Here is a 72,089-nt window from a genome sequence, read left to right as displayed (position 1 = left end):
GTGAGAAAAAATTGTTAAATTAGTGGGATCCTATTTTTCAAACTGCTGCTTTCACTGTTTCAGGTGAGAGTTTGCCCTGTAATGTGAGGTCTCTGAGTAAGCCTGTGCACTTCAGCCTAATGATGCTTTTTTTCCAGGACAAAAATTATTTCAGATGCCCCGGGGACCAGAGAAGATTGCCTTTGCTTGTCCTTACATGTCATAACCTACAAAAAACTTCCCTATAAATTAAAGATGTGAGAGCAAACATCAAAAGCCATGACTACCACATGTGCCTCAGGAAGAGAACATTAGACATCAGGGAACATCTCTTTGATTATTTTTTCCCAACAGTTTTAAATCACTCCACAGTTTACAATTGCAGGGGTATTCCTGCAATGACTAAAAACCCATTAAGATACTTCTTCTATGAAAATAGTGATATTTTCTCCTCACCTTTCAAAGTAGACTCAGATCTTCTCCCCTCCAGTTCCATGAGCATTGTAGCTGGCTTAGATTCCACAGGGAGCTTTTCTTCCTCCGAATGTCTTGAGATAGTTCTCTTTTTGAGCTTCATAGATGTGAGCTTCATAGCTTCACCATCCAGAAAGTGTGTGTAGCAAGTGCTCACCACACCAGGCAGTGATTAGAAATTAGATAGCTTAAACCTCAGCCACAAACCAAATGGTATGTATGAAAAGGAGAGGTATTACATGCTCCACCAAGATGCCAGTCACTCAGGAAGTACACCACCTTACTTTATGCACCATTTTTTCTACCTCAGGCTTTGATGTTATCACTCAGTACATCCTTTTTAAAGCTTACAGGTCATTGCATGAGTCATGCCTTAGTTGAGGCCTCCCTTCTTGAAGAAGGATGCTGTTTCATCAGGGCTGAAGCCAATCCAAATCCAGCTGGTTGTCAGTCGACACTTGTTCTCACCACAGCTGGTTCTGCTCTCAGGCAGTGGAGTGGTTCAAGGAATTGATCTGGCTAAAAATAAGTTTGGAAAAAAGTAAAAAATTGATTGATCTGGCCAAAAAATGAGTTTGGCAAAGAGTAAAAAATTAAAAATAAGCCTTGAAGTGGCTTATTTTCTAGCTGCTATACTACTTATTGCTGGCACAAATTAAAGGTGGGGAAACAGTCTATGAAGACAGAAAATCTGGGTGATTCAGCAACCTGCAATATTCTTAAGGTCACTTAGACACAGTCAGATTGATTCCACACTGGCTATTGGATAGGGATTTTTCAAGAGTTGTGGACAGAGAGTTTCTTTCTGAATTATGGTAAAGAAGCAATATTCTGTGGGGAAGCAGAATTAAAGATCTTTATCATTGTCTCCAACAGTGAGAACTGTAGGAATGTCATGGAGATCTTCTGAAGACTGAAAGCATATAAAACCATAGAATTGTTTGGGTTGGAAGAGACCTTAAAGATCATCTGGAGGGGGAGGGCCACCTTCCACTAGGCCAGGTTGCTTAAAGCCCCATCCAGCCTGGCTTTGAACACTTTCAGGGATGGTGGCATCCACAATTTCTCTGGACAGCCTGTTCCAGTGTATCAACCACCCTTACAGTAAAGATTTTTTTCATAATATCTAGTCTAAATCCACCCTTTGTCTATGTAAAGCCATCATCCCTTGTCCTATCATGCCACGCCCTGGCAAAAAGTCCTTCTTCAGCTCTCTTACAGGCCCCCTTTGGTACTGGAAAGCTGCTCTGTTGTTTCCCCAGAGCCTTTTCTTCTCCAGGCTGAAAAACCCCAACACTCTCAGCCGCCTCCACTGTTCTGTCTTTAACATGAGCGATGCTCGGTTTGCAAAGTTCAGAGCAGAAATATCCAGCCTAGAGATTTAAGTTCTGATATTTTGTTCTACTCTGGGAGAGCTGAGACCATTCTGCTCACTTTTCTGACTTCCTGAGCAAGCATGGGGAGCTCGCAGCACAGACAACAGCTTGCTGTAAGACAAACAGGCAGGAGAGCAACTGGGACCTGCTGACTCAGCTGTAGCAGCTCCAGTGCTTCCTCACATCCTGCTGCTTTGCATCCTCAGCGCTGGTGTCACAGCTTTCAGTCATGGGCATGTCACCTTCTGCAGTCATGAAAGGCAGAAAGAGAGGTGAACACACAGGCACACAGACCCTGAGACACACACACAGACACAGGGAGACACACATGCACCCCGTGCTGTGCACACGTAAGGCCACAGCGGCCACAGCAGCAAGTGAATCCTGGCACCTGCACAGCAGCAGTGCCCTCATGGCTCACACAGCTGCTATGCATCCAAGGAAGGATGTCCCCTGTGCTGCCACAGCAGATGTCAGACACGGCAATTTAGGGGTCAGGGTGCCAGCGCAGCCCCAGCCAGGAGGTCGTGAAAGAAAAGGCACAAAGCAAGGCTGCATCTGTTCTAAAACAAAGGACATCTGTCCCCAGCCCGAGCAGCTTTCTGGCATGATTTCACAAGGACAAAGGCTCAGGTTGACTGATAGAAGGCTGGTAGTCAATAAAACAAGCCATAAGGTCTTAGGCTGTCCAAATGTGTGCTGACAGTGAAACGGCATTCTGGCAGGAGTGAGGTTTTATTCTTCCATCTAAGGAAGTGGGTAGCACAAGATGGGAATCATCCTGTGCACTGCCTTTAACCACACATCTGCCCACGTGTTAGAATATTTTTGTGCTGTTTAAAACCTACACTGCTATCAGATTATAGACAACAGATGTTCTATTCAAGTAGTCTTGTGTGTGACATACTCATAGTAGAAGTTCTTTTGCTTCTTTAGAATTTGGGTTCATCCATTCCTTTCTCCAGGTTGTTAAATTTTACTTATAATAACAACTTATTTATTGAAAGGCTGCAAACCACAGATGTGCATCTGCCTTCTGCATGAATGTGAGTCTTACAAGAGAAAATATTTTAGAAAGGACAAGCTTCACTAAATTGTTTGGGAAAGAGACTGATCATAGCAAATCCTAATTATTAACTTGCTTAGCATCATTGTTAAACAATATGCTGTACCTCCTTCCCTTCTCTGTTGGTGCCAGTAGTGGCTGTAATGCTTTTTAGCTGGGGAGAAGCCCAGCACAAAATTTTGTAGCAGAGTGTGAGTATACATGTGCACACCAGTACAATGCAGTGAAGATTTAGTGGAACAATATCACAAAATCAGAAAAAACTCAGACTGCATTAACAAGATGAGTGTATTTAGTTGTTATATACTGAAAAAACAGAAGCAAATGACCATTAACATTTTATGAGCTTGAAACTTTTCCCTATGCATTCCTTTTTATGTTCAGCCCATGTCTACATGCCTGTCTGTGAGGGTGTGGGGAAAAGCCAGCAAAATCCTCACAGCCAGGCTGCTGCACATTATACAAACACATGAGAACTCTGTAATACTTTAAGACATTTAAGAAAACCCCAAATATATGGAAAAATTTTATATGATACTTCTTAATTACATGCTGGCTCCACTGTGCTTGTGCATGCTTGATAGTGTTAAGGCAGAATAACATCAAAAAATTTTAGCCTGGTTTATAAAGCTCTTGGGATGGTGTACTCACTGTTCTGCAGGTAAAAGCTTCTGACTTTGCATCTCATAGTGGTGATTGTTGAAACTGTTGGCTTTGCCTGGCTGTTAAGGAGCTGATTTTCTTACTGCATCTTTGAAGAATAAAGAAAATAGAGTGTATTCCAGGGAATGAAGTCCAGATGTTTGTATCCTTACTCTGCTCATTGAGTGGGAAATATGACTGAGAAAAAAAGGAAAAATTTCAGAACTGTAACATTCTGCTAGATGGTTTGAAACTTTACACCTGCTGCTGCATCTGCTATGTCTGTAGTTTGAACAGGGCAGTGTGAGGCCTAAAATTCACACTGGCATTGAGATGAAATATGTATATCACAAAATACAGAGGTAAAATAAAGAAGATAGAAATTATTCTTGTGTGTGCAGGGGCATCCAGATAGAATTTCAAATGTCCAGTAATGGTATGAGAAACTGCAATGAGAGAACAGTTACAAAAATATCTAATTTTCAACTGGTTATTGAAGATTTTCCTCTACAGAACAATTTGTTACATACTGCCATTTGATGGCTTTTGAAAAGACAGTTTGCCCAGTTCCTGGCCATCTCTGGCTAGAGTCATGGCCCCCAGCCAGCACACGCTGAGTATAGGAGAAGGCAGAGCCCTCCTCCAGATCAAGTTTTCATCTGAACCCACTATCACTGGCAAAGGATGAACTCCCTGATTGCTTTTACTGGCTCCTGCTTGGGAAGCTGCTCTCGAATTTAAATCAAGGCCTCCACAGATGTCAATATGCTTCACCAGCAGATGAGATAAAGACATCAATTTGGGCATAAAGCCATCAATTTTGTCCTGAAGCAGCTTTTAAAGTTTGGGGACCTGGGAAGAAAATTTAAAACTATGGATGCTCTTGAAGCTAGTGCCACCTTCATCACCATCAGTCTCAATTTTGTTTTCTTCTTCAGTAGTTATAATGATGAATCAGATCTGGGAACTTACTTGTGTCAAAAATATCCTGATTTAAAACCTGGAGCAGAGTTATACTCCCTGAGGTTAGTTCAAACACAAGTTTTTAATCAGTAAGTGTCCTGGCACCATTAAAGGAGTGGTGAAGTAGTGGAATTGAATAGCTGTGAAGGGTACAGGAGCTGCTGGAGGTTCATGTGAGCACTGCCACTAAAGGAGATGTGCAGGAGCCATGGTCTGGGTGAATTGCAGATGTAATGTACAATGCAGAGGCAAGTAAAAAAATATATTCTTGGATTACCATTAATTAAGAAATACAGTGATATGGCTCAAGCTTCTGCTACAGACCTGAGCAAATTATTCTGCTGGAGATTTTTCATTCCCCAAATTCCTCAAACACTCCAGTAGTTATATATAGCCAAAGGTTTTGGAAGGCTGCCATTTATGAGGAAAAGGACAGTATTTAGCACACACTGCTACTATGACTGGTACTCTGAGAAACTAATAATACACAAAGTTGAAGGGATGTTGTACTTATAGGTAACAAATTCTTTAAGAAATCATCATTAGTAAGTGTTCATTCAAAAGGATGACTGTATGTTTATTTTGTCAGCAAAATAAGAAAAGCTGGACTTGATTTTTTCTGGTTTTGTACTGTGACTTGGCTACCCTCTCCAGCTATCTGAAACAAAATGAGAGGCATTGTTTATTTACTGGTTTAAAGCTAGCTTCTTGCACTGAACTTTCCTAAATCTTGTATTGTAAGGATCAGTACTTTGCAATGTGTATTTTAGCCTATTGACGTGTATTTTGGATTGTTTCAAAAATAAGTGTTTTAAGTAATCACAGTAATGACTGAGAAAGATTAAGAAGGTTCATCTCTTGCAAAATGTCATTCCCACTCTTTTTAGTTAGCCTTAGCCCTCAGCCAAGATTTGTATCCAAGTTATATACCACACCCCAGATAAATACGAAAGTTTTCATAAGAGGAAAAGAATGCTTTGGGATTGCCAGAATAAAAGCTTCCAGAAATATCTTGCCATTGAGTCATAAACAAAGACATTCTGTAATGGAGGGATAAAAGTCATTGGGATTAGTACCAGATCTTGCATGTTTGTAACTGTTAGGACTTCTCCAGTCCTGCAGCGGAGGTGAACAAATGCTCCTGATGTGAACCATGGGCATGCTGAGTCCAGAGATGTCCAGGCTTAGCCTTGGCCCTGCTCCTTGTTGCTTTCTCCTGCCTGTCCAGTCTCTATAGCCAAATATGTCAGCTCCCTGAATTGACACTGAGACCCAAAAGGCCCCGCTGGCTCCTGTAAAATCCTATGCCCTAAAATAGTGCCAGGATGAAGCTGTATGGAAAAGGGATTGTTTATTAATGCTACAAGTAGCAAACAGAACCCACTGTTTCTCCACAAGATTTAGCATCTGAGTTATTTAAACAGCCTCTGGGTTGTCTACTGTGACCAGAGAGTTCTCCTTTGCATTGGATGAAGAAATTTGCAGCTCTCTTGCCGATTTCTTGACAGTTTCTTGATAATATATTGAGCCATTTTTCTTCTGGTGGAAAGTCTGAAAATGAACACTGGAAATTCTTAAACAAAACCTAGCTATTTTAAAAATTTGAGTGCACTGTTCCCCTGCCCTAAATCCTTCATCACTTACAGTTGCAGATGGATGGTAGTCAAAACCACGCTATTGTTCTTTCCATGTTTTGTCTTTACTAGATCTTTCTCTCTGCATTTTATTCTTTGGAAACTTTCCTGATTGATATGACAGAAATTTGAAAGCTGTAGGTTTTTATTTATTTATTTACCTACTTACTTTGCCATTAAGCTCCAGGAATGATCATTTGCTTTCCCCTGAGAAGTTGTTCATTGTGTAACATTAATTATCCATGGTTGTAGAGACTGCAAACCCTCTAGTGGCACAGTGGCCCCTGTGGTAAATGGTGGAGAAGCCTCATCATAGTACACATTAGCAATATTTAAGTTAAGAACTTGTCAGCCTCCATTAAATCCCCCCATTATTCAGGATTTCTGAGCAATCTATAAATATTTGCTCTGGTACAAAAGAGCTCAGCTGAAGAGCTCCTATTTTTAGCTGGAGGTTAGGTTTGGTTTTTTGTTGTTTCAGATTTCATCTCCTTTTAAATAGATGCTGTCAAGGTTAATGGAACCATAATTTGACCTCGCTTTTTAATACTGTGCATGTTTGCCCTGTGTGTGTATTTCTGTTTATGTGACCATTCCCCTGACAAATGTGTCACAACGTGTCACTGCAAAAGGTGGAGACAGGACAATAAAATTAATTGGCAGCTTGTACAAGACTGAATTCAGTCGTAGTCAGGCACAGCCTATCTTGTGTGACAAGGTTTTGAACCTTTGTTAAAAAAAAAAAGGTCCTGTAATTAATCCTCAGTGCCTCTCTTAGGGCTTAATCATGCGATGGGATGTGCCTACACTGCCCTAAATGCTCAGTGAATGGTGTCATCATCTCCTGCCCTGACCCAGCAAGGCACTTCAGCATGGTGGATAGCTCTTGTGGCACATAGCTCTGATGGGTTTGTCTTATTAAACAGCATAGAAGTTCTCCTAATGAACACAGTGGTGGGGTTTTCTTCCTGACTGTTCATAGTGCAGCAAGCCTCCTAATGGAAGCAGTCAGAATTATCATCAATCATGGTGAACCTAACAGAGCTCTGCTGGCCTTATGAGGGGATTGGAGCAATTTCTTTGGAGACCAAACCATGTCTCATAAAACTCCTCTGGTGAAAAACACTGCACCTTTTGATTGGTTTATTGGTATTCATCTGCATAGCTGGCATTGTGTAGATACATAAAAGCACAAGGAGGGGAATGCCTGTTTGGGCCTTGCTCATCTGTCTCTAAATTGGGAAACAGAGTAAGGGGCAGGCTTTTAGCTATCAAGCTTTGCATTGTCCATGTTGCATTCTAGAGTATTTTACAAATACCTGCTAAATCTTATATTGAAAAAGAAATATTGCTTAAATTTTGCCTTTGGGATATGAGAATACTGTGAATTAAGGTCACTGTTCATTTTAAATCTAGCTCATTTGGGCATATAAAATCTTTGTTGACTCTTACGATTTCAGTGTACATGACACACCAGGGACATGTCTGGGGTTGTGGGTTGCCCTCAGGGAGTTCCAGTTATCCCTGGCTGCCTCCACACAGTTCTGGGTTGTCCTCAGGGGTTGAGTTGCTTCCAGTTGCCCCTAAATGCTCCTAGAGGTGTTCCAAGAGTTCCCATGTTACCCACAGTTTTCACCCTGAAAGGGTTCTTGGTTGCCATTAGGGGTTTTCAGTTGCCCCCAGCAGAGTTCTGGGTTGTTACCTTGCTGCAACGTGGAAAATTCTGACTTTGTATAAGGAAATTTTTCTACTGTGAAGGTGGAAAAGCACTGGAATGTGTTCTTAGAGAAGATGTACACTCTCTACCCTTGGGGATCTTCAAACCACAGCTGCACAAACCCCTAAGCAACTTGCTTTAACTACATCTGCTTTGAGCAGGAGGTTGGACTGGGGGACTCTAGAAGTCCTTTTCCAACTGGAATCACTACACGCTCATTTTAAAGGAAAGAAGTTATTATGTTTATATCAGTAATTTAACGGGACACCCTAGATCTTGTGATTGGAGTTAAAAATAGAGTTTGGAGTTTTCCCAACCTCCAATTGATCACATCTGTGTTTCCAACTTTGCTTGCACAATAGGAGAGCAGTTGCTTTCTTGGTATTATTTTAGATGGTACCTGACTGTGAGAGGTAATTGCAGTGACATGTAGAAAGCATTCAGTGACTGCAACTTAGGTCATGGCCAAACTTGACCTTAGAAAATCTTCTTTAAGTTCTTCCACCCTTGTTATTCCAAAGGAGCCAGTTCATCACAGCCTTGCTGGAGTTCTGCAACTCCACTGTTAACAATGAAATTGTATCAGTGTATTTAACTGGAGCCCAGGATAAGTGTAGTGAGCCCAGAAAATGCCAAACGCTTGTAAAATAGCATGCTATTAAAACCATATGTATAGCAGCTTTTCAGTGACAATTTGATTTGACTTCGTAATTTGTTAAAAGGACGTAGGCTGGGTTTGTATCACTTTATTAAATGTGCCTGGGAATGGTCCCAGCCAGTGAGGCCAGCTGGCATGGAACAGCCTGCATCTACACTGTTGGACTGGCTTGGCCTGCGCTAGGTGGCTGCAAGCAAATTGCTGCTTGGGTGTGGTTCCTGGACCAAAACAGGTCCAGAAGCTGCTTGGGAAAGTTGGAGCAGGCTATATGCATGCCAAGGAACTCTCTCACAGTTTATTAGCATAGGTAACAGTGCTGGAGCACATAGGCCCATTGTGGGCATGCTTGGATTTACTTTATACTCAAAGGTAGATAAGCTTTTGTGCTACAAACTATTTGTATATTTCAAATAGCTCCAAAGGAAAAGACCTGGAAACGAACATTTCTTGTTGCCATTGTCATATGAACTGAACTAAGTATGACCCAGAGGCCTAAGAAAGGCTGAAAAGTACAAAAGTAAAACCCATGGATGTTGCTCATCTTTGCAGTGTGTGAGTAGGAAAGCACCATATGTGTGCATAAATCTAACCTACAAGCTATGTACAATGGGAATTAACCAGGTCCAGTGAGGACAAGAACTATTCTTAAGGACTGCAGAACAGTCAGAAATACTGAAGTGAAGCAATTGCTTGAGGTAGCCATGAGGCATTTTTCTGTTCTGAACTTTATTTCTGTTACAAATAGAGAAGAATTCAATCTGTTTCTGATGGCTTCAAAAAACAGAAAAGATCTGGCCAATAGTCAGAGGATGTTGCTGACACTGTGTGTAAAGGACAAAAATCAGATGACAGTGGAAATCTCTTGCCTTTCCCCTCCTCTAGCTTGGAGAATACATCTGTGCAAAACAGAATGTCATCAGGAGATGATAAGCTTTTTTCCTGGAAGGACTCCTAATATGGCAAATTGATAGTGTCTGCTGTGGTTGCATTTCCCTACCTTCAGAATGGAAGGAATCCTTCCTGGGGCTGTGGAAACAAAGTCACTGAAATGATTGCCAAGTAGAGCCATTTTGCTTTTTGTTATGAGGTTATTTCTGGACTGAGAAAATATGTCCGTGGTCTTTCATGAACTGTCTTTGAGAGCTTCTGCGCATATCCAAGGATGCTCAAAGGAAGGACTGCACAAACTTTGCTCCAGAAAAACACTATGTGGCCAGAAGGCTACAGAAAATAATTCTGGCTGCTTGCAGGGTTTGCATCAGGGCTAATGTAGGATGCATCCTGGTCAGTGGCAAACACCGGGACTGCAAGCATGTACAGCCTGATGTTTGGCAGGCCACACACCATTCTCTGCTTCTGCTTAAAGAAGGGAAATTCTGTGGACTTGCAAAGGTTCATTGGTTCTGAAATATGAAAATAACTCCTCTGGAGCTGTATTTCTGCCTGCTGAAATCAGTGTGTGGGCTTTCACTTGAGATCTTCATCTTTGCCTCAAGCCCTAAATCCCAGGTTCAGGGACGGAAGCAATATTACCATGACACAATGGAAATCCCATGAACCTTACAATTTATTTTCTATCAACCTCTTTTTGAGACTGGTATCAGATTATGACAGAGTTATACAAGATATGACTTGGACAGAAGAGCCACATAGTGCTGTTCTGAAAGTCTTTTTCCATAGACATAAAGAGTGAGTTTAGTTACAATGTATGCTATAAATCTTGTGGTTTTCTTTACAAATTATAAGCTGCTCCTCAGAAGTGATTATTTTTCTCTCTGTTTCACAGCAGTTAGTTTTAATTACAACACCACATATATTTGTGACCACAGTCTCTGCAGAAAGGTGAATTGAAGCTGGCAGATGCAGAAAAGGGCAGTGAGAAAGATCAGCAGAACAGGGATCCTGCTTTACAGTAGGAACTTGAAAGGAATGGTTTGTTTAACCTTGCAAAACAAAAGCAGAAATGGGATATGTTTGCTGTCTGGAAATGTATCAGGTAGGTAAATACCAGAGAAGAGAAAAGGAGCCATGGATGCCTTAGAATACAAATGACCAGGAATAAATTTAAGCTAGAAATTACCAAATGGCTTTTAATTATTTGAACAGTAGCTCCACAAGTGGGATTCATGGCTGCTTTTAAGATGAATCTTGTTGAGGTGATGAATGGAAAAGGGTGGTGTGGGCATGTGTATTACCAGTGGCTTGGACTGAATGTGCTGGTAGCTGCCTGCTTGTTCTGTCTTCCTGCCATTACTGTGCTGAAAAGTTGTCTTGGAGTGGCAGTGAGATAGACATCCAGCAGATCTCTTCCTTCTTCTTTTGGAGTTTCTCTTCCTAATTTTAAATTCTCTTTTGATATGGGTTGCAACACTTCCTGGTTTTAATGTTTGCCTTAGGGAAAATATCCTAATATTTCTAGAGATGGGCCTGATATGTTTTGAGCAGGTTCCACATAGCTGCTCCAGGGCAAGAAAAGCAGCAAGAACAAGCTGGGAAGGATTTATTTTTTTGGCTCTGGCCCAACTCAGTCATTCCAATGAAGTCAGATCCAGGACTTGCATCTCATAAAGATTTTTGGGGGAGAGAAACCCACGAAACTTTTTAGTTCATATTGATTGTTAGATTTGCAGTAGCAGAGAATCTGCTCTTCCAAGGTGGTGGGTCCAATTGTAAAGGAGAACAGATTTCTTCAGAATGTGAATAATTCATTCAAATACCATGGATATTTGAACAGATACTCCTACCTGCTCTAATGGTGGTATTTCCCTGCCAGGTTTTCAGCAAGCAGAATTGCTAGAGGCAGTGGCATCTTAATGAGAGCAGCTCTTCTATACACCTGAAGGCTTCTACCCAAGGAAAGTCTGGGATGGCTTTTCCCCCTCATATTAAGCCATACCGGTGAATTTTCAACCTCATATGAGGCCAAGGCAGATTATTTTGTGTTGTGGAAGTAAAACAGAGCTGAAAGAGTAGGCTGACACAGGCTGAAGATATATAGTACACTGGAAACTTAGGCTGCCCTAAAAGCCAGAAGAATGGGATCCAGTAAATGACAGTCCAATCTCACTTGATGTTCCCAGAAGCTGTGGGAAGAATTTATCCTCCTAGAGCAGAGTCAAGGCTCATTGAAGTGGATGAGAAAATTGGCTCAATCACACCCAGAGGGTGTCAGTGCCACAGTTTCGTAGAAAAATTAACTTAGAAGAAGGAAAGGATAGTACCTTTCTGTAGAGAATGGAGCTGGCCTAACTCATTAGCCATGAGCAAGCCATGAGCAGCTGAGGCACTAGAGACCTGTAGGACAGATCCCCTGAGCTGGGAGGCTGGAAGGGAAAGAAATGCCTTAGAACACTCAGGGGCAAAATTAATGAAAAAAGAGCCCTCAGTGGTAAATAAATCCAAATTGTAGAGAATTTTTACTTTTTTTTTCTTTCTTCTTTTTTATTTTGATATAAATTTCTTTTTTTCTTTTAACTACTTCAAGGAGAGCTCTTTGCTAGCAGGCATGTATTAGAGACACTCTGACATCGATCCCATTTTGTTCCAGAACCTGCAGCAATGGGCAACAGAGCTGCAGTCATGGATGAGTTAACAATCTCTAGGGTGACTTAAAGGTATTCAAAAGGAAATTTGCACCTCAGGCACAGCCCTCCACATGCAGAGCTGCTTTGCACATGCTCCCACTGTGACAATTCTGCTGTACAAATACAGGCCTGCCAGTCTGGGAACTGTTTTCTTGGTTGCACATATCATAAATGTGCAATGGGTCAGCTAACCTAATTTGGCACCACAGACACTGGTAAAAGAACAGAGATTCAGAAGAGGTTGTGTTGAGACATCCAGAGGTGAATTCTCCAGAAGATACAGTGATCAGATGAATCTGCAGTGCCCCAAGGAACCAGTACTGGCTCTGCATGTAACATCATCAGTAAAACCTTCATGTTGTAAATGAATTGGAGGTTGTTTGTGGCATGGGACAGCTCAGAGCTCCCAGCTTGCCCCAAATATGTAGTAACTTCACATCTGTGCTCATATCTAGTCTGTCAATAGAATCAGTCAAGTAGAGTGGTAAGTAGGCAGACTAAATCTCTCTCACAGGGCTAAATGATTCTTGGTTTGGAGTGCAGCTTCCTATGTGGTTGATAAGAAACTTGGCCCTGAATTCCTCTTCTTTCCTTGCTTGTTTGCTTCCTTGCAATATTATTCCCACACTTTTTTATAGTGTGTCAAAACTCCATGATGCCTCTTCCTGCCCCCGGTGCTTAGATAACACAGTTTTGTGTGTAGTTCATCCAATCCAACTTACCTTTTCAGTTGAATATACATCATATGACAGATAAGAAAAAGCAGCCCTTTCATTCTACTCATGTTTTTAGGGCAGACTTCTTGGCCATGTTGCATTAATATCTATTCTTGTCCTTGTCTTTTTGTCTTCTTTTAAAAATAAAGTAGACAAAGTTTCTACTTCACAGGATTTGGGATTGTTTGAAGGTTAATTAATTAATATTTGTTAATTATTAATGGGAAGATGCATGGGGATTATTCTGTTCCAAGTGAGGTATTTGAATTAATACCTACAACAGCCCAACATGAAGCAATCAGAGGGACTTTATTCCTCTGGCTTGCATTCAGTCAAACCAGCTTAGAATCCTCTCATCCCAGCTTCAGTATAAGGCTTTGAAGAATATATGAAACCGGCATAAGCTTGGCCCACTGCAGGAAACAAAGTATGCATTGCTAACTCCTGCTAAATAAAGCAGATGACTTTTCTTTTTTCCTTTGTAAAGAGCAGATTCCCTTACAGAAAATTTAAAAAGGGTCCAACAAAACACCAAGGTAACCGATCTCATTCCAGCACTTTCAGGTTCTGTTTTTATTGCTCTTGGGTCCTTCCTGCTTCCAATTATTTATGGAAGCTGTGAGTCGCATGGTGGAGCTGGAATGATTCAGGAGTTTGTTAAGTGAGGAGAAACAGGAAAAGAAGGGCCTGGCGGTTCAGGCAAATTACATCAGTGCTTCGGCATCTCGTCCCAGGCCCTGGAAAATGCCGTGTCTCCATGAGAAGGACTGCAGAATGATGCTCAGAGGCAGGAGTTGGTTTCTTGGCCAGCATGCAAAATAACACTAGACATAGTCTCTTAAGATTTATGGGTAATAATAAGTCAAGAGGGAGATATGGGGGTGTCAATTACAGCAAGGAAAACACTTTATAGTAGTGAAGAAAAATTTCATCCAAAAGGGTGGTTGTATATCTGCAGAAAGTACAGAAACTGTAAAGAGTGTCTAATTTTCTTTACATTTCTTATTTGACTACCAGTACAGATTTGCTTGTCTGGATTTTCTTTTTTTTCCTTCTTAAGAATAGGAATTACACCTGTGTGATAATTCCTGTGAACTCTGCAAGCACAAAGCTGGCAAAGAATTTATCTATTTCCTGGGATAATGAAAAGGAAGCTGCCAGGCACTCATCACAACCTGATATGCATGGGTTCTTGAGACTGTGGTTCTGGTACCTCGTGAGAGATTAGCTGGAAAATCTTGAGATGCTAAGGCAGCATGTTTGCATTGATATATTTCCTTTTCAAAGTGGGGCTTTGGCTTAAGGACCACTCAACGCAGAGCTGATAAGAGTCTCTCAAATCCAGCACATTGCTATAGCTCAGGAGATAGTGGCAAGGACAATAGTTGTCCCTTCAGCTACTAAAATATAAGAATAAAATAAGAACCAGTGGCAGTGCCTGGCAAAAAGCAAATCCCAATGTAAAAATTATGGAAGTACACCAGTGAGGAAAAAAAATCAAGTATGTGCTGCTTTCAAAATTGTTTTTTAAACTTGATTTGTACTGTTTCCCCTGCCCATTGTGTCCTCTTTTAAGTAATAAGTACATACTTAATGTTAGTAATGACATTTTACTGATGTAATATAGTGATCTGAAAAGTCACATCTTATGGCAAGCTGGTAAAAAAAAAAATCTACATCAGTAGTCTTGAAATGCAGAAAATCATTGACAGAATCACATTGATGCTGTTTGCTGCATTATGGCCTGCTTGCTGAAAGTACTGAAAAAGCCCAGCTGTAGCCTCTGCAGTGGGACCCAGGTGTTCAGCTCCAGTCTAGAGACAGGAAAGCCAAAGCACAGACATTGTGCCAGTGCTGGGCAGAGGGGTTGTGTGCTCCCAGGGCTGCTGCCACCATGTCTGCTGTAATGCCTGTCCCTCTTCCAGCCTCTCTATAACATGCTGGAGGAATGTGCTGTAGGAAAAGCTACAGAAGATGGAGGTGTAGGCAGTTAGACTGCTCCTCTGGTGTGTGATTTCTCCCTAACTGTGCTCATTTGCAATAGGCACAAGCTGTGCTGGAAGTGAAGTAGCAGCAGGGCCAGGCAGGTCAGTGTGCAGTGTCACCGGCAGAGCCCTGGGACTGAGCCAGGAGGAAGGCGAGGGGGTGGAAGCAGGCAGTGACATTCATAGCACAGGTGAAAAAAGCTCAGCAGCAGGAAGGTGCCAGCATCCCAGCCTGGTGGCAGATGCATGGTTTGGGGTGAGGCTGTGACAGCTGGTTGATGGCACGGAGCAGCCATGGTTTGCTAAAATGAGCATCTCTGGCAGCCATGGTGGGCAGCAGGGCTCTGGTCACTGTCTGCTAAAGCAGCTTTAAGAAACTGGTTGGTGCTGAGCACCTTCTGCAGGTGATCTCACAGAAGGAAACCCCAGTGAGGAAGTCACTGTTTTCCCCTTTTGCTTCCCACACTTCCCTCACAGACCAACACTGGTTTACAGAGGAGCTTTTTGCCAGATAGCAGCCCCTGTGATGTATTCAAAGCCACAGCCAAGGGACCCTCTCTGCTCAGTGCCAGCCAGCAGCTCCAGGCACTGCATTTCCTTTTTTCACCTTCAAGATGTGGTTCAGCAAGAGAAAAAGCATGGCACAAAGAGGATTATGAATGCCATCTCTTTTGGAGCAGAGATGACAATCCCCATGAATCCCTTTCCTCCTAGCAGCTCCAGTGCCACTGCAGCAGGCATGGCTGGCAAGGGAATGAAAGTAAACTCATGAAGCACTGGGAGGAATTCTCAGGAATGAGAGTTTAAAACCAGCTTCATTAAAGCCTTATCTTCTGGCACTACAGACACATGTTAAGATTACAACAGTACTGTTAGTGCAAGTCTAAGGCTGAGGAGGGAAATGCTGCAACAGCAGAGGGCTTTATGCATGGGTGGGAAGTTTTATTTTCCCTTGGGAGTCCAGGGAGTTAACGGTGGGAACTAGTGAGCACTGTCATTGCAGCAGCAGCCAGTCAGAAACCACCAGACCTTATGTGGGTTAGTCATGTCAAGTCACAAGATGTGACATTGACTGGTGACTCCGGAACACACTGCAAATTGCTTATTTTCATATGCTGAAAGCACAAATAGAAGCAATTATTTTCCCTTTTCCTTGGTAAAATAAACTGAGAAAAAAAACTGTTTTGACTGAATAAAATATTTTGGCAGCAAACAAGTTTTGTTAAGGCATTTACATTTCTTCAAAACTCATTTCATTACTTATTTAAATTATATTCAGAGAATTTGAAAAATGCTAAAGAAACCTGGACATTTGAGGATGTAAACATAATTGTTTTGGCTATCCTAGTTTCCCCCCCCCATTGGTTTTAACTTAAATAGTCCTATTATCTTGTTCCAAATTTGTAGGTCACTTTCCCCTTCCACAAAAGTTCATTGTGCAGTGAAGTTTTATAGTATATTACATTTATTAACTTAATATACTTTGGCTATTTTACCCCTGAAACATGCCCAGATCCAGTGTGACCAAGCAGCATTGTTATTCCCCTACTTTAGTCACTCTTTCCCAAATAGGAATTCAGATTTCTGTACATGCCTTTCTGCATAATTTATCTTTACCAAAATCATCCACTCTGAAATTCTCAGGAACCTGTCTTGCTTATTAATTTTAAAAGTTTTACACTTTGCCTACAAGTGTCCACAGTCCCGGGCCTTTTTTCTTCTCCATGAAGCATAGTAAATAAGGCTATTTCTAATGAAGTCTGTGAGCTGGCACTGATGCCAAATTTGGATCTGTCTGCAAAATCTTTTTCAAAGGAAGGCCCTCAAAAGCAAAGTGATGGTAATTATTGTTACTATGAAATTCATGTGAATGCTTTATTCTTACATGAATTGAAGGTCCAACCTGTATTTAAGACCATGGGATGATGTCAATTCTGGACATTTTGAGTGGTGTTACATGTTACAGCTTTCAGGGTTTTGTCTAACAGCACTTTGTAGGGAGAGCCATAACTACAGGGGGGGAAAAAAAGAGAAGCAAATAGTTATTTTGCATTTGAATCCTGCCACCCAAAAGGAACTGGATTTTGCCTTGAATTGGATACATTATTGGAGGATGTCTGCTCTGAGTTAAAAGAATAAAATGTGTTATGAAAACTGAAGAATATGTGGAAGTCTCTTGTATACAGCAGTGTGAAAGGGAAGGATGGAAAATTAATAGTTCTTGTGTTTTCATCCAGGGTCCTAATAGGTCAGAAGATAAATGGCTGATCTAGTGAAGGTGAAGTTGGTTACAATGGGAGGATAATTGCAATTACCAGTAGAATACAGAGTTTTCACACAAGGCCAATTAGAGATGTCTGATAGCACCACATCTATTTTTAATTAGCCATGTATGTGGGAGAGATAAAAAAATCTTCTATTTAGGTACATTGTCTGGCAGGAAAAATTCAAGAAGCATTAGCTACATGGCCTTTAAGCCAGATGAGTTTTGATCCTTTCCCTCAGACAGCAGTAGGCTGTAATGAATTTCCTCTGGTCTGGGTTTTCACTTTGTAACGGCATTATTTGATTTTTTTCTTGGTGTCAGCTATTGGTAGCTTCATTTTCATCCCAACACATCCACATCCTTTAGACATCCTCTGTGTTCCTAAAAAGCCCATATTTGCTTCTGATGGATGATGTGCAGAATCTGGTTGAACCTGGAGGGTGGACAACCTGCTCAGAAGACCCCAGACACAAGATTCTTCTCTCTAACGAAAATGCCCACACAAAAACCTGGGGAAATTTTGTATGGGCAATCACTCAGAGGTATTTTGCTTTCTCATTTCACTGGTTTCTGCTGCTTCTGCAATCTGTTCCCAGGAATATTCAGAGGGCAATTTTACTGCCTTACATGACTATGCTGTAATGCTGTCAAAAGACAAATCAGGGCCATGAATTAAAATCAGAGTAATATGGGTGCCTAAATAACTTTGTCTGAAACAGTGGCCATTTAATAGTCTAGATGAAGATCTGTCCACAACCTTTCATCTTTCTTGACCAGCTTGAATTTATGTATGCATTCATTTTGAACAGCTCCATGAATATAGAGAAACAGTTGTTAAGACTGTTTGAAGTCTTGTTATAGGATGATTCCCAAGAAGTGAAAAGATGAATGCAATAAAATAATAATCCAACCATTCTACTCTCAAAGTATTTAATAAATACTAGCTTCTTCTCCAAACACTTTGTTCAATTAGAAAAACTTCATCCACAGTTTACAAAAGAGGTATTTGAAAAGCAATGAGCTGGAAATTTCAATGAAGCTCCCACACACTTTCCTTGGCTCAGTGTAACTCAATGTAATTTCCAGACACCAAAATGTTTGGTGCTTCCCATAAGAACTACATTGTAGGCCTTTTGAGCCTGTAAAACTGGTGTGTCCAATGCAACCTTGACTATTGTAACAATACTGTCCTTGTCTCAGGTGCTTGGCAGCTGCTTAAGAAATTATTCTTCACCACGTGGTGGTGCTTGATAGGCTCTCTGCAAAGAAGAGGTCTGTCATCTTTGCCATTGAAGATTCCCCCAGAATCTTTTTGCCAGATGCAGAAATAACCTCCACATGGGCAGAGGGTTCCTAGGTTGACTATCTTCATCCCTTCTTGCCCAGCAGTGTGTTGCTCACAATTCCCACCACACATCTTACTTGCATGCACTGGTATCAATTAGCCTGTAACCATAAGCCTCTTGTTAAGTGAAAATGCATTTGATTCAAGTTACTGACATGGTTGGAATTGGATGAATGTTGTGAGTCAGCCTTATCGGACCCCTAGAAATGTGTGGGGTTTGCAAATGAACCCAGGTGCAAGTGGTAGGCCTATATGGGAAAGTAGACACTCAGATTAATTTTGCCAGATCTGTTCAGGACCAGAGCAAAGTTATGTGACTGCTTATTTTGGTCTGGCCCGTGCACCATATGGAAAACAGCTGTTGTGGGTTGGGGAAAATACCTGAAACTTTCTAAGCACTCATTAAAAGTTCATTTCCCAGGGAAATAAAATATATTCTGGCAGCTTCCGATTTTAAGGATATTGTTTGTTTTTTGTTATCAATTTCCTGATAAAATTACTCCTTTCCAAGGCATACAGTACGTTTCTCATGTCACTGCCATTACCAGGGTCTGCATCATTGCCCCAGGTGGTCTTCATTCAGGGCTTCAGGCACGTGCTTAAAGCATCAGGGTGCTTTGAAAAGGACTTGAGCCTTTATACCTGAAACCAAATCCAAATCATATTGCCTGGCTCTAGTATTTCACTGCAGTCCTGCACTGTGTGTGTCCTCACCTACGGCTCCATCCCATTACCTGTCTCATGCCCTTGGTTGGGGCGTTCCTCTTCAGCAACAGCCTACAAATCTCAGGGACTGACATTTTGCAAAGGATCTCTGTTCTAGCAGGGGTTTCATACAAAAGGCTTTCAGGGAGTCTGGCCTTCCTTCCACTGGAAAACTGTGTGCAGTTCTCCAACATTTCATAGCATTGTTGGGAAGCTTGAGGAATGTTGGGGAATCACTTAATCTTACTTCCACTGCTCCTTATACATGGTCCAGAGTAGAAAACTTGTGAAACTGAAACTCTTTTGAAAGCAGTGCCTCTGAAAATCAGGACCAAATACTTCTACAAAAGTAGCAAATTTTCTGTAGTCTGAGGTTTTCAATGAGATTCTTTCTCAAGACTGTTTTAAGATTCTTTTACTACAAATCTCATGTTATGGTCATATTTTGATGTTCCTGTGACTATTTTTAAATCTATAATCACTTTGTTAAAAGAGTCATGATTTATGCTGCACAGCTCTCCTAACATTACTGAGGAGTCCATGTTCTATTGAATAACCTTATTGCATAAGTGACTGTGTTATTTCTCATGCACCCCATTTTTCTTTTGATCCAGACACATACAGGCATGCTCTCCAAGGGGCCTTAGGAGATCACAGGGATATTTGAAGATACTTAAAGGATATACAAAAATAAATTGCGTTTCCTTCCCAAGTAGTTTCAGCTCCAAGGTAAATACTTGTATCATTACCAGTTGGCTCACTATTTGAAAAGACCACTCTGCCTTTGTGGTTTGAAAACAACTGGATTTGGTGGATCATTGGGCAATTAGCAACTGAATTAGTTTATCTGAAATAATGTCTGTACCCTCCTGCACTTAATCAGCTCTTTGCTCCCTCAGCTCTGGAAGAGTAAAGGGGTGAATCCCTTGGAAAAAATAATGAAATGCAGATTGCTAAGTTTAGTAGTGCTGACACTGAACTGGGGTTCATGATCAGATTTTACAGGTTATTGTGTGTCCTTTCACTTTTTGCATATCCTGTGTGTTATGGAGGTCTGAAAGTCACTTCAGGCTGTGATGTAACTGAAGTCCCCTTACACATAATTGACACTGCTTCACAGACCTAAGATACTTATGGAAATTACTTTTACTGCTCTCAGTGCCATTGAAATAACATGTAACTACCTTTAAAAATTTTAACTGTGATGCTTTTCTCTGCTTTGTGCTCAGCCCTACCTCCTGTGACCAGATCCACTAGAATGTAATTAAGTTCTCTGTGTAAGTTATGAAGCTAGCTCAAACTTTGTATTAGGCTCACTAATAGCAGCTGGAGTAGGTAATATTTACTGATGACTCCTTTCTGCCAGAGGGAAAGATGTGTTTACTACACTCTGGGAAGGCAGCTGAAGCCTCTCCAGGAGGTAATGTCACTCAGCACTGCTCACCAAACTTGGCTCTCCTGCCTCTCCCAAGCAATTCCTGTGGTTACCTGTGCAGGCTCTCTCACTGTGTGCCTGCTTTGATGCTAAGAGACAGTGATAATTGCAGCATTATGAAATACTCAAAAGATTGGCTTGGCTGAAGGATATAAATCTGGGAGAGGAAATGCTGGGATGATGAATGAATTCACAGACCAAAGGATTCTCATGTTGACGTGGTAGCAATAAAACTTCTTAACTCCGAGCACAGCAATCTCAAGTGAAAGGAAACCCTGGCAGTCTTCCATGAATGATGTGTTCAGACCTTGTTGTTTTCCCTTTGCTCTGTGATCAGTGTGGAAGATGGAGACTGGGACTAACCCTCTTCCACGAGTCAAAACAAGAGCTTGCGTGGTGGCCAAAACAGTGAGATCACAGAAGGCCACACGAGAAGCTCGTGGTTATTTTTTCACCCAGCTGGCAGAAGCCATAAAGATCACACAATACAATTATCTCAGCCTCCAGGAAAGAAGCAGACACTTTGACTCCCTGCTCTTGACTGTGTAGAAGTAACACTGGAGACAGTCTCCTCTAATTTATTTTTTTTCATTCCTAAAAATTATGGTGTGAGTTCCGCATCCTGATGAAACTTCTGGACTAATTATTTCACACTGAATTACTAAATCAATTTAAAACAGTGGGCAGAGAAAAATACTTAGAGAACAGAAGATGTTCTTCTTGCGAGCTGCTTCCCAAAGTAGAGCAGCATGGTCATGAGGTTTTCTGTTCACCTGCAAGCCTCAAGTGAGGCTTGGGGTTCTTTGAAACTTGCATGAACTTCTGATGAGAGACAAAGGAAGCACCAAAATAAATCACTGAGAACATTTTAAGTGATTAGTTTAAAAAAATTGACTGTGCCTCACGTAGGTTTTGCAGCAGCTGTTAACAGTGTAATTGGCTTCATAGAATCATAGAATGGTTTGGAAGGGACCTCAAGGATCATCCAGTTCCATCCCCTCTGCCATGGGCAGAGATCACTTCCACTAGACCAGGTTGTTTAGGGCCCCACCCAACCTGGCCTTGAACACTTCCAGGGACGGGGCGTCCACATCTTCTCTTTGCAACATGCTCCAGTGCCTCACCACCCTCAGAGTAAAGAATTTCTTACCAATATCTGATCTAAACTCACCCTCTTTCAGGGTAAAAAGCCATCACCTCTTGTCCTGTCACTAGATGTCCTTGTAAAAAGTCCATCTCCTTCTCTCTTGTAGGCTCCCTTTAGGTATTTCTGGGTAACGTGTAGAGAAGTTAAATCCAAATACACCCCACAATTCTTCCTGGAGTGTATTCTGAAATCCTTATAAGGTGAAAAAGTTCAGTTTAGGTAATCCAGGAGTCTGTGCTGCCAGTTTTTATTATTGTTGTCCCTGGTGACTCTTTCAATTACAGGATCGCTGTTGTTACTCTAGCATTGTATTTATCACCATCATAGGATGCCCTGTAGACATTGCACTAAATAGTATAATGGTAGCCAACAAATGCCTTTCCCCAGAGGGTTAGTGGTTTTGGACAAACAAACAAATTAACTAAAGTGGGAAAAAAATCAGCATATATAAGGATTTAGCCAAGGTTACAGTCCCAAACATAGACCTTTCTCTCCCTTTCTATACTGCAAACAAGCTATTCACATGTCTTCTGAGAAGATGCAGGGTACGGTTAATCATATCTTTTATGTATGAGATAACAATCCCTATTAATGAACCATTCAAAGGATGTGGCTGTGAGAACTTTTTCTATGCTGATGTCCCTGATTTAGGAAGCTGTGGGTGGCAGAATGAGAGGCTTCTTTTAGATTTCATTTAATTTGAGAAAAATTTTGGACGCTTTTTGTTCCTGGTACCCTAAGTAGTATGAATATAGACCATTGTTTTCCTCCCCTGTGGAAATACTGACTGATCTATGTTGGAAAAGCAATGTTCAGGCTCTTGCAAACTATTCAAAGGCAAGGAATGGTTGTTAGTTTTCCTATGAAGAAAGCATGGGATTTTTTTGCTTGAACCTGGAGCTGCACAGGAAGGGTCCTCAGAAGTTAAAAATGTTAGAAATAGGGAAACAATAAAAACTGGGGGCTGCCACACCTCACTTTTCCCTTGTGCAGATCACTCACTATAGAGAGCACAGTTCAGTGTGGCTGTTTGGAGCTGTGACTATGTAAGACGTCATTGCCAGCCCTACCCTGTGGGGCTCACTTTGGGCTGAGTCACTACTGAAATTACAGTGGCCTCTGGACTCCTGGGGGAAGCACCTGCCTCCCACAGCCCAGACTGGCTCTGCAAAACAGAAAAAAAACATGAGGCTGGAGGGCAGGAGTCAAAGGTGAGACTATTTCCATGAAATAAGAAAGAGTTTTGAAACCACACAGATCAGGAGAGAAAGCAGAGAATAATGCAAGGGAAGAAAAAATGAAATCAAGGTTTCCCCAGAGTTTAGTTCTCAATATCTGTTTCTTGAAATTTTTTTTTTAATGTCATGTGAACTTCTTTACACAACTTTGTGTTACCTGAACATTAACTGTATTGATTTGAATGTGCTTATATAAATCATGAAGATACCAGCAGGCCGGTGTCTGGCTCTCATGGAGGAGTCCACAAGAGAAGAACCACCTCAGCAGGCCCGGAGCAAACAATCAAAGAGTGTAATCCTGACTGGCTGATCAGAGGTTCATGACAGAGGGTGTCTGCCAAAGGCTGTTGGTTGCAAGACTGTGTGATTAATGTTTCTCTTGGCTTTCTCTGTGGAACTTGATGAAGAGTTCTTGATCCAAGAGTTGATAATAGTGAAATTATCCAAGTCAACTGGCTGCAAACCAGAGGAAGAGGGGAAAGGAAAAGAAGCTGGGATGGTGTAAAACTCTGTCTTGGTTTTGGCTGGGATAGAGTTAATTTTCTTCCTATTAGATGGTACAGTGCTGTAGCTTGGATTTAGGATGAAAATAATGCTAATAACACACTGATTTTTAGCTGTTGGTGAGTAGAATTTACTCTAAGTCAAGGACTCTTCAGCTTCTCAGCTGACTCACACTGGCCAAAGAGATATTCCACACCATATAGAGTTGTGCTTGGTATATAAGAACAGAGAAAAAACAGTACAATATATACAACAAATGCTGCTTCAGTGGCTTCAAACTAAGATTTCAAATGAATGTGAAAGTTCGTCTTTCCTTTTCTGCCTCTGTACAGGAAAGCTCCAGGGGAGATATGCAGGTAATGTTTTTCTGATGGAAGTTTATTCAAGAGATTACATTGCCTAGGATGGGATGAAAGACTCATAAAATAAAGATATTTTAGACCATGGAGGACCAAAGTCAAATTGACTCCAGGGACAGAGGGAAGGCTTCTTGTGGACTTTGCAGGTTGTCTTGAAAGACAGCCCTTTTGGGTTGGAGATACAAAGACATATGAAAGAAATGGGGTACCTGCTGTGGGTGAGAAGGCACAGCAGCAAAGAGAGTTTCAGAAGGGCAGTGGGACTATGCCAATGGATGATGCTTCCTTTTTTGTAAGTTTCCTTCCTGCAGTATAATGAATTAAACATTAGAGATGTTTAGAAATCAAACTTTAGCAGAGACCTGAGATTTCCAGGTAATACATTGCAGCAGAAACAAACTCTGTGAGGGACTGCTAATACAAGCCAGACATCCACTGAGATTATCAAGCCAAAGTTTACCCTGGTGTGCACGCTGTTCCAGCAGATGCAGGGGAAGTTACACAAAGGCTGTGATTTACCCTGGCACAAGCAAAGTCCTCATTGTGCCTTATTCAGTAAACTTAAAATGTCTCAGGGGAGAGGAAAGAAAGGAAATTCCACGCTTTACTTTGCAGGTCGAGGAAATTACCATAGCTTGCCCTAAAGAAACCTGCAGCAAAGGCTTAGCTGCACTGAAATTAGTGGCAAAACTCACATGATTTTGTGCTGCTTCACATCGGATGTTTTTTTCTTGGCAATTAACCTCTGTGACTTATGTCACACCTTGAATCTTAATCATGACTGCAAGTCTATTGCTTCCAACCTGGAAAGTGCTTTTTGTGGGCCAATACATTCATTGCAATGACCTCCTTCCTCTTTCTTACTTATTCTCCTTGTCTCCTCTTATTTCCTTTTTCCCAGAGAGAAATTATAGTTGCACATTGTGCTTTTCCCCTTTTGCAAATATGCATGCATTTTCCAGATGTCAATCCTCAGATGCACATGGTAGTTCTAGGTGGGGTTTGAAACTCTAAGAAGGTAATCCACCTCTTCTTGGAGTTGGGGTCCGACCTAAAAGAAGCCTTGAGACAGCTCTGGGAGTCATTGTACGGTGGCTGTTGCTGTCATGGAAGAATTATCTGGAAGTTTTTGTAAAAGATGATCTAGAGCCATATTCAGATTTACTCCTTAGTTTCCAGCTCTGCAGCTCTGTGGCCTTTGTGAGATGGGATGGGGAGCAAAGGCTCACCCTAAAAGCCTGTTAAGCTAAACCTCATCTGAAACAAATGCATTCTTTTGAAAAGGCTTGTCATTTTATATCCAGTCACTGGTGCTGGCTCTTCCTTTGCACACAACTGTCTCATCTTGTTATGCATGCGTTTGTACATTTAAGAGGTCACCTACTAAGAACTGGCATAATTTGGTTTTGCATTTGACCCTACGAGGTTACACTTTTTGTTGCTCCCATAAGGCTGTATTTCCTGGGATCTGGGAGGAATTTTGCAATAAAACACTGATTGCAACTACAAACTTTCTGTGTGTTTTGCCATCCTCCTTTCCCCAAGTGCCTGTCCTGCAGCTGCCTGGCAGGTGCTGCCCTTTGTCCTGCAGCAGTTTTCTCTCTGCTCTCACTCAAGGGGAATGTGTGTCTCACTGTGCCTTTTCTCCCTTCCCTCTTCCATTTTGCCAGAGGGGTGTGATTAGTCCCAAACCGTCCAGTTGTTCCCTATTCCGCTTGGCTTTTTGGGGTGCTTTTAAGGCTCGCCAGGAGACAAGCAGAACTCAGGTAGGTAGGGGAGATGTGACACACTGGAGTACTAAGGCTTGCTGTTGTGTGATCTGCACAATTGCAGAGGTGGCCCAGGCTGCCAAAAAGGTACTGGCCATTCTTTATCTCACTGTCTTGTCGGGAGAGGACATCAAACCCACTCAAACTCATATCAATAGGTGCCTCTGGCTTTTCTTACTGTGTTTGAGCTCATCACACTCAGCAGTGATGGAAGTTACAGACTGCCCAAGAACATCAGCTTGATCATGGGAGAATTGCTTCTGTGAGGCCTTCTGCCTCAATAGCTCTCAGTCAGTCTCCATTACTTAAGGTATCCAGGGCCTTCCCAGACACCCTTTTGATTTTAAAGCAGCAGTAAGAACTTAATGCATATGGATGACGGGTCTCAAAAGGACATGCTGGATGTATTAGAATGAATGCTTTCTGTTAGAAAAGCTTTCACAGAAGGCATTTCATGGTCTTCCTTTTGTATCCTACAACTAGACTGTCCTATGCATGTTTGCAACAGAAGTGTAGGATGTTCAGGCACTAAGAATACCTTTTCATTGGCTTTGTTAACCTTCCATATCTTGTTTCTAGGAGCCATCTTTTTCCTACATTGTAAGCTCTGATGCTTGCTGGCACTACTAAATTCACCAAGGTCGGGTTTGCAGTTGATGGGCTTGCAGTTCTGCAGCTTGCAGAACTTCCCTAAAGCAGTAGGCCCATATACAGCAGTACAAAAGGATCTTTCTTAATTCTCTTCTTTGTTCCAATTCCCAAAACTACACACCAGCAAGCCCAGTGCACATTGTCTGGTATTTCCTAATAAAAATCCGCTTAGGCTTATAACTGCAAATGCTCTTCGTGGTGTCCCCTTACCTGATGGTACAGTGATAATGTCTCCTACCATTAGACTTAGACTTTCAGAAGAGCTAACCTGCAAATAAGCTCTTTTTGGATGAAGTGTTTAGAGCTGAAAGCTAAGTCTTCCACTTTTGTAAGCCCCAGAGAACCAAGTGTCTTTGGTGGCAGCAAGCTCAGGTTGAAATACTAAAAGGTTATTCTTAAAACCTCCAAACTTTCTGCATTATTTTATTATTATGCTGGTTTAAATTGTATGTTATGTGATGGCTGGCTAGGAATTATCTGAGTTGTGAGCATGAGATTGTCAAAAGGCATCAATTCATCTTTTGTTAGACAAGAAGGAAGTGACATAGCAGCTATCAGAAAAACTCCCAAACCTGTCCTTGCAGAGTGTCCTTAAAAGAACCCTTTTCAAAATATAAAAATGTGGTTTCTATACATGTGAAGAATTTCCTTTTCCTTTCCTCCTCACAGAGGTGTTCATTATGTTTCAGTGTGCCCAGGCTGACTCTGTGCTGGACTCCTTTTGTATCCAAATAAATACCTCTCTTGTCCCCAGTAACAAATATTCAATTTGAGAATATTTTTATTGATGTACGTGGACCAAATCCCATCACCCTACATGGGATGTTAATGCAATTACAGGGATACATGGCTTTTCTCTGGATTTGCATTCATGAAGTAAAGGCTGAGCCTGACTTTGAAGACATTCCAGACTCATTTCTAATGGCAACCATCATGCTTGGCAAGAGCGAAATTGCCTCCTTGTTGATGAAGGCAGATATCACCCACTAACCTTGACTGAACACACACCAAGCCAAGAAATGTGAGCCCTTCAGTTAATTTTCATGAAGAAAGAAGTGGAAAAAGTTTAATTTTTCTTTTCTTATGGATCTGTTTCAGAAGAGGGCTATACTGTGATTGAGAATGCCATGTCTAACTCCTGTGAACAGGAGCAACTTCTCATAAGGTGTTCTGCCAAACAAACTCTTATAACGCTTTTGCTCTTATAGAGTGCTGTCTGAAAATAGAATTAATTTTCTGCAAACATGAATAAAATCATGAAAGGAAATGAAAAGGATAATAAAATGCTCTTGAAAGTCCCAGATTTCTAATGGAGAAGATAAAAGAGTCAGTGTATATATGGGTATAAAGAGACCATAAAGAGGCCACTATTTCCTTTTTTATTCTTTTTTATATCTCCTACAGTTCATGCACTTTTCTCTGGAAAATATTTTGGATATGAAATTGAGGAAAAAAACCTTTGTCTAGTTTTAGACCAACCAGCCAAACAAACTTGTTTCTCTACTTCTTTTTGTAACACATCTTGAAAGGAAAATGTAAGCAAATGAAAGCGAGAGGAGTTTAAACAAAAATTAGTTTTTAAACATTTTCCTTTGGATCTACAAAGAGAGAGGAGGCTGCTTCTTTGTAAGGAAAATGTTGCTTTTATCCTCCTTTCAGTTTTTGAAGGGGAAGGTTTTTGTAGCATTTACCACACAGGAGGGATTTATTGCCCAGAGCTGAGCACAACTGAGAAAATAATTTTGACCTGATACATGGAAGTAATGTCTAGACAGAGAGCACTGAAGTGCTCAAGGGGAAACTCAGAGTAGAAACCAGCTATGACAAATTGAGCTTTTGAAGTGACAAATAGAGGCAAACATGTAAAAACCTGAAGATTCCATAAAGTAAATGTGAGATTTGCTGCTGACCTAAATGAAACTGGAAGACAGGACAAGCTAAATGAGAATGTATTTGTTTCTGCTGCCCTGCTCTTCCAAGCAAGAGCCAGAGCAATCACTGGTGGGACCATGCTATGCAACCAGAAAGGTGAAACCATCTTTTTCATTTGGGTTGGCTTTCTAAACAAAGCCAAGGGTTTCTTTTACCTGGTCCAGTTGGAAATCTGGATTGATCTCACAAGAATTTTCATTAGGATGACTTAGAGTTTAATTAACTACTTTGTGTGGGCAAGTATTGTAATTAACTGGGCTGAGCTCTGTAGGCAGCTGAAGGGAGCTGTATTTGTGAGGTCCTGAATATGTCATTTTTGGGGGCATTTTGCCTTAGCAAAGCTAAATGTTTATTTGATGATATTATGGGTTGTAAAGACACCAAGGTAAGTGTCACCTGCTTCTGCAGGAATTGAACTGAAGAGTGATTTCAGATTACCTGTGCTTCTGAAATGCTAGAAGTGAGAATCTGATATTGGGATGAGGATTTTGATTACAGAATAGAATTATCGAAGGGAGAGACCCATAGCCAATTGTCATTTGCACCCCCCCAAAATATCCTGGGTTCTTGATCTGTATCAAAGCATTCAGCCTTTCTCTCTGCTAAACCACTAAAGAGCTTGTGGTATTGAAATTGACTCCAGAGTCACAAACTAAGGAAAGTTACTTAAATACTGGAGTTTTCTTGACTGGAGAACATAAAAAATGAGGAAAGAGCAGGGGGTTGTTTATATTTAAATAAGCACAGCAAATAGGCATTTTCTTTTTTTTTTCTTTCTCTAGACTGTGATGGTTTTGTTGGTTTTTGTTTTTTTTTTACTAGAACATCTGAATGTTTGCCAAGGCAAATACTAAATCTTCACAATCTTAATTAAAATGGCAGCAAGAAGCATGCAATAGATGCTGTTCTTCTTGAATTTCTTTGAGACCACATTTTTTCCTACTGCTGTGTGGTATAAAAACTATTAAATTTTGAACAGCAGTAAATTACTGAAGTTCTTGAGTTCTGATGCATTCTCAGATATCAGCTGTAAGACTATATGGATGTATTCTACAAGGTGGAATATTTTGCACCTAAGGTTTTTGATGCCTTTACCTTGGAGGGAACTGGAGCAGCAAAGGGAAAGCATGAATCTGGAAGTGTTACGTGATCCAGTGCAGCATCCTGTAATAACATCCTACTATGCTTGTCTGAAATGATTTGATCTCTCTTTTTTTGGGGGGGTGGGGAGGTGGGGGGAGTGAAATAGATGTCAATAAATTATCTTCCTTCATTTATTAGGCCAAATGACTCTGGAAGAGTTAGCCGAGTCCAAAACCTGGATTGACAGGTTAAATGACTGCTTTGTTGCTCACAGTCAATGACCATGAGTTACACATCACTTAAAGCATGGCAATAGTTTTAACAGAACCTGTTTCCTGGTCATACTCTCCCGTGCTGACTTTCAAGAGAATGACTCCATCATGTATCACAGGACAGGATATGATCAAAAACATGGCAGAAGAGAAGATGATGTTATTGCAGGCTTTCGTATTTCTGGTACATTTAATTTTCTTTGGCTGTAAAAAGGACATTTTAAGTTTAATCCATTAAAGTAGGTTTGTAGAAAGTAGAAAATTGAGGTAATCTATGGGGCATGAGAACTACACAAGGGGAACATTTGAGAATAAATCTAAAATGGAAATGTTTGCAGTGTCTTGCAATGGAAATGTTTGCAGATTGCTTAGGGCACAATCACCATAACCAGAACATGACATTGCCTGTTGCAAGAGTATGTAAATTACTTGGCAAGTGCAATGCTCTGTATTGATCTTTTGGTGTTCTTGGGTTGTAGCTAGAGTCCTGTATCAGAAGTGATGAGCGATAAGAAGGAATGACCCGAGAGACTTCTAAAAAGGCTTTTCTAAAAGTGTGCTACTTTTAGACAGGTCTAGGTAACGTGGCAGATGATCTGATCCAACCAGAATTACAGGGTTATAGGCAAGATAAAAACACAATTTGCAAGCAAGATATGAATGCCTAACAAAATATATGTGATAAGATTTGATAGCAGTAGCATTAAAGTATTCCTTGAACCAAGTGGTAAATATTTATCATGTCTGAGCTGTATCACTGATCTTTAGTGTATCACAGAGTATGCCCACACAGCCACATGATGCAGTGTAGGCATGACAATCCATTGTCAGGAGGCATTGCTCAGTAACGTGTTCACTTCAAGTGTAATGAAAGTGAAATTGCTCCTAAATGCAGTTGTGAGCTGCTATTACATCACTCTTTGGACTGTACTCAAGGCTTTCTGTAGGTTTTCTGCTTTCCACCAGGACAAGAAAACCATCTCCTTCTTTTTTTATTTCCTTTGTCTTCCCTTATATGCAATATGGGGTTTTTTTTGCAGAGAAACAAGATTTCACTTTTTAAATGTTTTTTGGTTTTCTGGTTTATTTTCTGCTGCTGATTGTTAGCAGAAACACCAAAAATTCACACCAAAAACATTACAAGAAAGGGAAAAATTAAATTCTTTGAGTGCTAATAGTTCCTTCTTACACTTTTGAGGATGTATATACAATGTAAAAATTGTGGGTTTAACTTTTGTCTTAGATAATTGTTTGTGATCATTTGTCTTCTTTCCCATTATAAACACTAGATTTGTTTCTGGCACATCTTTATTTCTGGCACATCTTTCCCTGTCTAGAAAGATATGTTGGAGACACACAGCACTCTCCTGAAAAACATGCAGTCTGTATATGTAATAAATTCTTCATCAGCCTCATTTATAACTTTGTTTATAGGGAATAATATCACATTTGCTCTGAAGTAAAAAGTTTAATTATCCTTCTGCTTTACAAGGAAAGCTTTGTAAACCTCTTGTAATTACAGGCTGCTAAATATTATCTAGCATTGAAATTATTCTACTTGAACATACAAAAATAATTTTCATCTTTCTTGAAAATTCCTGTATTATTTACTCAACTAAAGACTTGAATGCTTAAGTATGAGTGGAGCAAAGGAAAAGAAGGCTTTTTCACCCAAAGATTTTCCTTTTAAATGTGAGAATTGTGTATAATTTCACACCAACATTAAAATGAGGCCTACACTAATATAAAGCCAGGTTCAAGCCCATGGAGTAGAATTCTAAGTGTGAAACCTTATAGTAGATCCTTTGACAAATTCAGAAAAACTGGAATTTTATCCTGAGGCTTTACCATCTCATTCATGGTCATGACCATTTCAACTTTAAAGCTCACAGAAGCTTGCGCTTTTTATTCCCCTTTATTCTGAATGATGGAGCAAAATTACAGTCCCTGTAATGCTCCACATTCAATTTTTTCTATTTTGCAGAAGTGCTAAGACTTCAAAGCAGAGAAGACTCATGGGCAGGATTTTTACCACAGAACTGCTGAAGAAAATGCCAATTTTTGAAAGGCTGGTTTCTGAAAAGGCATTATAATACTTCAGTGTTTTATTCTGCATTTTGTAGTTAAAGCTCTAATCCTCCTACAAATTCCCCAAAGCATTTTTCTTGCAGGGTGGAGGGGATTTATTCTGGAATGCTTTTAAAAATACAGATGTGTATGAAGGAGTATTTAAACTTGCATGACCCAAGCAGGAATGGGAGTTAATTTGAAAACAGAGTGTAGCATTTCAAAGCATGCAATGAGGTAAGTTTTCAGCACTGAACTTACTCATCAACCCTGTAAGTTGCCATACAGATGATCTTTCCAGATCCAAAACCTTTCAGTGAGCCCAGGATCCAGTTAAAAACTCTTCTTAATGTGGAAGCTGATCCTGCACATCTTTCACAAGTTGGTCATCAGCAATCTAGGCCATTATGAAGAATAAAGCCAGGCCCATGGGTTTGGATGTTAAAGGAGCTAATGGAGCAGTATGAGCTGCACGTGGTTTCCGACTCCATTCGTTTAGGTGGGAAGGTGGTGCCGTGTTTGGCTGTTTGAAGGGACACGCAGTAAGCACTCTGGACATCTAATGCACAACCCCATACAGTTGAGAGGCTTTTACAAGTCTTTGTGCAGGTGGTGGAGAGCAGCCTTCCCAGCTCAGGTTTCACAGCCCCCTTTGGCCACCTTATGGGACATATAAATCTAGGAGCTGAGATTGTTATGCAGCTTTCCACATATGCCAACAAAGGGTGATATCCACTACCTGCTTTCTTTTGCTGCCTTTTCATTCTTAAGCAAGACATAAATTGATTGCTTGTTTTCCTTGTACAGTTGTTTATGACGAGATTCAGCTATTCAACCTATAGTGTAGATTCAGAAGAATCTCTTTCTCGGGGAGTTGTTCAAACCTGGGCCAGTGTAAACAGGGTAAGAATCCCCCTGGACGACACTAGTGGATTTAGTCTTGTTTTATATTTGTAGAGCAGATGTTTTCTTGGAAGAAATGGGCAGAAGTTCTATTTCAAAAGCTTCAACAGCAGTCAAGCTTAGATAATACACTCCCTTCTTTGCTTTGTTACGAATATCTGCTGGAAGAAAGGAAAGGGTTTCTTTCGTCTGAATCCCAAGTACACTAATCTCTGAAATTACTAGTCAGGACAAAGTCAAAGTGTCAGATCATGATATCTGAATTAGATTTTAGAGTAATTCTCAATATTACACATTGTTAAGGAAGATGGGAGAGGGTTGGTTTTGTTTTTGTACATTGCATCAGAAAAATCTTGCTTCCTAAAACTTTTCAGCTCTTTTGTGGCAAGGGGTGAGTTGTTTTATTTTAAACTTTTTTTGGTACATACCTTGCAAATGTTATTGCTTATTAATTTGTTGCAAAAACCATTTAGGTTAAAAGGGACCTCAGCAGGTCTGTAGTTCAACCTCCTGCCTAAAGCAGGATTAACAATGAGATCAGACCACATTGCTCAGGGCTTTATGCAGCCAGGTCCTGAAATCCTCCAAGGACTGAAACTGCACAATATTTTGGAAACTGAGCCACTGCCTGACTGTCCCAATGGGGAGTTTCTCCCTTCTATCCATGTTTCGATTTGTGGCCATTGTCTCTCTGCTATGTACTGCCCTTCTTATCTCTTCTTATCTCTTCTCAAAAGTGCAGGATGTCTACTCTCAGGTACCCAAAGCCACCCCTTCTCAAGCCTCAACAAGTCATGGTCCACCAGTGTCTCCTCACAGACCTGTGTGACAACTACTGGCCCTCCTGGACTTGTCCTGTCTGGCTGTACATGTTCTCACCCCTGGGGCCAGAACTGGATGCCATATTCTAGGTGCAGTCTCATGAATGCCAAGTAAAAGGAAATAACTGGTGATCTGTCGCCCATGATGCTGCTGGCCACCTTGGTTATCAGGCAGGCTGTGGCTGGTGCCCAGGTCACTGTTCACCACCAGTCTTCTGGGTGAACCCCCTCCACTCTGCAAGAAAAATGTTTTGGGGAATTCGTAGGAGGATTAGAGCTTTAACTACAAAATGCAGAATAAAATATTGAAGTATTATAATGCCTTTTCAGAAATCAGCCTTTCAAAAATTGGCATTTTCTTCAGTCCTTCTCAGCAGTACTGCTCCCCAGCCAGCACTGAAATCAGGGATTTTTACTCAGACTATTCCTCCCTGGTGCAGAAGCAAGCCCTTGAGCTTTCTGAGGACCATCTCTAAATGAGTCAAAGGGACCCTTTCTGAGCACAAGAAGCCTGTGACCTAATAGCTGTGATGAATTCCTTGCAGAGGTCTTTCCTCTTCTTGGGAACAGAAAGTTGGTGATGATGCTTCTGTCAACACATACACCCAGATAATGATCTCTGTGCAAGATGGATATGCACAACAGGGGTTTCTACGCCACTCTGTATTTCTTGAATCCTATTAGGGAAAGCAAAGCAAAGCATTGCTTCTATTTCTAAAATCATCATTAGTTGTTAAAGCCACTGTTACTTTTCATAAATGCCATGGTGCTATTAAAAAGGCAAAAAGTACAGCAAAAATGCCCTTTAATTAGTTATTCAGAGATGAACTCTTAATTCTGTAACTGCTGTCTGTGCTGTATTTTGAAGGAGCAGGAAGGCTGCCTGAAAAGGAATAAAGAAGAATGAAAGTCTGAATTCTGAGCTCAGTTATGCCAGCTAGTATGCAGTGCAGCTTGAATCCAAATCTGTTTTAGGAAGGACTTTAGGATTTAGCTTGTTAAATCTGTACAAAATGAATTACTGCAACAAAGGAAGAAAGCAAGCCTTGTGGTGGTAGGACAAAAAGGATTTTATTCCTGTTTCTTCACAGAATTTCCCTGGTAATCTTGACATTTTTAGGCTGTGTGGCTTGGTCAAGCTTGAGAGCCTGCAAGTGGGCACCAGACATGCATATGCAGGGATGCTTCCCGTAAGCAACCTGATTTTGAGAGAGTTTGATCATCAAACCTTCTAGTTTGATGTGCTCTACTTGGCCTCCCAATTTATCTGATGTGCTGTGGTCTGACTGGATGTCCCAAAGTAAGCAGCTGATGCTTGCACAACCACATCTGTGCTTCATGCTTTCTTTCAGGAAAGAAGGATTGATCCAATGCATGGTTCTGACTTAAAGCCAGGCAAAGAGGATTTGGTCCTCCAGTCCTGTTTGCTGTTTTCCAAATTGCTTTTTTCAGTTTCTGAATCAGTGGACACAGCTGATATCTTGGATTATCCGAGTCCTGAGTGGGAGACTCAACTGAGTGTCTGCAATCTGAGAGAAAAATAAAAGATGGTACTTTATATTCTCAAAGAGTTCAGCCTCAAATCTACTATTTTTTTAATGTCCCTTGGCATCTGAGGAAATTGAGCGTGATTTGAAGAGGAAAACATTTATCAGGAAGGTCTGATCACATGAAAAGGAGCAATCTGGGAAGCATAATGTGTTTTTAAAAGTTTTATACTGACAATGGTAGGAAGTAAACTGGAGGCAATGGCAACTTTATATGTTTTATGTATTCTTATGTTTATTTCCCTCAGTTGTGTTCTGGGGTCTCTTGTCTGGTAGTGGTAACCATGTGCAGGGGTAGCTACTTGGGCTCAGTCTTTCTTGCTGGACAACTTTGTCATTGTTCCAGTAGGCAAAGAGTGGTTGTTTTTTCTGGGAAAATTAAGCCAACCCACTTGAGTACTGAATATGGCTTTGGAAAACTACAATGGGATAGATAACTTTTGGGCTTACACTGGAAGAAACTGCTTATCAGTTTTGAAGGTTGTAATATAGCATTGAGAGGGATGTTAAGAATAATTATTCTAGGGCCAGCCAGTTTTGCCCTCTTGGTGTTATGGCATCACCAACCCTTGGAACTAAAAGGAGGATTAAAAAACGCACTGTTGGAGAAAAATGAGATCTTCTGTTTTAATACACACTGTTCTTGAGTTGTACTGTGGTAAATTTCTTTGTAGACCTTCTATCCATCTGGTTTGCTTTTTAGAGGAAGATAAATCCTGCTAGCAATTGCAAGAGAAGCTAAAAGATAAATTAGTGTGTGATTTTCAGCACTCAGCATTACTAATACTTCTCTGCTGTAACAGTTATGTGTGGCTGTTACATACTGGCATTTCTCAGTAGAAGATAGCAATGCAAACACATATTTTAACAAGTCTCTGCTGTGCCACCATTGATTGTAGCCAGCTATTGTTCTCCTGAATCCTGCCTAAGACAGGGAGTGAGAAGTTTCCTGCGATTTTAGGCCCAGACCTTTTTGACAGGAAGCCAAGGAACAATTAAGAGGCATTGAATCTCTACCCCCCTACACATACACTTTTTAAAATTGCAAACTGTGGAGAAGAGGAAGTCAGAAGAGTTTCCCTTGTTTTACACAGGTGCTGTGCAAGGGGCTGGCTATAGTTATGTTCTGAACTGCTTTGTAGACAGGGCTTTTTCTGGCATGGTGTGGTATCAAGCCACTCTAAAGGGAGAAGTTGCTCAACTTCTCACTCAAAAGAAGGTGACATTTGTGAGCCGTGCCAAGGCAGGAACAAAAGCTTGCTGCTGCCCCACCTGCCAGGACAGTCTTGTATCTGTCCATCACCGATTGGAAACCACAGGACCAGCAGCTCCCAACAAGCAGATGGCTGATCCTTATGCTGTTTCTCCTTTGTGCTCTTTGCTTCCTTTCAGGATTGGAGGATACAAGGCCCCAGTATTGATTTTTCTGTGCAGCTAAAAAGACATGAAAGCTGCTATGCTTTTCAGGGCTTAGTCTGTCAGTTTTCTTATTCCCTGTAGGTCTTCCCAAGGTCTCTCATCTCTTTTTCATCTCTGCAGATGCCTCTGTCTTCACTAGATCCTTCCTGGTGACTCCATTTAGAGAGGAATAGAAAGTTGAAATTCTGGTCCCATTGAAACATTTTCTGTAAAGCTCCAATTCTGTGCCTAATTCTGCATGGGCTTCATTGGCTTCTGAGTTTAATTGTGCTGACACATAGCTGTACATGGGAGTGGTCAGAGCTCCCTGGTGCTTTGCACCAATGAATCTGTGCTGGTGGAGCTACATCAATCTAAAATTTTCAAAAAAACTTTCAAGTTCATGGGGAATATCTTCAGGGATGAGTGAGAAGGTGTCCCCCACTGTCTTTAGTCCTAACAAAGACTGTTACCCCTCTATTCCCATCCAGCCCCTCAAGCTGAATTATTAGAAATTTCTTGGAGCAACCAACAAATGTTGCTTTGCATTTGGGACCTTGTCAACAGACAGTATCCTTATAATATTAATAGTGCTTTTTTGTTCATTGCACAAGCAACATTATGAGATTTTGATCACAAATGTTGAGAAAGCAATTTAAAAGCAAAAAAATCCCCAAAACATCTCCTCACAGAACCATTACCTGTCATAGCTGAGACAGAGATGATACAAAGCAACACACTCCATTTTCAGAAGGCTTCAAACCTGTTTTATTCTTTCATGCATGCTTTTTATATATTCTTACAAAACTCTCAAGTTTACACTTTGCTCATTGGTCATGAAAGACAAACAACGTGCTTACTGGAATAGACAGTTGCAGGTTTCTCTTATTTAACCTTCTTTCTTTCTTAGTTTCTATGTCAATGACCTTGGTAGAAAATTCTTTCAGGGGTAAACATGGATCCTGTTATCAAACTTCTCTCTGGCTCACAGAAGTCGCTGTAAAACCTCTTCCACAATTACCTGTTTTATTTTTTAATAAACAGAAGATGCACTGGCAATATACATTGGCAAATGAGTTTCCAAAAGCAAATACAAGTCAAAGAAAATGACACATAATAGTGGTATTTAACTAACTGTGCATACCTCTCATTTAATCCTATTTTTAGAAGCTCTAACTGCAGTAATTACCACAAGATGACATAGGACTGGGATTTAGGTCAGGAAGAATAGGATCCTCATAACATAGGAAGTTCACCAAAGATTAGGGGCAAAAATAGTACTAGGTTAGCAGCTACAAGTAACAATTCTAGGCAGTTTTTGTCACCTCATCTTGAGTTAGAGTAATAGGAAATAAGAAAACTGAGAAATCTAAGTGCTGTGAGTGGAAAAACAAGCCTTAATATTTGTCAGGCAACAACTGAAGAGAAGCAGCTTGATCAACAGGCTAGCTCACAGATGCATATTTCACCATGTGTTTAAGGTAAGATTGTATTATCCTATCTCTTTGCTTTATATAATTAGATCATTGGATGTTACTGATGGCATAAAGAGGGTGTTCCCACCCAAAGAGCCCTTTGTTCATGCAGAGGTTCCCATCTGCAGAGTTTGTGAAAATATCTTTGATAATTAGACCCTGAATTAAGTAAAGTAAGGTTTTGAACCCTCATTGGTAAATTCCCTATTAAACTTCTTCAGAAACCTTTTTCTTTTATACTTAGATTAAGATTTCTTCTTTTGTTAACTTTTTATTTCAGTCAAACAAAATGCATTTTCCATCAGAAGTCTGTATTTCATCATTTGTTGCTTACTCATTGTATTGAATCTTTAAATTTATTTAGGTCAAATTGTTTTTAACTACTCCTATTAAAACCTAGTTCTCCTCCAGGAGGGCTCCTTGAACTCCTTTAATGTCCACTTGATTTCTGGGAGCACTGATTTATGTGTACAGCTGCCAGTTTATAATACAATTAATTTCTATTTGCATAAGTTTCACTGAAGCAGCAGAAGAGATGGTCTTGGACTATGGGCTGTGTTGGGATCATATAGTGATGACAAGGGGTAAATTTTGCTGGGAAGGCCTAAAGAAAACATGCATTTCATTTACAGTAATTCTGTGTTAGGATATTGCAGAAATTCCTGCTGCATAGCCTTCGCTTTCAGCAGAAATTGAGGATTTGCACTTTTGACATTGACAGTAAAGACCCTCCCTCTCTCAAAAGATTAGTTGGGTTGGTGCCCCATGTTGCATTGTTTGCTGGCTCTGACCCATGGGATATGACAGCATTGTGCGCTGAAAACTGGATGCTTCTGCAGGTTTTTTTAGCTGGTCTAATTTGGAGCTCACTGCACTTGAAAATTAAGTTGGTGTCCAGGGTGGTTAGTACTGGAATGCAATGAGCTTTTACCTTTGTGGTATGGAAACAAGAACAGGCACTGGCTTTGCATCCCATTTTCTCCCAAATAAAAAAACAACATATCATTAATGCTGAACCTGATAGGTTTTTGCACTTGAAGCATCTATGCAGTCAAGTCCAGAGTCTTTTTAATATGGGTAGAGGCTGTTTTTCCAGCAATTTACACTACAACCACTGTATGTCTTTTGCTTCATTCTTCATGTTTATCTGAGGCTTCACAGTGGGTTCAGTTGAGAGTCCTTAGCTGATGTTATAGAAAAACTAACATTGTCCTATGCTAACACAAAAATTTTGTAGTTTTTTTTATTAACTTCATTATATTGAAAGTGACAAGAGTTGTCCATCAGATCTTGTCTTTATAAGAAGAAGGTGCTCTGCTACCTTTTGTGACTTTTTTCAGTGTGTATTGTGTACGTGAACGCAAATTATATGGATATTTAAGGTCTCTGGCCTCTATAAGGTGACAAATAATAAGGACCTTAGGGAAAATAATTCTCATATGTCTGCTTGGAAGGGAAAAAACCCATAAGGCCAGCTCAGTAATTGATTTAGAATGCTGTAAAGGGAAATATATTTTCTCAGAGATAAAAAGCCTCGATTCACACATGAGCTGCACCAAGTAGAACTGATGAATATAGCACAATAGTTCTAACAGATTCACTACAAGCCCCATCCTGAATAACAAAAAAAAAAAAAAAAAAAAAAAAAGAAACAAAGAGGAAGGGGGCAGGGAAATGGTTACCTTCTTGCTCTTGGGAAGAGTTAAAAAATAGAGTGCTAAGCAATATAGGGAAAAAGGGAAAAATAGTCACATATTATTCATGCTTCACTTGTGTTTGGTACATTCACACAGGCATATTACGCATGAAAAGAACTCTGAAATGTAAATAGAGACATTCATTGTGTGGTTTTACTTTATTTTTTAAGGAGGAAGGGAATAGAACAAATGGACTCCCCACACTGCTCTTTCTCAGAAAAAAATCTCTTCTGCAGCCATTCTGATGAAAGCATAATTAACCTTGTTTTCATTAATGGGTCTTTCCTTTGGGGTTCAGATGACAAAAAATGAGAGAGAACATGGGCCACCCTTGGCGATCAAGGAAACATCATAAAAATTGAGGATGAGGTTGCTGTGCACAAACTGAACTATCAAAGTTATGATGGGCTTGAATTCAATTCCCGTAATTATACTAATGATGCAGAATGTAGCCAGGCCAAAATAACTCAGGTAATTACTTAGCATATTGCTCTAGTTTCTGCAGTGGCAGTTATTGTTTACATCTCTAATTATGCTGTGTAGACACATCAAATCACTCACGCTTCTTTTGACTTCAAGTATTTGAAGCAGCAAACACCGATGAGCTGTATCTTACGGATGCTGCTGTGTGAATGAATGCAATTCAGCAATCCTTGTTCATCAGGGTCCAATCCTGCATGTCTGTCATACTCAGAATTCCTGTTGCTGTGACTCTCTTATGTATTTCTTTCATTGAGAACTTCTCCTTGCCTTAAGCAGATATTGAAGAGCTCCATATTCACACAGCTGAGCACTTTGTGTGCCCTTAATTTTAAGAGCATGAATAGCCTATTGCAGGTCAGTAGCACGGCTCGGGAGAGTTTTTGCTGGTTATTTTTTATGGGAGAGTTATTGCTGGTTAAGACACAGAGTTTTCATCTAAAACAAGGGCAATTTCTTCTCCTGCAGTAGTGTAGCAAGAGCAAAGGAAGAACTCATTTCAATTACTAAAAACAGCAGCAAAAAAATACCTCATTTAAAGTTGTTATCCACTGCCTGCCATTTTTAAACTGAGTGATTTTTCTTCCCAGGAATGAGGGGAAAAAAAAAAAAAGAACATCAGAACAGTTCATCCTTAAAAGAAAAAACCTTAAACAGTTTAAACCTCAAACAGAACATTAGAACAGTTCGTCCTTAAAAAAAAAAAAAAAAAAAAAAAAAAGGATTTGTTAGTATGTGCAAATGGCTCTGTTGGACATATACACTTCTAGTGGTCATATGCTATGTGTTTGGTTTCCTTCCCATGCAAAACAGTATGTTCTCTAAGGGCTGTATACAAACTCACATGCCAAATGCTGCAAATACTTCAGACTTTAGGATGACCTCTTTCTGCAGTCCCAAGCAAGCTGTTTCTCTTCTCTGTGTCTCAGTCTCCCCTTCTGCAGACACAAAATAATAACACTCGTCTCTTTTAACACTTTAGGACTTCCTATTTCAAAATGCAGTACAAATTTGCGGTGTTAGGCCATTCGAAGGATCATTGCAAACCATACTGAAGGACAGCATTGTGGGCCTTTTTATTGCCCAGATAGCTGATTGCACTAGGCTAAGACTCTGAAAACAAAGATAGATTTTGTCTTGCATTATTTTGATGCCAATGGTTTTCTTAGCAACCTGCGGGTATATTTACTTTATTTTGCTCTGCTAGACACATAGTGAAGACATATTTTCTGTGTTGTCTCCAGGAAAAAGGCTCATAAAGGGTAAATTGTCTCACTAGAAATATTCTCCTATTAGATGAAGTTAGTTTACCCTTTGGCAGGAATATACCTAGCTTTCAACTGCAGTTACAGCTCCTTGAGCATTTATAATACGCTTTTTAATGGAAGGAATTTCAGGCTGTTCTATTAAATCCAATTCAATGTCAACTCTGAGGGAGAAGAAGGGGTCTTTCAAGCGTTTTTTTACCCAGAAAGCATGTTACAGATTCTAAAAATAGGCTGTGCATACATTAATGCCTATATTATGAGGTAGCCAAAACTAGAAAGATATTGAGGACTTTTTTAACTCCCATTGGCTCCAGGAGGGCTCAGTACTTCACAGAATCTGCCTGAGGGAGAGGGAAGGAGAACAAAGTGAGAATACACCATCCCAGCAGTGCATGCATGCAAATATTTTGCAGTCAAAACTCCCCACAGGAGCAGGAAAGGATGTTCAGTGTGTAGCTCATTTAATCAAGGGCTCTCCCTCAACAGAGGTGTTCAGAAGGAATGGATCTTGTCATGTGAACTAGAGGCTAAAGCAGGAGAGGCTGCTTTGACTTTGGCTTGTACATCAAATAAAACCCTTTTAGCAGAATAGTGCATATTGGGGGAGAACAGAAAAAAAACCCATGCCCATCCCATGTTGTTTGCAGATATTATAGAGGAGAGGGCTGCTTTTTAAAGCCCAAAATTTCCTTTCACTGTTTGAATAAGTGTATAAAATTTCAATCCCTCTTGCTTTACAAATTATTTTGTTGAGCAATTGATGAAGATTTTTGTTACTCCAGCGCTGCACTGGCAACAGAGCCAAATGAGCTAACTGAACTTCTTTGCAAAGACTCTGGTCTCCTGTTTTGCCAAATCTGATAGCTGAAGATTGAAATGTTACCTGCAGTGTCCAGGCCATCCATGTTCTCGTGACAGAAAGATTTTAAAAGGGCACCAAACAAAAGCTGACAGGTGACTCCAGATCTGGGAGTTGTGGTGGCCTTTTGACTTAAGAGACTTCAGGTATTGAATAGTAAGGAGCAATTATTAATGGAGCCAGGCACCTTGGATATAATTTTTGCTTCCTTGCGCAAAGGAAACCTTGCACAACCAGAGACCCTCTTAGCCCACAGCAGGCATTGCCACCCTCCTGCCCCTCCTGGACTCTTTCCAAGGTCATGCACCAAAGTTATTTAGACTGATTTTTTAGATCAGCATTTTCCAATCCTTGAGTTTTGGTGGCAGTGTCAGCTAAGGGAAATACGCCCTTGTCTGCCCCTGTCTGGTTATTCCTGCTCTGTACCTCAGTAATGTGGTTTTAAGCCTGATCACCTGGTAGAGGTAATCACTGTGGTGCAGAAAACATAACTCTGACAGTGCTGCCAAAGCCAGGATGCCTGCAGTTCACAGCCTGCCTCCATCCTTGAGTTCCAACTCAGCTTTTCCATGAAAAGCTTCACCTTTAGGTGTCCCTGTCCCAGAGACACTCACCTTGGTTTCAGGTGGAAATGCGTGTTGGCTGGTTAGTGGCTGCCACTGTTACAATAGTTTGTTTCCTTTAAAGAGGTTAACGATCCAAACTGAAGTCATGAAACCTGCCAATTTCACTGGTCAGGTCATGCTCACAAACGATATGGCTCATTTATTCCTTATGGTGAAATTTTTCTTTATCCCTTGTTTGCAGTGGTTGACGCTCCTTATTTCTTAATATAAAACCTGCCAAAATGCCAAAAATAAGGACTTTAATTATGAAAGTAGTAGAAAAGCCTCTTCTTCCTCTGAGAAGTATATAGTTCATGGATGTGGACAGAAAGAGGGTGAATCATCATGCCTCTGTGCTGAGGGTGCTGAAGCCACAATAGTAAAAAGGAGTCCTAAAATGACTCTGAAACAATGACAGGGAGAGATCTTCTTAGGTATTTAGATGAAGTTCCTCCTAAATGTAGATGCAGTCTGGGAGACAGTAATTGTTGGGGACTATAGTGAGGGCAGAAGAAAGTGCTGCAGTGGACTGTAGGCTGTAGAACATGTGAAGAAAAATGTAGATAGTACAGATATAGCCTTTAGAAGTCTTCATAGCCTACTTTTATATGACAGAAGGCAAGTATCCCTATAATTTCCACCACACTGATGAAGATACCTGAAAAAGCAGGGCTGACATGTCACAGCACAAGGTTGGAGCTACAAGCTCATTTGACTTCATTTGTGTTTCTAGCCACACTTCTGTCATGGTTTTGCAATAACACAAATATAAGAGCCAAGACTTACCTGCCCTTGAGCTTCTTAAGCACCATGATCTGGCCCTGGCCTGTTTTCAAATTCAGGCAATTTTGCTGCATCACTTTGATTGTGTTTGCATTGGTTTGGTCAGAGCAACCTTTACAAGGCCTGAGTCCTTTCAGCAAGATTATTAACAGTATGTGGAATGTACCCTGCATGTATTTTAAAAGAATGAAATCCTTTACAAGTTTGTGAAAGTAAAAGGCAAGACCATAACATTGATAGGTTAAAATCAATCTAATAAATGGCCAAGCAAGTGCATGCATTCCCATAACATTTTATGACTCCAGTGAGACAGTAAGATCACAAAAATGCAAGTGGATAAAACATAGGCTGTTTATTCTCTACATAGGCATCTTTATTCTCTAAAGTGTAATTGCCGGTAATGGCTTTTGTCTCAAAATTTAAATATGGAAAATAGTAAAACTGCATGTCACACAAGAAGGAATAAAATATATTTTAATAAAACACATCTTTCTACTATAAATAATGTCAAATACATTTTCCCATTTTCTGCTGAGGAGCAGCCATGGCACAGTGCCTCTGCCCATGCTACATACATGTAAAAAACTTGTCACATGTAAAGGCCCAGCCCCTCAGTATTTTTAAAAGCTCACAAGAGATGGAAGTTGTACTCTGACAATAAAAAGAGCTAATAATAAAAGATACTTTCATCTGGAAGGTATCTATGTCCTTTGGGACTAACTGGCCTTCCTGAACATCCATTTTACATGCCATGAAGCAGATAAGCTTGTGAATTCCACCATCCTCCTCAGCACACTGCTAGTCTAAAGCAAACTTTTCTTTCCATGTGTAAGCATTTTCCAGGAAAATGCTGGAGCCACACAGATGTTTATTACTAATCCAACATTCATTAATATCCCTTGTGTCCGTATTTAATGTCTGGTCAACATTAATTACACTGCTGTAATTGGGGTTCTCCAAGGGCCCAATTGGAGCCCAAGGGGAGATAGGGCAAAAATATGTGCATGTCCTGCCACCTGAGCTGAGAATGAGATTAGATTGTAGTGGGCTACCAACTTGGCCACAGGCAACATGTGCCAGAAGTGCTCAGTGGCAGGATTAAAGCTGTGCACAGTTCTACTTTTCACTCCAAAAGGGGATGTTGTACTTCTGGACTTACTGAGGTTTTCTGAAACGGGATTGTACTCTTGGGGGAATAAGAAACTGACCCTGCATGTTCAGCATTAGGCATAGGAGTACTTCTACCTTTCATACTCGTAAAATTCAGTAGGATCTGGCATCAGGATGGCAGTTTCAAGCCCTTTAGATATAGAATTTTCAGCTTAGGCTCATTTTGCATGAACATGCAGTGACAGGTACACAGGGGTTTGTGTGATTTGAATGTTTTTGGTAAGTTGGAAACATGGCACCAGTCAGACTAAAAGAGAAAAACAGAACCAAATACTCAATGCTTAAACCTACAGGATGGCACATGCCAACTTTAGCCCAAATTGAGAAAATCCAGCCAAGACCTTGCACAGTCCAGCTGAAGCCAGAACTCCTACTCGGTGTTGAGAGCCTCAGAGGTTTATTGAGTGACACACATGTCATGGGAAGGCCAACAACAGCAAAAATCATTCTGTTGCAAAGGCACAAAATACCAGTCAGAATGAGCAGAAGTCAAGTGCTTTCATTACTTAAACAGAAGCAGTGCAAGGCTGACATCTTTATAAAAAGGGGGGTTACTCTCGTGGTTCTCTTCCTAGAAGTTTCACTTCCTTGGGGTGTGTGGTTATTTCAGGTTAGCACAGCAAGTGCCAGAAAAGAAGACATTTTATTTGCTTGGGTTTTTTTTCATATTGAAGAACAGGCAAGACCACCATGTACTGGAACAAGAGGAGGGATTACAAAAGCCTACCCTGAAAAAAAGGAGCTGTGTGGAGATCTTTCTACAATACAAAGGTTCACAGTAATTCCTTTCCTGTGAAGCCACACTGAACTTTCTGAACAGCTAGTATGTGGTACTTGGGACATGTCTAGCCCAACAGTGATGTGAAAACTCTTTTTATGGTGATCCAAGGTGATTCTCTGCCACATGTTTTGCTCTGTGAAAGGCTACACACCTCTTTAGGGGAAGCGAGTACCTTCAGGTTGTTTGCTTTTTCTGGTTCACAGCTCTGGGCCTGGCACTGTTCTCTGTGAAGTTGGTTTAGCGGGAATAGGATCTGCTCTGTCATCTTAAGTATCGCCCACCTGTTCTCAAAACCACAGATTTCTCTAAAGAAATGTCTGCAGGTGCAATAAAGCAAGGCTGCAGCAGCCACATGCCTTTCTGTTTGGAAAGATGAAGTTCAGTTGCTTGTTTGCATTCTTTATATATGACTGTGCTTCAGAGAAAGCTAAACCCAGTTTTATTATGTAGAAGCAAACAGAGAAAATATACAAGAGGGACATCATTGCAATTGTTGGAGTTGCTTTAACGTAGAGGCATGTGGACCCTGAATGATGTAGGCAGCTACTTGCAATGCTATCTATTGAAAAGAGTACGGTTTAGTTACTTAATTATGCATTTTACAAAAAAACTATTATCTTTCACCTTTGTGCCATCCCATCATGCTTGTTTGTGCTACACCAAGCTGATCCAGCTGTGATGGTCTCCAAGCACTGCTTTTTGGCTGATCTTTGTAACAGTGGTCTTGCCTGTGGGCTCTGCTGGCTTTTCTGAGAGGTTAAACAGCACCTGAATTTTTACCATGTGAATTCCTGCCCTCCTGAGCCACAGATGTCACTCTGGCAGAAACTGGCTTAAATTTTATAATACATAGTGTGAGTGTATCGACCTCTGACCTCTCCAAATTATACAAACAGGAAGGGTCTCTCCTGCCCCGGGCCATGGCATGATGGAAGTCACTTGGCCCTGCCGAGCCCCTCTGCCTCAGAAAGCCTGATGCCGGAGGCCACTGTCTTCCAGCAGAATCCCGTTTTGGATGATGCATCCTACATCACTGCGCTGTCATTTGCTTCACCTTCAGTATGTATATCTTAACCCCGCAGCTCCAAGGCATTTGCAGGCATCCAGGCATCTCCCACACAATTCCTTGCTCTACAGTGCTGCTCCGGTTTTGCCAGATGCCTGCTGACGAGTGCTGCGGCCCCCTCCAGCTCTCCCCGTGCCCCGCTCTCGGGGCGTTCGGGCACGGCATGACATGTGCTCCCGGTGGGAAGGAGGGACTGTATTTGCAGCACAGACCTCCCCATCTCCCTGCCGTACGCGATGCTGCTGGAGGCTCCTTCAGGGATGCCGTCCCGCCAGACTATTATTAAAAGGCCGAAGGAGTCCCAGGCACTAGCTGTGTACTCCCTTCCTCCTGTTTTTCCTCTCTGTGCTGGCGCCCCTTCCCGCCGGAGGAGCAGGCTCGGTTACCGAGGTTTCCCAGGGCACAGCGGGGGCGCTGGTCCACCCTGCGCGCTGCTGGCGGCTGACAGCCCGGCAGCCTCCCTCTTCCTCCCTCGGCTGGCCGGGACGGAGGCTTAAGGAAAAAGAATAAAAACCGAAAAAAAAAACTTCTGGGGTCACTGGGAGGAGAAAAAAAAAAAATCCTCGTCATGTCTGCGGTGTCTACGAAAACGTCCCGAGAAGGAAGAGGAGGCTCCCGCCCCGCGGGGATCGCAGGGTTGGGCGAAGGGGGTGGGCGCTGGCTGCGGGGCCAGGGCCGGGGCGTCCCCGCGCCTTTGGACGGGAGGGGCTCTGCCTTCCCGCGGAGCCGAGAAGAAGGGGCCGAGCCACCCTGCTCCCCGCCCCGGAGGGGGTGAGAGCCGCCCTGCTCGGCGCCGCGGGCTCGGCGGGGCAGGGTGCCCGGGCCGTCCCCTCGCTGCGGCCGCCGTCTATGAGGCACTAGCGAGCCTCTCTCCAGCACCGGGAGGCGACACAGCCCCGGCGGGCAGGGCCAGGCCGGGGGGGCCGTGCGGCGGGTGGCACCCCCCTTCTCTCTTCCTCCTCCTCCTTCCTCCTCCTCCTCCTCTTAACTTGGCCACGGCGGCGCGGGGCGGTGCGCTTCGCCCTGCGCCGGCGGCGGGGGATGTGCGGGCGGCGGCGGGATGGCTTCGGCCGTGTTTGAGGGCACCTCACTGGTGAACATGTACGTGCGGGGCTGCTGGGTGAACGGCATCCGGCGGCTCATCATCAGCCGGCGGGGCGACGAGGAGGAGTTCTACGAGATTCGCACCGAGTGGTCGGACCGCAACATCCTCTACCTGCACCGCAGCTACTCCGACCTCGGCCGCCTCTTCAAGCGGCTCCTCGACTCCTTCCCCGAGGACCGGCCTGAGCTGTCCCGGTCTCCCTTGCTCCAAGGTTTGAGCAGCCTCCGCGGCTCTGGCGCTCTCTGCTCGGCGGGCGGGCGGGTTTCGACCGCCGCTTCCCCAGGGGTGGCGATGGCCGGGGCGGACGGGCGGGTGAGCGGTCCCTCTCGGCGGAAGGAACGGGGTGAGGAGCTGAAACCGCTGAGAACCGGACGGGGCGGGGGGGCAGAAAAACTGCGGGGGCGTTTTGTGGTCGGAAACTCCTCCCGGGATGTTGATTTGTGTTTCTCCTTTTTTTTTTTTTCTTTTTTTTTTTTTTTCTTTTATTTTTTTGACTATACGTTTGTACCCGAGGTTTCCACGCAGGAAGGTGATCCCAGTATCGCTGCTGCTATCTCCAGCTGCGCGGCTCCGGGCTAGGCTGGGCTGGGGGAACAGAGGGATCCCCGTTGGCGCTACCCCTCTCCAGTGCCTCCGGGCTCCCCGAAGAAGGGCTGGGGGGTGGTTAGGAAGAAAAAGGGTGTATCTGAAAAATCTCCGCATGTTGGCATGTTGTTTGCCAAAAGGAGAGGGCAAAAAAAAAAAAAAAGGACTGCGGCGCTTGCCAGGGGACGGAGCAACTCTGGGAGCTGGCGTAATTCCTCGCATAACTTCTGTGAAAACGGGAATTGCAGCAGCGGTTAGTAGAGACGTCTGTACTCTTCCAGTTTCTGAAGTGGATTAACCCAACTCGAGGGATGTTGTCCAAGCTCAGGCCTTGCTGTGCAGAATCAGGATGTACCCTAGATGTCTTGCGGGTTGGGTTTAGTTTGTTTAATTGTTGGGGTATTTTTTAGATAGAGTTACGTGTTCTATTCTGACGTATTTCAAGTGTGCAGAGTGGTGAGGAGCATCCGGTCATCTGAAAATGGGTGTATGCCTAGGACTTCCAGTCTCCCCACTTGTTTGAGTTACGACATAAATTGATTGAACAGGAACGGGGAAAAGCTGATATTCTGTGCATGATTTTCTCCGTGAGAGGATGGGAGAGTTTTCCCCAGCTTTCATTTAGCCCCCCACCTTGCTAGTGAGACCCCTTGTAGAGGGTGTGCATTTTGCTGTTCTCTGAACTGGGTCTCCACCGCTCGTACAGGTGTAAACCCACCGGACTTCATTCCTGGGCCATCCCTGTGTGACAGCGAGCTCTGTTGCCTGCCAGTGGCGATCTCGCCCGGGCTGCCTCCCCAGGGATGTTTTCTGACAGGTGTTTATAGTGACACACGTCTTTTTCCATGGTCCTGCCAGATCCCTAACCTCTGGTGGTAGGCTTGGTTTGGGTTTTTTTATGTGCCTCCCATTAAAACGCTCGTACCTTCCCCTGTCCAAGCTTCCTTGTGTGGCGGGAGCGGCAGCCCTCTCCCCGGCCCGTGTTCTCTGGCACTGGGATGTCCCGTCCCCGCTGCCGGGAGGTGGCAGCCGGCCCCGGGCGCTCCGCAGCCACTCGCGGGCCCCGAGTGCCCTCTGCAGACGGCGGGGGTGGGCGCAAGGGAGCCCGGGCGGCCGCAGCCCCGCAGCCCCGGCTCGCTCCGGCGTGCGAGTGGGAGACGTTCGCAGGGCTGGGTGCCGGAGGAGGGCTGTCTCCTCCCGCTTGGGTGCAGGCTGGGAATGGGGCTGTGCCTGCGGAAGCCAGACCCCACCTCTCAGCCCTGGGGTGTATCGGCACAGACCGTGCCTCGTGCGTTTCTCTTGCTGACCAGGGATCCAAAGTACCGCGAAAGTTTGTTACCCACCGTGCGTGTCCTACCCAAAGAGCTGCGGGTGTGATTTTTACTAGTGCTGAGTGGCAGTAAATGCTCAGTAACGTGGCCTTCAAGTGTATGTGGCATCTGGGCCACGGCTTCTGAGGATGCTGGGTAGGTTTGGAGCGAGCCTGCCTGTGGCCTGCAGGACACAGCATCTACCAGAGTCACTATGACTAAAAATTGACGTCCCAGGGTGCCAGTAGTCTTTCTTGTTGGCTTTATGGGGCTCTGAAGAGTGGCTTGGCAGCTGGACTGGGGTGTGTGCTGTGTCTGGCTGCAAATGGACTCTATCCTTGGCCTACTGCCCCACCCAGTGCTGGCTACTCCCAGGAGCTGTGGCTTATCCAAAAAGCCCTAAAAGCCCTTCTCATTCCTCAGCCCCTCTCTCAAGCAAGCATGGTTCCTCTTGTGTCTCAAGGCCTGACAGAGCTTTTGCAAAGTATTCAACTCTTTTCACTTCTCTCCGAAGCATTAGTTGTGTGGTTTGAGCATTAGTTGTGTGGTTTGACTATAAGGGATTATAGTCCCTTGCACTGGCTTTACTTGACAGATCCCAGGTAGAAAGCATTCGTGCATGAACAGCTGGGAAAGATTAACCATCCTCAGCCTGTGTTGCTCAATCTCTGCCTAAAACCTAGAACCAGCAACCTTGACTTACCTTTATCTCAGGAACACCGACTTCAGTAGAATGGGGAATGAGCAAAGCATCACTTCAGGATTTGAAAAATCGAAATCTAATATGAGTAGATTATGATCTGTTTAGCTTGTTGAATGGGTGGGGGTTAACTTTGCAACAGAGGCAGAATAAAAATCAGGAGTAGTTTCTAAGCAATTACAGCGTGCGTCACAATTTCAGCAATTCTCTGTTTAAAATTATGCTGCTCCTGCTCTAAAGAAAATTACTTTGCAGAGTATGCTTCTCTGCCTAAAGAACAATTCATCATACCAACATTTTAAATTGGCTGGCTACAGCCTCTGATAACTTGACAAAGTTGAAACATAAAAATCGCATTTAACTAAGTGATAGTGATGCAAAGCTTTGCATGTAAAAAGAGATTGCATGGGGCATGTCCAGTCTTTACAAAATTCATGGGGTAAGCATGGTTTCTTAATGCCGTGTTTAAAAGCAGATGTCCTGCTGTCTACAGTGAAGCTCAATGTACTTAACCCAACAAAAACAACTGACAAAAGCCCATTCTTGTGTGTGTTAGTATTTAGTCATATACATTTATGTGTATTTATATATATATACAAATATATTTGCATATGTAAATGTTTGTATGTGTGTGTGTTTATCTTGGGCTTCCTGAAAGAAGGTGAATATCAGCTGTGGCTTTTATCTGGAGGAAGTGATAAAGTGTTGCAAACCAAATTTGCATTGCATTGAAGGACTCCAAAGTCCCTACAGATTTACCTAAGGGGCATTAAAAGGACTAGCATTATCCTACAGCTCAGTCAAGCTGCAGTGTGTTACATTTAAGGGATATGACTGAGTGGAAGCTTGAGCTATTTGATGTTATTAACTTTTTAAACGAAGGTTGTGGTTATTTTAAAAACGTCAGCAATTTTAGAAAGAGTTGGTTGTTACCTTTATTGCTGGCTTCAGCAGACAGTTCATGCTGTGCAGGAGTGTGCTCCTTTTCTTGCTCAGCATGAGGAAACCATTCTCTCCCTTTCTTGACCCCTCATCCTCCCAGACTGACTTCCACAATGCTCTCCCCTTCCTTATTTGTTGGAGCTGCTGAGTGCTTTGAGATTGCAGAGGAGAGGATGGGAGGTGTAGCTGTCTGCAGTAGCTGTTCATCGTACCCTTTCTCAGATATGAGAGGAGGGGAAGTCCCGGGGGGAGTAGGGCATTCCCACAGTTTTGTCTTGTCTTTGGTAACTAGTAAGAACATGTGGCAGAATGCACTCTCTGCATCTGGAAGTGTACAATGATGCTAAAGGCCAAGGACGTTCAGCAACACAAGGCATCTCACTAGGAAGCTGGTAAACAAGGTTAGATATGTGCATACCTGCAGGGTGACTAAGTATGATTCACTGTGATGTTACCAGTAACTTGCTAGTATTTTATTTGTCTTTGAAATCTGCCTGTCCCTTGCTCTAGGCAAATGTGCCATAGAGGATCACAGGAGAACACGGGTTCGTTCACTCCTGCAATGATCACAACCTAATGTTACTAAACTGTCTGTTTCCCTGTGCAAAGTATACTTTTGAATTTAATCAGTTTTCTTGAGAAAGGCAGAGCTACGGACTTAGAAGCTGACTTAAAATTGATGGAAATAGAAATAGTTGCAACAGACCAAACAGACACCAAAACTGAGGTATACATCTGGAAAAGGACTCTTCCTTGTCCCCACCCCCCTCCTTTCCTATTTTCTCTAAATACCATTTTTGAGCCGGTCTCATCTAAGGTTTATCCTTGAACTTGAGCCAGCTTCAATGCCGTCAGCAGTCACACACCTCCCTGGCCTCTGACTTCAGTGGGGCAGAATCGACCCCTTAAGAAAGCCAAAAGAGCACATTAGCAACCTTTCAAAACTGGGATTTGTTTTGCCTTTGGAGTGGCAGGGTGTTTCTGGCAATCCTCCTCTGCACTTGTTTTTTGCCTTTGTTATCAGAACAGAGACTCAGATGCTCTTCCAATGTAACTGTTCATATTGTACCTACCTGCAGTGCCTGGTCCTGCTTTGATACTCTGAGCTGCCAAATCAAAAACCCTCTGACAGATTTATTTTATTACTAGATGGGCTTCTCTTCCTAAAGTTCTCATTTTCCTCCTTTCCATGCTTCCTCTGACTCATTCTGCTTTGTTGTGATCTTTTTTTCCCCTTGCTCTTCTTTCTATTATTTCCTCTGTGTTCCTTTTCTTTGCCTCCAGGTTTCCCTCAACAGTGTGCTGCCATCCATGGTTATTTATGGCTCTGCAGAACTTCTCTGTTCCCTTCCACTTCACAGGTGCTCAACCTCTGTCCATCCATAGAAGTTTTCTAGTAGTGGTGGAGATTTCCTATAGAAACCTTGTACCTTTATTTTGCCTCATAGCGTAGAAGCAGTCACTTCACCTGCAGCAGACCTGAGCGGTTCCTCACAGACCTCAGACTAGGCTGAACTCTAGCTCCAAGCCTTGTGCCTGCCTCTGGGGTGGCATCCTCCTGCAGGAAGCGGGTGATCAGCTGTTTTCCATGTCCCAGTGGCTGTGCAGTGGGAGACTCCTTCAGGGCTGCCATTGGAGGAATGCTCACAACACAGAGGGCAGTTCCCAAAGAGCCAGCCCAGGAACATTGTTTGCTTGCAAATGCCGTGTTCATAACTTAGTTTTCTATATGCTGCATTATAGCGTTTTTGTTGTTGTTGTTGTTGTTTACGAGACCATCTGGGAGTGTGATTTATGAGAAGAGGGAGCTCTACAGAAGCAGCACAGTGGTTTGCACAGACAGCAGCTGTTTCTCGGTGCTGTGGCAATACAGATAAATACACTGCATCTATTGTGCTCTTTTCATTGTTGACATTGTCAACAGTTCATTAGTGGAGATTGCTCAGAGCTTCTGTCTGGCAGACAAAAGATGCAGCTCTTGGTTATCAGGCTCTAGCAGAACTGTATAACCAAAATTAAGTTTATGGCTTCTGGGTTTGTTTTTTTATCAGCTGAATTTCATGGTTCATTTGTAATAATGGAGATAAATGGAGCTGACTGTGTTGTTATAAAGCCAGACACAAGCTGCCTTTTTGTGGTGAACCAAGGCAATGTGTCAGGGAAGTTTTTGGTGGAAAGGAATGGAAATGAGGTGTGTTTTTCATGACAGCTCTCACCTGATAAGTAATCAGCACTAAAAATGGTTGTAGGAGCTTGCATTTTTCATCAGGTTTTGACTGCTTTGTTCACTCCTATCTCATGCTTCTTTGACATCTTTTTCTTTCTTGTGGCTCATCAGGCATCAAGATGGGGAACTTTGTGGGGAAAGACTGTCTGCTGTGTTCTGCCACCAAAACGTGCCTTCTCCATTCCAGAGATCCTGGAAGATCCCATAACTAATAATGCAATGTGTGCAGAACCCATCATCTTGAGGGTCTGGTTTTCTCAGCTTTTGATTTGCCTCCTTTCTTTGCGTGGGTATTCGAGTGTGCCAGGGTCCTCAGGTCATGGTCACTTTTGCTTTGGAGGATTTCAGTAAGACAGCTGTTTGGGCAGGACTTCTCCCCATCCTGCATATGCTTCCTGTGAACTCCAAAAGAAGAAGGGTGTTGGCAGGGTTTCAAAAGCTCTCTCTCTTTCTGCATCAAACAGATTTATCTCAGTGTCTTCAATATATTTGCTACTACCTAGTGGAACTTCTGAAAGTATGGAGTGACTTGCACACATTTTGTGTACTGATACCTCTTAAAAAATTTTGGTCCTAATCATCAAGCTTAAGAAGGGCAGCACAATGTGATAAATGTCAAAAGTCCACCTCCCTACACCCATCTCTCTTTTCAGCTCTGCTGTGTCCTTTTAGTCGCTCCCTCAGTAATGCCACCAAGAGGAATCTTGTCAGTGATATTGCATCAATAGCAAATCCTTTGAAAAGTCTGTAGTGACTCCTGTCACATGACGTGGATGAACTCCCCCAACAAGGAGAAAGGGCAAGTGTGCCCCTTCTGCCCCAAAAGAGAGGGGTTGAAGAATTAGGCAAGAGGCATCAAAGAGGAGTTGCTAGAGGCGCCAGACTTAAGTCAGACCAGTGCTGTAGCTAGCTCTAGGATCCTGTCCCTGGTGATGAGAACCAGATGCTGCAGAAGACAGCATAAATAATAGGCAGAGAACAAAAAAAATGACAGTCCTGGTCTCTAGTAATTGAAGATTTGACATCTCTGATTGCCTGTAATTATCTGCCCTTCTCTGGATCTTATCAAGTCTTTGGACTTAAGGGATCTCTGTGGTGTTATTTATTTCTGCTGTTATTGAAGAAAAGTTGTGTGAAACAAGATTTCCCATCTGCTGGGTTTTTTTTCATTTCCTGCCTTTACATACCCCTGAGTATTCCTTTGCCCTTCTAGCAAATCTTTTATCCTTCTTCTCTTTATCAGAGAGGAGGCAGCTGTTAATGGGAGCTGTTTTGGCCTTTTCAGAATCCATCCTGAGGTGGCTAATGCCATAGTTCCCAAGTGGCAAGGCTGAGGGAACATGTGAGGAGGTGTGAGGAGGTATCCTACCTGGGCAGCTGCCAGGAGGAGCAAGGTATGGTGGCCATGAAGCAGGGGAACAATGACAGCTGAAATGGTATTGAGAAGACACAGTTAAGCAGAGGGAGGAAGTAGGAAGCACTGCAAAGGAGCAAAACAGCAGAAAAAATGGGGCTTGGTTGTCTGTTGTCTTTCAGCCCTGATCCATGTACCAGTTGAGTAGCTCCAGTTTCTGCATGTTTCAGTGAAATATCTGTCTGTGAATTTGTTTAGAAGTCAAATAGATATAGTCCCTAATAGCCTGATCTGACTTTGGACCTGGCCCTTCTTTGGATGAATGAAATTAGACTCTTTAATTTAACATTATTCTCTAATGACTAGGACCTTCTTTCTATTGCTCTGTCTACATCCTGGATTGTCCGTGTGTGCAAGGCTTAGAATGTATCTGAGGGCAAGGAGCTATGAAGGAAAAGGATAAAAAAGTTTTAGTACTGCAGTGGTAATTAATGCTGTAACAGGGGAAAAGGGGCACATATCCCTTTGAAGTCTGGTCAGAGACAGCAAAGTAGCAGTCGCCCATGCAAGGCAGCTTATATGTCTTCCCTAAAGATGTGAAATCCCTAACTGCTGCATGGGATCTTGTGCAAAGACAGAAGGACAGACTCATGATTTAAATCTATAAGCCTGAAATCTTTCTTGCAGTGTGGATTAGCAGAACACAGTAGGATTTCTCTCTGGATTTATTTGTTAATAATTTTTTCCCTTTAAGACCTACTCTGCAGTCTCCCTATAGGAAATGGAGAGAGAATTAGATGAGATGGGTTCAATGCAACTTTAATCTTCATGTGCATACTGAAACACACAGCATTTAGGACTATTGGCATTCCATCTTGCACGTATCTTCAGAAAGAACACCTTGGCTTCTGCTCTTACTCAGCTTCCTGTATGTATAGAACTGATTTTGAGAAAATAGAGTACCTCTTGGACATTCTTTGCTCCTGTCCTGATCACAAATATGAGGTGTAGTCCTTCAGATTGGAGAGATGGGGTTTGCCTACAGTTTGGTATTATGTATACATAGTGACTTGTACATCTCCAGAAAAACAGACTTCTGTGTGTCATCATGGACATGACATTACAGATACATACTTGACTTGGGCATGAATTTACTCTTCCTTGAAAGGCACTAGAGGATTTTTGAGACAATGCTTATCGTGTATGCTGTCAGGACTGTTCTGTCATTTCATTATGAGCCATGAAGTACATGCTGCAATTCCTGTACTGCTTCCTGTGGTAGAAACATGGGATGCATTATCTGCAGTTTTCAAATGTCATTAGTTGCAGATTTGGTGGCTCACACAGCAGTAATAGGACAGCCCTACCAAGGCTTGGGTGTTTACATCAGGAGTTGGCTCTCTGTTCGTTCTCCTCTGCTGCTGAGCTCGTTTCCTGCCTGTGAGCAGCTCTGGGCCCCTCTCCCACGCTGTGAGCCAGCGTGCCAGGTACACAGCTGCTGGCCTGCTCTCCCAGCCTCCTGCAGCTGCCCCGGCACCAGGGACCCAGGGCAGGAAGAAAGCTGCAGGCTTCTGGTGCTGCTTGTGCCATACTTCTCCAGACACATGTTGCTCTGCGCAGAGCTGTTACCTACGCTTGGTCTCAAACTGAAAGCAAATCCTTTTCAGTCTTAAGGACTCTGCCCGGGGTTCTTGGTCTGGAAGGGGACAGAGAAAATGTCAAAAGGATTCAATGAGGTCATTGACTATGTAATAAAAAATAAAGCAATCTCCCAGGCACAGGTGAGTGCCACACTAGGTTAGGCAGTGTCATCCCTCCCGTCACCCAGCCTGTTGGCTCCCCTGTGTGCAGGGTGAAGGAATCTTAGAAGTTTGTGGTATTTGGCAGTAGGGTTTGTGGCAAAAAAAAAGGAGCCATTGGGACTCCAGAGAGCAAAGTTTTCCTGGGAGGAGTTTGTGCATGTTTTCCATTAGCAGTCCAGACAAGGGCCAGAGCTGAGAAAAAGGAATGAGAACAGCCTTTCACCATGACCTCACTAACAAATTTCCCAGCTCTGAGTTCAGCTCTGTTGCATGACAGAACAAGTGAAGAAAGCACAATTGGTTCCAGGATACTGGCTGCTTTACTGGTATCTTGTTTTTGTTTTATAACAAATGGAGTAAGGATTCTTGGGTAGTAAAAGCCCTAGATGGAAATAAAGGCTAGACATGTATTTATGGCCCATGGGCAGAGACAACAGCCTTGGGACATGTTTGTAGCTGCTGTATGGATGGTTCATATGTGGCCAGGGGGTCCCGCACACTTCAGATGCATCCACATTTTGGTGCATTTGTGTAAGGGTTAATGAATGGTGGGGGTGCTGGGCTCTGTCTGCAGTGTCAGCTGGCATGTCTGTGTGTCTGTTTGTTCAGGAGTTTCCAGCGTCTGGAGATTCTGCATCAGTCTCTGGCTTTTTTTTTTTTTTTCACTTTCTTTCTGCCTCGACAAATCTTCCAAACAGGAGAAAGAAGACAGGCAAAGGAGAAACCCCCACAAAGTGAAGAATAAGCCTGGAAACCTGGGTGCGGTTCTGTCACCCGTCTTTACACAAATTCTGACTCCTGCTCAAACTTAATATAGTGCCTGGATGAGAAAGGAGCTTGGATGGGGCATCCTCGCCTGCCGTCTCTTGCTTCTTCTGTGGAGTCTGGGGTTTCCTGAGGTGAAGCCTTTGACTACAGGAGTGGTTTGAGGTATTCCCTGCTGCTCACCCAATTGTGCTGGCAAAGCAGAAGCAGTTCTGTGTTGTGGTGTGGGAGAGGAAATGAGGTCCAGGGGAGGGTGGGAGCACCTTAAGCCAGTGTTGACACCAGAGACTTTACCTTGTGGCACTCCAGTGTTCCTCCTGCACGTGAGTGCTGTGGTTGATGACAGCAACCAGTTAGAGAGTGCTGAAAGGAATGGAAAGGAAGGACCAGAACCTCCACGCCTCCTGGCTGCTTGGGCAGGCAGTGCCTTGCTCTGGTTAGGATGGCTGTGGGGTTGGGAGCAGTCTCTCAGGTTGTGGGATCATGGTCTGTGACTAACTGAAAACCACAAGAGTATCTGTTAACCTTTAAAAACAGAGACTTGTAGAATTAAGATAAATGAGGGTCTTACAAATTTCATGACTATTGCAGAAGAAATTACAGGTTTAAATATATGTATATAAGGCCAGTCAAGTGGTTTCTGTTTGTTTGGGTTTCAGATGTATGAAAAGAAAGGCTTTAGCCTGGCCAAATTGAACTCCCTGTATAGGGAATTCCTTTAAGGTCAGCAGCCTTACGCCCCAAAACTGCACATCTGCAATCATTGAGCACATATATAGGAAGCTGGCCAGGCAGATGTATCACCCTCCTTCCTACGCTGTCTGCTTTTTGGTTTTGATATTACTGAAAGCTTCAGTAAGAAACAGTTTTTATGGTGTCAGATGTTACAAGTTTTCTGTGCCAGTTTCCAGGCTGGAGTGTGGGTTTGCATGGCTGGTGTCTTTCCAAGAGGTGGAAGGAGATAATATACCAGGGCTGGAAATTCCTTGTGAATGCAAGAAGCTGTAAAACCTCCCATGGGGTGATCTGTGACTGTGCAACAGGCTGACAGCCTTGTCTGACTTCTTGGTGAAGCATAAAAAGACCATGTGGAGCTGCAGATGCTTTCCCTGATTACTAATGAGAGAAATCCTGACCGCTTGGCTGGTTTTCCTCGTGGGATGAATGCTCAGGGTTGTTGCTGAGGTGGTTTTGTTTTTTGTTTTTTTTCCTCCCCCTCCCAGTCTGAATATCTTCATTTGTTTGAAAGCATCCCTCTTCCTGGTAAAATACTAGTTCCAACAGTGCATGCTTATCTGGGAAGGGCTCTGAGATCGAGGGCAGATTTGAGAGGGAGCAGCTGAGTGCTGAATCCCTGGTGGATTGGCGATGAGGTGGGACCCACAGCTGGGCAGTCTCTGCTCTGACTATATCAGTGCTTTTGCAGAGTGGATCAAGACCAGCAGGAGAAGTGGAGGCAGCTGGCACCAAGGTGGCTGGCTCTATTTTCTCTGATGTGGGCTGCAGCAGGGCCAGCAGCATGTTTCTAACATCATGGATGGGTGTCTGAGCTGTGGGACCATTGGCAGCTTTTTCTTTCTTTTAGGGAAGATGACAGCCCATTCATTGAAAAATTTGAACTTGATCCAAATGTGGGATGGGAACATATTTGTGGAGGGGTGAAGCAGATCCACCCAGGCCTGCACCCTGTAGTTAGGACAATGAAGGGTGCTGGTCTGCAATTCAGGTCTGTAATGCCAAGCACAGCCCAGCTAGTATGCAGTCTGTGGAGCCATGCAGATGAGTTTATTCATTTACAGCCTTTCAGAGAATCTCCAAGCAACGCTACCTGACTGTAGTGTATAGCAGCCAAAGAAAGACACACAGCACCTCCCTTATATGCCTGCTGGTGTGCATTGCTCTTCTGTCAGGAGAGGGGGCGAGTCGTTCTGGGATGAGGCAATAGCCATGCTGGAAAAACAGGCAAAATGAAGGACTGTTGAGCAAGAGAAAGGCTTATACAATCAGGGGGACTTTTGTCGGACAACTGACAAGTAAACCCGGTTGCTTTGGAGACAATCTCTGTTTTATTTAGAGCTGTAACTGGAGGAGAGCTGACAGCTTCCAAGTCACACTTTTGTCTGGAAAGTTTCTGTGGGATTGTATCTCGTTGGTAGCAAACAACAAGGACTGGTGCAGACTAGAGGTGTTTGTGGATGCTGTTCCCACACTCTGCATGTTTGATGGCTCTACGTTTGTCTTTTGAATAGGAAGATGCAGATATGCTTACTTTAACACAATGTAGTATATTGAAGTGCTTTCTCACAGACTGCTTTGCTGATTTTTAATTTTGATGGTTCTGATTTATTGTGTCTTTTCCTAGCTTTTTGTTCGGTTTTTTGTTTGTTTGTTTATTGTGGTTTCTTAGGTATTTCATTTTCATGGGTGTATCCTGCTCCTTGGAAAAGATGCACAAATGTAGAAGTTAAATGATGATTTGATTAGAAAAAGTAGGTTGTAAATATCAGCAATAAAAGGCCCACTAGAGGGATGTGGGATTTTGGGATTTATTTCTCCTCATATGCCCTGTACATGCATCTAACCTGTGCTGTATTTCCTTCAGTCTGCTAGACGAGGGGAAAGTTAGAGATGTCCTGCAGGTTATACATACAAAATACGGTATTGGTGTTTTGAGATCACCATACCAAGCAATTCAATATTGCATTGTAATGCGTCATTCTGTATATTGGGCAGTGAAATTTAAGTCTTAATCCCTTCTGCAGCACTGTGATAAATTCGATGACTGAATAGGTGAAAAGAAAATCCTAACAGTTATCTTGCACTTGAAAAATGTGATACTGACAAATTTTCCTTGGACCACTCACTGGAGCTTACAGTCAGAGAAATACAAAACTGCACTCAAAGCCTTTTATTTAGCTTGTGTTTATTTTTTCCCTCTTATCTGTAGGATGTGTCTTTTGGTTTTCTTGGTTTTCTTTTGCTTTTTATTTACAGGGGAAAAAAAGGATGAATAATAGTTCTTGGAAGCAGAAAGTGTGCTATTTAACTATCACTGCTGGGAATGCTGTGTAGCGAAACTGTGGGTGCAGGAGTAAGTGGTTCTACTTCTGCTTGTCTTGCAATTCCTACATATGGTCATAAACAGCTGAGTTTGTGTCAGGCTTGCAACTTTTCTTGTAAACTACACCCATCTCAGTTTGGGGTGCACTCTTTATCATCAGTTGGTTTAAAAGACATTCCTGGAAGGCATATTTGAGGTTGTTCTACATCTTCCTGAGGGCTGCTTCTGGCTGCTAAAGTGTGCATAAGTGTGCTTTTGTTTATGCTTATGATCTGTTTACTTTGTTTCTAGGGCTCATCACAATAAAAGAAGCACACGATATAGAAGCCAGACTTAATGAAGTGGAAAAGCTTCTGAAGACTATTATAAACATGCCCTGGAAGGTGAGTAAGCCAAGTTCCAATTTAGCCCAGCTTGACTCCTCCTTCATGGTGACATGCACTCTCATGCAGATTAGAATGTTATGGGCTTTGCCAAACTCTGAAAGGAGCAGCAATTTATTGAGTAACTTGGAGAAATGCTGAGTGCCAGAACTGTGTAATGATGCCTCCAAGCTGTCACTTGTAATAAGTCTTTCTGTCATACTGTGAAGGGGTGGAAATGGAGAAGAGGGACAAAGCAAACTACTGGTTAAAAATGGATGTCTCTTTTTGTTTCTCTCTTTTTAAGTATTCAAGGTCTGAAGTTGTCCTCACGTTCTTTGAGAGATCTCCTTTGGACCAAGTTCTAAAAAATGACAATGTCCATAAAATTCAGCCAAACTTTCAAAGTCCAGTTAAAATATCAGGTAAGAATTGTTAACTGCCTGCAGTTTACACAAGAATTGAAGAATGAAAGTTACTTCATTTGCTGTTCCCATTATTATTTCTGTATCAACAATTCAAAATGTAGTTCTCAATAGTGCTTTGTGCTATAGAACATATAATTTTCCTTGATATACTGTGCAAGGTGCATTCAGGCAATAAAGTAGCAGGTGAAATGGGAGGCTGACAAATGCAAAACAGCGAATGTGAGGAAAATTCAGTCCTTACTGCACGTCATCACATATGATAGTGCTGTTAGCACTTAGAAAGGAGATTTTGAGGCTATTGATATAGTTCTCTGAAAGGGTAAGCTTGGTGTCAAGCAATGGGCAATATCAGCAGTGAGAATATTAGGTGTTATTAGGAAAGAAGGAGGAAACAGAGGAGAGGAGGTTAGCCCCCTCTTGAACACAATATGCACAATTTTGGTTTCTTCATCTCAGGATATAATAGAATTTAAAATTATACAAAAAAACAGTGAGGATTCAGGTTGTTGAACAGCTTCTCTAAGAAAGGGGTTAATTAAAGAAGGACACCCTTACCTGTGAGAAGAGATGGCAGACTAGTATGATGGAAGTCTACAAAGCTGTGAATAGAAGGAGGTCAATTACCCTGTATTTCTTACGAAACAAGAGCTATAGGTTATCCAATATCATTGACAGACAACAGGCTTTAAACAAACAAAAGAAAGGTTATAATATTGTTTTGTTTCCATACAAAGCATAGTTAAGGAGTGGAACTCACTGTCATAGGATATGGTGGAACTGAAAGCCGAAGTGACTTCAAAAGGGAATGAGACAAGGAAGTGGAGGAAAAGTACATTGAAACCTGTCACAGGTGGAGACACAGGAAGTTCTAAACCACAGATTGCTAGTGGGTAAAGTGGAGAGCCTATCCCTGCCTATTCTTTTAGCTTTTCCCCTCTTCATCTGCCACTGACTGTTGTCAAAAGGTCTGTGAGCTTCTGGTGTGCCTGGTTTTGTATTTCTGTACTGAAACACTTTGTTTAAACCTAGTGCCGACTCCTGATTTTGTGTCACCAGAAGAGCTTATTTACAATTAATTGAAGTGAAATAATCCATAGTCCTCTAAGGTTTATAATGTGGCAAGGAGCTGGTATCAATTTTCTTTGGTACTAACAAAACTATCTCAGCTGAATGATAGCACGTTTTAATTCTAAATTATTGTTGGTAGTGATGAGTCATACTTAATTAACTAATTCTCCTATCTGTGCAGCTATACAAAAGCATCTTGTAATTGATTTCATCATTCAAGTGATTGCTGCCATTAATGCTAAGAACATAGCTGGAAATTTGATGTTAATTGATATTTGCCTCATCTGGATGTTGCACAATGGAAATGGTTCAGTTTCTGGCAGCGCTGTCAGTAGATGGCAGTAAATGATAATGGGTATAGCAGTTCATGAAGCAGTGAAATGCTGTAACTCTTAGGTCAAGTGAAGGACACTAGGAAAATATGGGCATTCCTGTTACTCATAGTGCAGCTTTCTACCTGGCTCGCAGTCTTGGAAAAGCAAGCAAAAATGTTTTGTATTCTCTGAAAAAACAAACTGTCTTCCACATGGTCCTGCTTAGAGTAGTAGGTGATGGAGAAGAGAGAAAAGGCTGCCATCTAAGATGAAAGCTGAATTTGAATTTATGGTGTAAATCTTATTTTACAATCATACAATGCTGGCTCAAGATGAGTCATGTGAAATGTGATTCTGCTGGGGTTCAGTGTTTACACAACCCCCAAATGTATTCTGCTAAAATGAGCTGCAGTAGAATACGGAATGAAAGTCAAAGATGAGTCTCAACAAAAATATGGAAGTGAGTATTGGCTTTACCTTAATGCAGGAGCATGTAATGTTAAAAAAATTGCCTCCTCTCTCATGCCTCATTTCCTGTTCATTGCTTGAACTGTATATATAGATGAAATTTGTTGGTGTGCTTTCTGCCTACCATATTTTGTGCCACAGACTAATTTTTTTTTGTTGTGCTGATAATGCAAGGCTGTAACACAGGGTCATAGTGTCTTGAGGCAGATCAAGAGTTATCCTACTTAAGTCAGTGCTGATTTTTTTTTTGAAAAGTGCATTTATTTTGTGTTGGTCCTAGCTTCATCTAAAATTGTGTGACCGAAAGAAATCCTTGTGACTTTCCTAGTTTGATTTTCCTTAGAGCACAGATATGGATTAACTTCTCATTCTCATCAAATACTGTTTTTTAGTTATCAATTCTCCCCATGGTAGTAAGTCAGTGGAATTGGGTGTAAGTTTTAGATATTCTGTATTAGAGGTTTCTAACACAGAAACAAATAAGCAGTATCAAGGGCAGTGTAAAACATGGTATTTTTTTACACAACTTAGAGTTGGTGGTTGAATTAACTTGTAAGGTCACTTTTCATTTCCATTTTTATGTCTTTTTTTAGTTTTGCTTAAGCCTAGGAATGTCTAAGAAAAATACAATTATGATTTGGTAGTGGTAGATGCTCTGTGTTGTGAATTGGTTAGGTGAATAGAATTGCTTGAGCACTGTCAGTTTGCAGATGTAAGAAGCTGTGAAACCAACTCTTCATTCCTGCTTTCCTGTGCAGATTTTCAATGTCATGGGCACATCTCAGTTCATAGCCATGACAATTACATATGAAACACAGTTGATTTCCAGCTTTTTTTTTTGATCTTGTTTTCTTTCTTCTCCTAACAGAAATCATGCGATCAAACGGATTCTGTTTAGCCAACACTGAAACGATAGTTATTGACCACAGTATACCTAATGGAAAAGAGAAGCACCTGGATGTAGATTCAGCAGAACATTTGTAAGTGGAGTTTGAGCAGGAGCAATGCTGTCACCTTCACTGTAACTTTCCAACTCCCCTAGCAAAATGTTATTGTCTGTCTAAGAGCAAGACTGGTACAGCTGTCATCCTGTAACTTTCCAACTCCCCTAGCAAAATGTTATTGTCTGTCTAAGAGCAAGACTGGTACAGCTGTCATCCTGACTGGTTAAAGGTTACTGGGCCTGATTGTTAGCACTTCACAGCAATTTCCTGTTGAAGTGGGTAAAATGGGAGAATGATTGACCCCAAAGTGATCAATCCTCTGTGTATGAAAAAAGAACTGAGATTGCTGAAGGGGTGCTACAAAGGGAGAACAGATTTCTTTCTCCCATGACTGTGGTGAGAGCTGGTTTGAGCCCAAACTTGGAAACTCAAACAGCCTAGCAAATAGCATATCCTGCTACAAAGGATAGTAGAATGTTTGGGAAGCAAAACACTGTCATCAGAGGGGAACACATCCCTGAAAGTAATTGAACAAAGGTCAACAGCTGCTCAGCTGGGACTTGGTGTAGTGTGTGTATATCCTTGGAAAAGGCAAATTAGACTGCTTTCACTGGAAAATTCTGCTTCCTAATATGTATAGGTATTCTGGGGTCAGAAACTTGTAACCAGGAAGGCTTCTATGGCCATAAACTAAAGCACAAAGAGTTCTATCTCAACATGAGGAAGAACTTCTTTACGTTGAGGATGGCAGAGCACTGGAACAGGCTGCCTGCGGAGGTCATGGAGTCTCCCTCTCTGGAGGCATTCCAAACCCACCTAGACATGTTCCTGTGTCACGTGCCCTGGCTGAGTGACCCTGCCTTGTCAGAGGGTTGGATTGAATGGTCTCCAGAGGCCCATTCCAACCCCAACCGTTCTGTGATTCATGTAGGTCTTAAGTTAGTGACTGTATTCACAGATGGGTATGGATGGAAATATGTTCCTATAGGTTTCTGTCATATCAGGTGATTGATATTTCAATGAGCTACAGGTAGTGAATCACTCTAATATTTTTGATAAGAAATGTTGACCTACTTTTTCCTTTGACCAGTCAAATGAAGGAAAGAGAATACTAAAAGACTTACGGAGCCTTTATCTTCAAATGCAGTGATCTGTCTTGTCATATTTGAAATGCCAGTCTGTAACAAGGTTTAGAGCTTGGCAACATTTTGTCAGGGGCTGGAGAGCATGTCTGGCTCGAGTGTAATTTCTTGAAGTCTTTTTATTAACTTATCACTTAGTGTTTTGAACCCTGACCTTACTAACAGCATTTAAACTTATAAGCTTGTAATAATGAGGCTGAAATGGCACACTAGAGGTAATTCTGTAAGGCCAATACCTGGAAATTAAAATTGTTATAGTTCACAGTGGATCACTCTTTGTACTGAGAGTGACAAATTATAGGAGAAAGTTACCAAAGAAAGCATTTTCCTGCCTTACTTTGATTTTGTTTTTAAACATGAAAAAAACCATTTATAGCTAGTTTTGATTTTAAAAATGTGCTCCAGCCCAAGCAAAACTTACCAGCCTGGAATCAGAAACTACAATCATCTAACTGTCATCCCATTGAAGTCAGAGACTGTTAAGGTCAGACAATACTAATGTGATAAAAACTGAATGATAGGCATAGTTTCCCATAAACTGGTAGAAGAAATTAATCTAGGGTAAGAGCCTGACTTTGTGCAACCTAACTTATTTAACTTTCCAAAGGATGTGAAGTCAAGAGTCAAGAAGTTAATAAATTTTGAATGTGTGTTTTATATGGTGCCCTAAATTTTCCAATCCTGCAGCTGTATTTTATAGTCAAGACATAATAGCCAGGACATAGTGGAACCAGTGTAGGAAAGCTGTTCTGTAAAAATTGAACCTTTTTCAAAAGCAGAGATTTTCTATACTGTTGGTTTAAATGTATGTTATTAGCCCAGAAAGGAAACTTTAATATCTTTCAAATCCTGTGCTGCTCTCTTTCAGTTTCAGTAAAATTGGATTTATGGTGTATTCTACCCTGAAATCAGTGTTAATTCCTTGTGGACTTGATATCCTCAGATGGGAATTTTTTCCTTTCAGCTGCATTAAACTCTTTATGAGGTTTTTACGTGTTTTGGCTGCTGATGGACTTGAATGAGACATTTTGCAGAGCAAACCTGTATTTTTTAGGAAGAAGCGCTTGAAGCTTCAGCTCATTCCCTATACTGGTTAGCTGTGTAGCCTGCAGAGTTACCTGCCCAGTGATCCATCAGCTGAAAAGTCTCACACTTGTTGCAAAAGAAACCACAGCACTTTTCCAAGTTGCAGTTGCTTACTCTGTTGTTCTGAAGGAGGTCTTTTCTGCTTCCTTCATTTTCTCTCTGATTTTAGTTGGCAGTACACCATACTGTTGCAAACTGTGGTTAAGCCATTATGCTCAGCATCCATGTGGCATAACTAGTCCTTTTGTGTGTGGTTCTTGGAGTGTAGTCTGAAGTCCTTTTGAAAGAAAAAGGTGGTAAATAAATGCATTTCAGCTCATTATTTGGTTTTGTTACAGAGATAGCTTTATCTGCAAAGACTGTTAGCACTTCTGTCTTCTAGGCCAGCAGCAGAGTCTGTGGCATTGGATAAGCTGCCTTTTTGGCAAATTTACTCCAGTACCTGAAGGAGGCCTGCAAGAGAGATGTAGAGCATCTGCATGAATTTTCATGGGTGCATGTGATAGGATAAGGGGAGTGGCCTTAAGCTGAAGGAGAGTAGGTTTAGATTAGCTGTTAGGAAGAAAATATTTAGATAAGGGTTGTGAGATACTGACACAAGTTCCCCAGGTTGTGGATTCCCCATCCCTGGAGGCATTGAGAATCGGGCTGAATGGGGGTCTGATTAAACTGACGAAGTGGAAGTTGTCCCTGCCCATGGCAGGGGGTTTGGAACTAGATGATCTTTGAGGTCACTTCCAAAACAAACCATTCTATCATTCTATGATATGTACATCTTTTAAATATTTCCAGTGGTGGTGAATCAACCACTTCCCTGGGCAGCTTGTTCCAATGCTTGATAACCCTTTCAGTCAAGAAATTTTTCCTAATATCTAATCTAAACTTTCCCCAGTAGAACTCAAGGCCCTTACTTCTTGCCCTGTCACTTGTTACCTGGAGCAGAGTCCATCCCTGCACCTGGCTACCCCCCTTTCAGGCAGTTGTGGAGAGCAATGAGGTCTCCCCTGAGCCTCCTCTTCTCCAGACTAAAAAACTCCAGCTACCTTAGTCAATTCTCATCAGACTTGTGCTGCAGACCCTTCACCACCTCTGTTGCCCTTCTCTGGATGTGCTCCAGCACCTCAATGTCCTTGCTGTGAGGGGCCCAGAACTGGACACAGGATTCAAGGTGCTGCTTCAGCAGTGCTGGGTACAGGGGGACAATCCCTGGTCCCGCTGGTCACTGTTTCTGATACAGGCCAGGTTGCCATTGGCCTTCTTGGCCACCTGGGCACACTCTGGTTCCTGTTCAGCTGCTCATGACCAGCACCCCCAGGTCATTTTTTGCCAGGCAGTTTTACAGCCACTCTACCCTAAACCCATAGCTCTGCATGGGGTCATTTGTGATGCAAGTGCAGGACTCAGCATTTGGTCTTGTTGGAGCTCATACAATTGGCTTCAGCTGATCAATCCAGCCTGTCCAGATCCCTCTGTTTCGGAAAGCCTTCCTATCCTCCAGCACATTGGCACTCCCACTCAGCTTGGTGTCATCTGCAAACTGACAGAGGATGCACTTGATCCCCATGTTCAGACCATTAATAAAGAAATTCAACAGGACTGGCCCCAAAACTGAGCCCAGGAAAACACTGCTTGTGAAAGGCTACCAAATAGATTTAACTCCATTCACCATCCCTCACTCTTTGAGCCCAGCCACCAGTTCTTTATCTAGCAAGCCTGTACAAACCATAAGCTTCCATGTTGTTCCCTCTTCTTCCTGGTGAATCAGAGTAGCAAATCTAATGCATTAACAGAGGTTAAAATGATAAAGAATTTTATCTTACAACACAAGAGGTAGGCTCTTGCAAAAGACAGTGTGTCTGTTAAGGTACTTAGAGGAAAAAAAATTAAGGGCAGCAGTTTGGGCATTTAGGAATCTGAAGGTCCACAGTAGAGTTGCAGAATTCATTTTGAGAGAAAGACCTATTGATAACAGCCTAAAAGCATTTTGACTGTTGGTGTCATACACAGCTTCTGACTGTGGTAAACAGTCATGGTTTATTGAGTTTGGATTTGTGTGAGCACTCTAGAGCAGTGCTTTGCAGACTGCTGTGCACACACTTCATTCTTGGTGGCAAGAAAAGCTTTCTGCTTAACCACAGCATCCGACTTCCCCTGCTTTGCACCTCCATTCTGCTTGTAGTAACCTATCGGTGAGGCTGGAGAACCACAAAATCTGTGGGACCTTTCAGATGTAATAATGTAGCTTTATGCTGATAAGAGAAAGAGAGCAGAATATGAATAGCCTTCTTGACTCCTCTTCCACTTTCTTCACTCTATCTGTCCCACTGGTATTTCATAATCTGTTGTTTCTGGATCACTTGCAGTCCATAAGACAGCACAGCGTAATCTGTAAAGTATTTTCAAGATACCAAGTCAACTCCCTTGTGCACACATTCCCACACACGCAGGCAAGTAAACAGCCTGGAGGGACTAGAGGAATAAGGGTAATAAACATTCAAAGTTCAGTCTCATTGCTGTTTCATTTAAAGTGAAGAGCAAAGCCACAGCACCGCAGGAGAAAATCCATTAGTTACTTCTCAAAAAATATTCTCTATTTTGGCTCTCATAGTTTAAAAAAAAGGAGATGAGAAGGAGCTGGAAGGAGTATGGAAAAGATAGAACTGTGGCTATACGTTGCAGAATGTATAGACCAGGCTATCCAATAACCCATTGTACTTCTAAATAAAGTTTTGGGAAAAGATGAGAGTGGGAGACTTATCTGTTTGTTTACCCTACCACTCTTCTTCAGGTCCTCTGAAATACTTAACTCTTAGGTCACCCTCTAGGGTGCGGTTAGAAGGATGTCCACGGTTGTTTCACTTGTCTGAAGAGTCTAATTAGTTCATGTGTAGATGAGATGCAGCTTTAAATATTAATTATTTTAAAGCTCATCTATTTATCTGCCATTCAGAGAGCTGCAGTAGGCTGATAAAGGTGTTAGAGACACATGCTAAAAGGAAGGCTAGGTTAGAATTTCTTTTTCCATCTTGTGCATTTTTCAGTTTCTATTTCCTTTTATTTCTCACTCTGTCATAGTGAATGAAATTTCTTTCAAAATATTAAAGACAGAGTTTGAGAAATAGAAACTTTACAGTTCTTCATACCCCCTTTAGAACTGAGGTGAAATTTAGTCCTTGGCCTGCAGTGACTGTCTTTGACTGCTAGGCTATCTAGGAAGAAGATAATATTTCTTACCACAGAAACTCAGGCCTTCTTGGAATGGGAATATGTGTAACTGAAAGAAGTGTAGGTTTTAACAGCTTGATGCCTTCTGGTTGAGAGTTGGTATGAGACAGTAGGTAATTCTTGCAAAAGTGTAGGTTATGAAACAGGCGTTGGGAAGTGGGGAGGAAAATACCAAAACAGGTGAAACTAAACTTGGGAATCTTTTTATATTTGTAGATTCTTTGATTGTCAAAATCTAAACCTTGTACCATGGGAACAACAGCTAGACTCCAGAAGAAGGACACTGTAGTCATTTTTTCCTGCCTATGTTAGACACTTGGTCTCTTACAAAAGCCAATCCCAGAGAAGGTGCCTGGGAAGTGAAAGACTGAGAGTCCAAATTCAGATGTGAAACAAAGGCAGTTTCTTTTTCACTTTTGTGTGAGAACTGAGGCATCTATGTGTTGTTTACATATGCTGTGGGAACAAAATGGAAGGATGTGGACTTCAACTGCATGATTCACTCTTCCAAGACTCACTTGTTGCTTCCTTCCTTCCTCACTAGTAGCTTTGAAAGTCAGGGGTGACATGATAACTTACTTTCGTGCATCATGGGTCTCACTGGCCCATAGTTTAGTCATAAACACATGAGTGTAGGAGATGAAGGAGGTGTGGATGAAATCAGCTCCAAGTGCTTCTCCCACTCCCTTAGTATTTTTTTTCCAATTCCTTTGATTTTCTAACTTACTTAATGCCTTTTGGTGTTGTTTTTTTTTTTTTTTCATCTCTCCTTAGGTTCGAAAGTGTTAGTGACTTTACCTCAGAGCTGGAAGACAGTGATGATCCAACAGCTTATGTCACCAATTTGACATACTACCACCTGGTCCCATTTGAGACTGACATTCTGGACTGAGGCTGCTCAGGGGTGCAGTCAGCCAGCACCCAGCCAGCCTCTTTGTCCATAGGTTCTGCTATCTCTGGCATTGCATCTCTGTGAATAAGGTTGTGCAGACAAGACCAACAGCAGGGAAGCTGCAGCAAGAGCACCTCAAAGCTGGTTTTATAAGTGTGTTGTGTGTTATTGGAGACATCTTGTGAGGAGATATCTGCTCTGCTGCTGACAACAAACTCAGTTTCTGTGAAAGCAAGGCAGCAGAGGCTTCCTGGGGATCAGGGAAATCTCTGCTATGTCTGTTGGAATTGCCACCATGACTCAGCTGCCAGAAACTTGTGCTGAAGCAGGCACAAGTCACCCATGCTCCTTGTGGTGCAAGTTGAGTTCCCCTTTTAGGATACCACCATAAACTTCCTCGGATGGCGTGACCACACTTTTTATGCTTTGTAAGCAAGAAGACAAGCAAACCAGCTGAACTTTGTCAGTTCCCTCTGCAGTTGCTTAATGGAGGTCTCGTGGGTCGCTTTTTGCTCAGCTACCGGATGATTGGTGCCTTACACGAGATGTCAGAAATACCATTGAGTGCCTCCAGGAAACAGAACACACGAGCTGACAGCTTTACTTCTTTTAACCATGGGCTTTTGGATAATCACTGAAAGGGCGACTGCTCTTTCCTGGAATAGTAAAGCAGACAGCAACTGGCATTGCAATGAGCTGTTCATGATGTTTGGGTACCCAGATGATTTTGGAAGTCTGGAAAGCCGATGGGAAAGCTGAGCTGCTCCAGTAAGAAGGGTTGTGCCAGCATCTACAACAAAGGGTCAAGGCCATGGCAGGCATTTTGATAATATTCTTTCTTTTCTTGTGGACCAGCACATGTGAATGGTGCTTACAGATGTTTACTTCAGAGAGATAATTCCCTATGCATATTTCTTCCCAGTGGATGGGAAGGAAGACACTGAGTTTTATGTTGTGTTTGGACTGAAAAAGAATGATAAGCTGCAGTGTGCCTACAGTGGTAGGAAAAACAGTCTCTCCACTGCCACCCTGTCTCAAGGAATTTGTCTAGCTTTCTGAGATCTGCCTGGAGGGGTCAAGTGCAGGCCTCCTTGTTATGTAATGCCATGGATTTCAGCAGAAATAGGACAGTGGGAGCAAGAGTGGGATTGTACCCTGCAGCCTCTTGACTGTTGAGTAGTGCAATGTTAATGTCTCCTTGGGGTCTCTCCTTTGCAGAGCACCCCAAATTCGCAGCTCTCACTGTGAGTGCTCAACACTCACCAGCATGACCTTTCATTGAGCTTTTTGCCATCTGTTTGCAAATATTATTTTGAAGGGACTAAAATTGAAAGAAATGCATTTTTGGACATGTTTCTTGGACAAGAGGCTTGCTTGGTCCTGGAAAAGCTGATGCAACTCCCTTCTGCAGACTTTTCATTTCTATATGTAGAATAACAGTCAAACAGAATTTGTTAATGTAAATAATAAATTATTGAGAATCCTAATTCTTTTACACTGTATGTTTTTAAAATATATTTTAATGAAATAAAATAAAATATAACTCACCTTCAGTACACTTCTGCAGCTTCAAACAGTGTCTTTTTTTCTTTTTTGGTCTTGTTTTGAGTACACTTTCCCAGACATGTCACATCCTCTTTCTTTTCCCCATAGTTTTTGAAACATGCTGAGTAACAGCAATTTTTGTGCTCCACGTGCTATTTATATTGTAGACATGATGTGAATCCACATGAAACCTCTGCCTAGTTGTTAATCTTAGGTCTAGGTGTATGTGGTTTAATGCCACTCAGCTTAGTGGAAGAGTTCTGTATTTTCACTGTCATCAGTGAAATCAAATTTGGCCATTACTGTTTTTGAAGATTAAGCAGATTCTTATAAGGTAAATTTCT

General features: G+C 42.1%; 1 protein-coding gene across 1 annotated transcript; it reads left to right on the top strand.

Moving 5' to 3' along the window:
- The first annotated feature begins 47,321 nt into the window (after nt 1–47,321).
- On the top strand, nt 47,322–71,758 carry PXDC1 (PX domain containing 1). Its single transcript, XM_068198602.1, has 5 exons — nt 47,322–47,736; nt 60,563–60,654; nt 60,941–61,058; nt 63,780–63,891; nt 70,083–71,758. Exons 1-5 carry the CDS (start codon nt 47,481–47,483, stop codon nt 70,198–70,200), a joined length of 696 nt encoding a protein of 231 aa, XP_068054703.1. The 5' UTR covers nt 47,322–47,480; the 3' UTR covers nt 70,201–71,758.
- The last annotated feature ends 331 nt before the right edge of the window (nt 71,759–72,089 follow it).

Source organism: Anomalospiza imberbis, chromosome 1 (genome assembly GCF_031753505.1).
Source record: "Anomalospiza imberbis isolate Cuckoo-Finch-1a 21T00152 chromosome 1, ASM3175350v1, whole genome shotgun sequence".
In the NCBI taxonomy this organism is placed as follows: Eukaryota; Metazoa; Chordata; class Aves; order Passeriformes; family Viduidae; genus Anomalospiza; species Anomalospiza imberbis.
This window is presented reverse-complemented; position numbering and strand designations above follow the sequence as displayed.

Excerpts from the sequence above, each read along its gene's own strand:
- PXDC1 (XM_068198602.1), top strand. The coding sequence starts at position 47,481 with ATGGCTTCGGCCGTGTTTGAGGGCACCTCACTGGTGAACATGTACGTG. Across the intron at positions 60,655-60,940 it reads TTATAAACATGCCCTGGAAG|TATTCAAGGTCTGAAGTTGT; the intron begins GTGAGTAAGCCA and ends TCTCTTTTTAAG. Across the intron at positions 61,059-63,779 it reads AAGTCCAGTTAAAATATCAG|AAATCATGCGATCAAACGGA; the intron begins GTAAGAATTGTT and ends TTCTCCTAACAG.